General features: G+C 37.7%; 1 protein-coding gene and 1 pseudogene across 1 annotated transcript; one reads left to right on the plus strand and one right to left on the minus strand.

Annotated features, from left to right (window-relative positions):
* The first annotated feature begins 3,723 nt into the window (after positions 1–3,723).
* On the plus strand, positions 3,724–52,556 carry LOC119511234 (annotated as a pseudogene).
* Positions 52,557–69,239: 16,683 nt separating this feature from the next.
* On the minus strand, positions 69,240–70,002 carry LOC119511235 (RNA transcription, translation and transport factor protein-like). Its single transcript, XM_037805762.1, has one exon. It carries the CDS (start codon positions 69,924–69,926, stop codon positions 69,240–69,242), a length of 687 nt encoding a protein of 228 aa, XP_037661690.1. The 5' UTR covers positions 69,927–70,002.
* Positions 70,003–72,089: the final 2,087 nt, after the last annotated feature.

The raw sequence follows: 72,089 nt of genomic DNA on the forward strand, positions 1-72,089 counted from the left end.
GGGAAAAAATCATTACTTTTTATGGCTGAATAATATTTAATTGAATGGATATACCACATTTGTTTATTTGCTCATCTGTTGATGGACAGTTGGACTGTTTCTACCTTGGGCCATTGTGAATAATGTTGCTATGAATATCAGAGTGCAAGTATCTGTTTGAATCGTACTTTGAGTTCTTTTAGTGCATACCTAGGAGTGGAATTGCCAGGTAATGTGGTAATTGTATATTTAACTTTTGGAAGAGCTGCCATAATGTTTTCCATAGCAGCTGGACTGTAGTACATTCCCACCAGCAATGCACAAGTGCCCATTTTCTCCACATGCTGGTGTATGTGGAACATCACATTGTGGTTTTGATTTTCCTTTCCCTAATGGCTAAGATAGTGCACATGTTTTCATGTGCTTATTTGCCATTTGTATATTTTCTTTGGAGAAATGTAATCAAGTCCTATGCCCATTTTTTAACCATTTTTTTTTTCTTTTTTGTTTTTGCATTGTAAATTTCTTGATATATTCAGAATATTAAGCCCTTATCTGATATATGGTTTGCAACTATTTTCTCTCACTCCATAGATTGTCTAATCACTTTCTTTTTTTATGTTGTTTTTTTAAATAATTTTCATTAGAAAAGTTGTCATTTTACAGAAAAATCCTGCAGATTATGCAGAGTTCCCATATAACTTCTCCCTTACACACGGTTTTCCCCATCATTATCAGTATGCATTTGTGTGGTACTTTTGTTACAATAGATGAAACAATATTATTATAATTGTGCTATAAACTATAGCCCATAGTTTACACTGAGGGTCACTGTGTTGTGCAGTACTATGGTTTTTTAAATTTGTATTTAATTTTTATTCTAGAAACATATATAAATTTAAAATTTCCCCTTTTAATCACATTCCTTCTGTTCCTACTTTCTTAAGTGTTTTTTATCAAGAAGAGGTGCTTGATTTTGTCAAATGTCTTTTCCACATCAATTTGAATGTGTTTCTTTTTTTTTTCTTCATTCAATTAAAGTGGTTTATTACATTAGTAGATTTTCTCATGTTGAACCACTTTTGCATATGCGAGTCCCCTTGATTATCATGTATAATTCTTTTAATGTGCTGTTGGGTTCGGTATGCTAGTATTTTGGTGAAGAATTTGCATCTATATTAATAAGGGATATTGGTCTTTAATATTCTTTTCTTGTAGTATTTTATCTGACTTTGGTATTAGGGTGATGTTGGCTTCTTAGAATGAGTTAGGATCTGTTCCCTCCTCTTCAATGTTTTCAAAGAATTTGAGCAGGATTGGAGTTTATTCTTCTGTGAGTATTTGGTAAAATACACTGTTAAAGCCATCTGGTCCTGGGCTTTTGTTTGTTGGGAAGTTTTTGATGACTCATTCAATCTCTTTACTTGTTATTGGTCTGTTGAGATCTATTTCTTCTTGAATCAATGTAGGTAGTTTGTGTGTTTCCACAAATTTGTCCATTTCATCTAGGTTGTCTAATTTGTTGGCATACAGTTGTTCGTAGTATCCTCATATATAATTTTCTTTGGGTCAGTGGTAATGTCTCCCCATTCATTACTGCTTTCAGTTGTTTGTGCCCTCTCTCTTTTTTTTTCTGTCAGTCCAGCTAAAGGTTTGTTGATTTTGGTGATCTATTCAAAGAACCATCTTGGTTTCATTAATTCTCTCTACTAGTTTTTGTTCTCTGCTTCATTCATCTCTGCTCTTAGCTTGTTATGTCTTTCCTTTCATTTGTTTTGGGTGTAGTTTGCTCTTCCTTTTTAAATATTCTCCAGTTGTGAAGATAGGTATCTGACTTAAAATATTTCTTCTTTTTTAATGAAGCATCTGGAGCTATAAATTTCCCTCTCAGCACTGCCTTTGCTGAATCCCATAGGTTTTGGTATGCTGTGTTTTCATTTTTATTTGCCTCAAGAAATTTCCTAATTTCCTTGTGATTTCTGCTTTAACCCATTAGTTGTTTAAGAGTGTGTTGTTTAATTTCCACATATTTGTGAATATTCATTTCTCCCTTCATTAATTTCTAGTCTCATCCCACTGGGACTGGAAAGATACATTGTATGATTACATTATTTTTCAGTTTATTGAGACTTCTTGTGACTTAACATATGGTCTGTCTTGGAGAATGATTCTTGTGCACTAGAAATGAATGTTTATTGTTTTTTATAGTATCACTGAAGTCCATCTATTTCCTCATTCATAATCTGTCTAGATGTTCTCTCCGTTGTTGAAAATGGTATCTTGAAGTCTACTATTTATGTACAGCTGTCTATTTCTCCCTTTATATCTGTAAATATTGCTTCATATATTTTGGAGCTATGCCATTAGGTGCGTATATATTTATAATTGTTATGTCTTGTTGAATTGACACCTTTATCATTAGATAGTGACCTGTCTCTTGTTACAAATTTGATATTTAAAGTTTATTTTATCAATATTAATATAACTACCCCAACTCTCTTATGGTTACTATGTTCATGATACTGTATTGCATCACACTATTGCATGATATGATCTCTCCTTGTCCTTGGCATTCAACAGTTTGACTATGTATCTGGGCATTGTTCTTTTCATGTTTGTCCTGTTTGGGGTTCATTGGTCTTCTTAAATGTGTATATTCATATCTTTTCTCAAGTTTAGAAAGTTTTTTGCCTTTATTTCTTTTACCCAATTTCTCTCTTTCTTCTCCTTCTGTGACTCCGATAATACATATATTGGTATACTTGATGGATCTCAGAGATCCCTTAGGCTCTATTTATGTTTTTTAAAATTCTTTTGCTTACTGTTTCTCAGCCTGAATCATTTCAATTGTCTTGTCTTTGAGTTCACTGAATCTCTCTTCTGCTATTTCCAATTTGCTGTTGAAATGCTCTAAGGAATTTTTCACTTCAGTTACTATTGTCTTTAACTCCAGTAATTCTGTTTGGTTCCTTTTTAAAATTTCCCTCTCTTTATTGAGATTTTCATAGTTTCCCTTTTTGTTTTTCTGATACACTTCATTCATTCTCTGTGTTTTACTTTATCTTTCTCTTTTAGCATATTGAGGAACATTTTTTTTAAGTCTTTGTTCTTTATGTCCTAAATCCAGTCTTCTTCATTGATTGTTTCTGGATTTTTATCTTGTCCCTTTGGATAGGCCATCATTTCCTCTTTCTTTGTTTGCCTTGTAATTTTCTGTTGCATACTGTATATTTTAAAACCTTAAAATGTTAACTCCTTAAGTTTGTATCCAGATAGCAATATGAGAGAGATTTCCTTGAATGTCAGGAGCTAACAAAAACAAACAAATGCCAAAAACACTTCTTACAGTGTTTTCAAATTGGCTCTGCTTTGGCTGGTGTTCTTCAGAGTTAAGCTTCCCATCAAGAAAATCAGCTCAAGAGGAATGTGAAATGCAGTGTTCTCTCAGTCTTTTCTCACCCTGGGTCTTGTCCTGGGCTTGGGCTTATTCCTGTCCTTAGGAATTTCCCTGATTACAGGAATTCAAATGTCCCCTCTACTTCCTAAGAAGTAGACTTTCTTGTCCTCCTGGTACTTTATTCTATGTCTTAAAGCAGGTGATCCTTTTTCTGGAGCTGCTTTGACTTAATTGTTTCATCCAGTGGTTTAACTCTCTGCAAGCTGCTTCTGCCTGCAGGACAAGTTCTGGGAAGGTGAGCCAGAGATGGTGTTCTGACTCCTTCCTACAGGCTGCCACCAGCTAGAATGGCACCTGTGTCCAGGGACTGCAGTGTGGATGTGGGGGTTACTCTGCTCCTTCCAGATCAGGGCCAGGGGCCCACAGTGGCAGTGCAGGTGGGTGCCACACTGAGCCAGAGAGGGGTTAGAAGAAGGGCCAGCAAGATACCATGAGCTTCTCCTACTCTTTTTAAAGCTGTATTTCTTGTGCAGCACTTGCACAAGAAAATACATTTATTGAAATCCTTTAATTATTTTCTAGAGTTTTGAGGAAGATGGCTCTTCTAGGTTTTGGTAGTTGTTCAAAGATTTTGTGGGGGAACAGCACCCTATAGCAGCTTATGCCACCATCTTAGTCAACTGGAAGCCTCTCATCATTTTGGCTTTGACTGTCCCTTCATCTGGAAACATAGTAGTAGGTATCTATCTTCAGATAACCCACAAATCCTTTCAGAACTCATCTAAAAATATATATAAGTAATAGCATAATCCAGGACTATATGTGCCCCCCAGAATCTTTTTGCATTTGCAAAAATTTTGCATTTTTGCAAAATTTTCTATTTGAAAAATCTCTTAGTTCATCTACAAGAACCTTTTCATCTCTGTTAACTTTATATTGTATTTTATAACTTGTTATAATTAGGAAGAAGGGCATTTCACACTTCACATTTGTTTCCAGAGTTCTGCTGACTAAAGTAAAATAAATCTTTCTCTTAGGAACTCTTATTCCTTCCACCTGCTCATCCAGCCCACCCTTGTGTGATTAAGTAGTTATTTATACTATAGTAAGATTAAAATATTATCAAATGACTACCTATGGGTATCATTAATTTATTGCCTGTGGATAGAAATGCAAATAGCTTTCTAATTAATATTCTAGATCTAATTACTAGACCACCTGTGTGTCCCCCAAAAGTTTTTCTTTTTTTAAAAAATATTTTTGAATTTTTATTGATAAACATAAAGTCTGCAAACTATCTCAATTAATATAGAATGCTAGTTTATTTTTGAACATTGAATTGATCATGACAAATTAGCTGATTAACATTTTATAAACAAGTATATATATTATTCCCTCCATCAGAGTTTAATGTCCTCCATAATTTTCTGTTCTAAGCTACTTTATACTCCATTTCTTGGTGTTAACTTGTTTTCTTCTTTTTATTTGCCCCTATTTAATGTGTTCTGTAGTCCTTGCTCTTGCTCCCTTTTGTCTCTCTCTTTCTGTTTACTATTATTGCTCTCACCACCTTTTTTCTTTCTTTCTTACATCTTGGTTTTCCCTCACAATTTTGTCCTCTTTATCATTCTTTATTATTTTCTTCTCCTTGATCCTAAACCTCCCTTGTTTTCCTCCTGACTTCTCCCAACAACCGTTCATGGACATTTTTCATTTTTTTCTCTATTCACTATGAGTGTAATCTTGTTTCTCATTGATTTTTGCCTTAGACTTTCTCTTCCAGATGTCACTTGATACACTATTAATTAAACTAAACTATTTAAAAAATTTTTCCACCCACAAAAGATGCATTCTATTTTATATATTTTTGACCTTTATAAAGAAAACACATTTTCAGAAAACACATATGCTAATATTGATGTAAGAACATTAATCCCCGTCTATTTATTTTCCATTTTTTGTACATAGATTCCAAATAAATATCAACCCCTTAGCTTGGCATTCATAATCTCACACTATCTGGCTCCACACCCATTGAGCTCCATACAAATACTCCAGCTAAAGTTCACAAGCAGCTTATTCTAAAACATTTACCATTTTTTGTTTCTTTATTAATGTGTTCCATTGTACCTGGAATGCAATTTTCCTACATCTATTCATCCAAATCTTACCCGTGCATCAACACTGTTTGAATGCCAATTCTTCCAGGAAGATTTCATTCATTCTTGTAGGACAAGGAGACCTCCCTCTTCTACACTCTATCTGCATTTTGTGCTACCTTCTTTCAGGTGCTTACCACTTTCTGCCCTATGCTGTTGTTAATTGAGTATATTTTTTATCTTTTCTTTAATACCATGAGCACTTTGAGAGCAAGATGGAGACATTACTCATTGCAAAGGACACACTGCCCAGCATAAGGCCATGTTCAGAAGAGGAACTTAATAATTAATAAACATGGCATCAACAGTATTAATTGGCCACAGTCAAGAAGCTATGTGTGTGTGTGTGTATATGTGTATATATTTTGTCTCATAAAAACTGCCTAAAAGCTCAAACTATTGCTTACCTAATTGCTTTGCTTTCTGTAAGTGCCCTTGTATAGGATTATATTAAACACTCACTATGGAAGATAGTGAGAGATTAATAATAAAATGAAGGGGTGATTGGACAAACAAAATGCAGGCTGAATTAAGGCATTCATTTAAGTGTGTTGTGATATAATAGTTTATTTTTCCTCCTCTTTGTGAACTCATTATATATTAAACTCTAAGAAGGAGATTGGGTTATTGGGTTATTTTGCAGGATAGAATGAAATATTTCCCAGATTTAATTATGCATTACCAGCTGCAGGGTTTTCTGTTTTTTCTTTTTCTTTTTTTTTTTTTTTTTTTTTTTTTTGTATCAGAAGAAGAAACACATTTGTGAAAAATGAATTATGTTGGTTCAAATTTCCTGAAATTATTTGAGAATCCTCTCCCCTCAAATTTAACTCTTAAAGTGCATTATATAAAACATATATACTGTCCTAAACTTTACAAGTACATTTTATGCAAAACAGAACAGAGTGGAGAGAAGGTAGGAAAGTGATGATTTTTACATAAATATTTTTTTATATTTAAATATTATTGACTTTAATATGAATCTTTATTAAGTTATGGATACTGTTGTGACCTTCAGAAGGACTAAAATGTTTGTCAAAGGAATGGTGCTCTTGGGCTCATTGTTTTCTTTCTTTTATTTTCAAATACAGAAATGTTTGTTTATATTTATACATTCTGTAGACTGAAACTTGTTTGTTAGTTACAATACATTTTAACAAAATCAGAAGAAAAGTAGAATTAAAAAGTAACTTGCATGAATTTTATTAAACATGGAGAAGTTGTATTTTGTCTTTCACTTTGCTATTCAATAAATAAATGAATTGCTTTTAGGAATAAAAAGTTTGTACCTTTATTCATTTGATGAAATCTGCCTGTCTTTGACATGTAGAAGAAATGAAAAATTCACATTCTCTTAGATAAATCTTATACTGACTCTTCATTTGGCCTGGCATTTAGATGAGCTATATCCATAACCATCCTGGGACATTTCAGGATATCCATTGTCAAACTAAAGGAATTATTTCAACTCCAGTCTTAATTTTCTTTCCTGGTTGATTAGATGTTCTTCCTTGCATTTACATCTTTTGACAGTAGTTTCTCTTTTTTCCCCTTCTATGTTATAAGAGAAATTGTGTATGTATATATGTATGTATATATATAAAGTTCATATTATATATACATAAATTTCATATATATAAATTTCTTGTTATATATATACATATACATATAGAAAACTCTATACATGTATGGACTAAATATGTATTCATTCATTCATTTACCTTTGAAGAAACCCCACTCAGGAAATTATTAAAAAGACAAATTCCCATGAATAAATAGTTTTTTTAAGGATTTGTAGGGTTTTGTCAACTGTCATGTAGTGCAGAGTGAACATGGATAGAGAAAATTATCTTTATATATGTACATACATACAAATACCTATTCACATAGGCACATGTACATACATATATATGTATAAGATGGTTGCATTTTAACATTTATTGAGGTAAACATATGTGGCCTCTGAATCCCTGTTTTCTTCTCTAGTTAATTCTCATTAGTATCCAAGGAAAAAACAACACCACAGTACCCACTGTCTCTAAGACAATTAGACAGTAGGTCAATGGATCCACATTTAACTAAGGACTGCAATGTATTATACTTTTGATTTTAGAATACTTACAGTAAGCAGACCTTTAGCTTAAGCTATTAGGAGGGGATTCAAGTGGCAATGAGGTGAACACCAAGGGAATCAAGAAATATCTAAAAACTGAGCATTTATGAAAGACTTCATGACTAGAAACTTATTACTAAAGGAGAAGAAAACAAAGAAATCTTGCTATGAGTTCATGAAAAAATCTGCATAAAGAGACAAAATAAAACAAATGCAGAGAAAGAGGATAATTGTAATAGTAGTACATGAACAGAGTAAATGTTAAAAAGCATGTATAATGCATTCAATAAAAATGTTGAAATGTACTCTAGGAAGTAAAAGATGAAAATGAGAGGATAAATGTTTAGCTTGTACTCTGAGATGAAATTGAGCTCACTGAGTTTAAATAAAGTAAAATTGCATGGAAAATAAAGATATAATTGTAGAACCAAAATCTGTGTTTAAAGCAGTAAAATGTAAAATTGACATTAAGGAAAAAATTAAGCTAGTCATGTGGAGCACAAACTCGAGAAGCTCTTCCCAGCGTTCATAAAGCTGAGAAATGAAAGGATCAGTGGAAAAAATAGAAAGGATTTATAATGAAGAACCAGTAATAGGATAATAGTTATATTCATGAATATGAGACCAGAAAAGAGAAATAGAATAATATAATTGCAGATTATAGCAATAAAACCAATTTTTTGTTTGGGAAACCTGGAGAAGAAATCATAACATGAATTTCTCCATTTTTCTGTTTATGTTTTTAGAGTTATTACTTTTTCAAAAAAATAGGATCAACTAACTTAAACAGGAAGTAAAAAGAGTATACCTATGTCAGGTCCCTTTACAAAAAAAACAAAGAAAATATAATCCATATATAAGAGATAGAAAAAAAGATCAGTGACCATTAAGAGACTGACTAAAGTAAGAATACACTCCTCCATTAGAAGGGAATTGTAAAAGAGTCCTTCATTTACATATGTGTATGTTTGTATGTGTGTGTTTAATAATAGAGAAAAAAACATATCTTTATGTGCAATAAAGGGGACAAAATCCATGATGCAGAAATTTGTTCAAACTCAACAGATAAACCAATGGGCATGATGCTCAAACTATGGAAAGTTTTATTCCATCCGTTTATTCAATACGTATTTATAAAATGTCATAGCATAAAGAGATGGAAGACATGGATCATGACCTTAAAACACTTTCAATCTAATATGAAAGGTAAACAAGGAAATGAAGAATTCTCACTTGAGCTGATCATGGCTATGTAGAGTTCACAAAGCAATCAGAGACAAAGGAAAGGGGCCTCATTCATATTGAAAAATGGTTAGTAGGCAAATAGTCCAAGTGTCCTATTGGAAGAGCCAAGATTATTATTGGGGCTACCTCCACCCTGTAAGGCACATTTTTCTCCATGCAGTAGCTGACATCTCCAAATCATTTCATTTGTTGAGGGAGAAATGAAAGGGTCTGAAAATTAGCAAAGGATTAATCCGGAGGCGTTCCATGATTGTTTATGCTGCTGATACATACTCAGTTCTAGAAATACAAGAACAAACAGAATTCCGTCCTGGGAAATATATCCCCATTGCTATTATTTTGATAGCTTATTTCAGAGGACTGTAGAGTTTGTGATCAACTTCCTCTAGCATAACAAAGCAAATGAAATTCTGTTTAGGAACATTCACTAATTTCCACCTTCTTCAGGTTGTGGGTTCCTAAACCACAAGATAGCTTGCAATGCAACAAAAGATACATCTTCAATATAACATGAATATTTTTAAAAGTGCCTATTTTCCTTTAATTAATCAAAATAAAGATTATGTGGAAAATTGATATAAGGAATCTCACAGTTTAAAATACAACTAGTTGGAATGTAACTTTTAGGGACTAGATTTTGATAGTTATCCTAGGGTTGTCTTATATTTAGAAGATTCTTAGATGAGATTAAATCAATCATTACCATTATTGTGACAGAAAATACCTTTGAAATGCAGGTTTAAACTTCAGTTAGCATAAAACACTGGATACAAACCCAGATTCAAGTCATTATTCCTCAGCTAAGCTTCAATGCATATTAAAAATATCCTCCTTTGGAAATTCTGAAGGAGAAAATGTCCTTAAAACATTATTTTAAAGATGTTCAAAATTCAAAATATCCAACTTTAAAAATCACTTTAAAAAAAATAGTTCTCTTCCTTCTGGGAACTATAAGCCCAGGATTTGTTATTTGATTTGTTTTTTATTTTATTTTGTTTTTAACCTCAAAGAGAAAGGACATTTTATGACTAAGTTGTAAACCATTATCAGCAAAGAGTTGCAACAGAAATGCTGACAGAGTCTTAACTATAATGGTAAAATCCGCATCACTCGAATCTCTTAGCCGCCTGAGGGAGACACAGTCGAGTATTAAAGACACGCTGATATTTTGGCAGGTGGGCAGGGTGTAATCTTGTTGAAAACAATACAATTTTATTTTCTCTGAGGAACCTCTAGCTATACATGAACATTCTGTTTTCCCACATATGCATAGTCTACCCATTTAAAAGACTTCAAAATTGGCCTCAGAAATAACTTTAATGGGCTCCTCCCCCCATATATTCAGGAGCGACCAACTTAATATTGAAAAAGAACCATGAAAACCAAGATATAAAACAAACGACCAAACATTGCAACATAATCCTTACATTTTAGTTTCAAACCATGTTCTGACCATTCAATACTTCTGCCACATCCAGGTGGCATTTTGCCTCCATATCAGATTTTAGATTTTACTCTACTTGTATTTATTTCAGTAACTTTATTCGCTCTGGGTGACCACCAGGCTGTGAGTTATTTTCGGGGCAGAAGTCTTGCATTAATTATCTATGCATTTTCTACAGGGAAGGGTAGGTGCCTTCAAACTTCTATAAGTAATGTTCCTAAAATATTAATAAAAATAGACATTCTAAAATATCATTTATTGAGATATATAATAATTGAGATAAATGACCTGTGCAAGTCATGTTACTATAGAATCTTTATCTGTTCTTTCTGTAGTAAGAAACTTTTGGTTTTCAGAGGTATTTGTGACGTTAGGTTTAGACTCACAAGTTCTGTTATTTTATCAGCCGTTATTTGCAGGCTTATGAGAGGAAGAGAGAAAATCTACTTTTTTCACAGCAGAGTGTTTTAAGCACATGGAACTTACTAATATTGGCCACAGACTTGGATTTTTAATCCATTTGCAGCCAAAAAAGTGATAAATCTATCTCCATTTATTTACATTTTATCTTCTTTAAATAGGAGATCATATTATTGGTTTTAACATACATGTACATTTTGGCTAAGTACTAAAGTGCCATGTAAACTAAAGTGTCTTTCACACAGAATTCATTTCAAGTCAACTTTAGTGACATCAGTATTTTTACAGGCTGGTGGCTACTGGAACTCTACTTCAATCATTAATGATTTTCTAATTCCTGCTAATAATTATTGTGTTACAGCTTTAGTTAGGCAGAGTAGGTTTCAATAAATGAGTGCTGAATTTCATGAAAAACAATTGCATATTTGTGTAATAATTTTGAATGATGACCAGACATGTTAATTTTACTGCACCAATATATATTTGTTCACTCATTCTTTCATGTTTCTTCTTTTGATTAAAACACATTTTGGAGAGAAAGTTACTTATGGAAGGCAAGCAATGAACATTAAAGTAGCTTCCTCCTAAGGAAAGATTTTGAGATAGTGGAGGTTTTGTGTCCTGGGCGGAGGTATGCCTGAAATATCCAGAAACTTGTGTCAGGAGTGAGGCATAGCCTTCTCTTGGCCGTAGACTGGAAAGGGGGAAGATTCAAAAAAGCATCTTAACGTGAAGATTAATCAAATACTAGGCAGATTATCAAAAAGAGTTATCACTCAGAAGGTACTAGATAGCAAGGGAGAACTTATGCAGCCAAGTAAGACAGAAACAATTGTTTATGATATCTACTTTAACTATCATTTTACTAACAAGTTGCTTTTTTTTTTTTTTTTAATAGTAGGAGGACTAGAAGGGTGGATGACTTCTTTTTTGTTTTTGATTTTGTTTTGTTTTGGGTGAACTAAACCCAACTACGTCAAGTTTACCCCAGGCAAGTCCTTCACCCTCTACCTGCCTGCGGCCAGGATGCTCCAGGCCTCCTGTGGTATCAAGACCAGAGTTGTTTTTGTAGATTGCTTCTGCAAATTGTCTAAATGAATCTTAGAATCTCAGAATTATTTGTGCCCTTAAAGAAAACCGAATCTTACCTTCCGTTGTATCCAGAGGTCCTTAAGAAACAGTTAAGTCCTGTATCAGGAGATTTCTTTCTCCGCTGAGGTGGCCCGTGTACTTTCAAATATTTTTAATGGTCAGAAAATCCTCTTTATATTAAATTTAAATTCATGACCCCACTTTTCTACCCATTATGCATCTTCTTGTCTCCAGACCACACAGAGTATTGTTCTTACCCTTCCACTGAGGAGCACTTCTGATTACCCTCATGTCACCCCCGATTTCCAGGCACCTTCAGCCAGTCAGCTTGGCTAGAGAGTGTTTTTCCTCTTTTGCTCTCTGACATATACAGTTTGCTCTTTGATTTTCCAGGTCATTTTATACTTCTATTACAGGAAGAGCTGTTACATTAGTTAAGATTATAGGAACTGTGCTTTGTACCCAGAATAAATATACAAGCATTTTAAATATTTTAAAATAGTTGCTTCTAATATCTTCTCTCTTCTAGACTATTAAAATCATTATAGCATATTATGGTAACTTTAGATTCTTAAACTAGTATCAGTCCATTTATCTATTTAGTCATTAATCCATCTATTTACTCAATAAGAAACCATTGAACCCCCTCATAACCCTAAAAAAATCTCTTAATAGTGGGGTATAGTGACAAATAAGCCCAGATATAGCACAAGTAACGTTAGAGATAGATCCATGTATGTACATGAGCAGTGCATCTAATATATTTATTACTCGTCATAACTTTTTATCATATATATAGTTTTTAATATTTCATTTTGCAATAATTTCAGACTTGCAAAAATAACACTGAGAGTTCCCACATGGGCTTCATCCACTTTTCCTAATGTTAACATTTTGCATAACTGTGGAACTATTATGAAAACTTAAAAATTCTGATTGGCATGCTACCATTTATAAAATTATAGATTTTATTCAAATTTCATAAGTTTTTTGACAAGTCCTTTTTCTTTTCGAGATCCAACAATCTTACATCCCACATTACATCTAATTGTCCTGTCTCCTTAGTCCCTTCCAATCTGCAACTGTTCTTCAGCCTTTCCTTGTCTTTTATGACCATGACACTTTGTGTAGTATCCCTCAATTTCAGTATATCAGGAATGTTCTCATGATTAGACTAAGGAATATATTTTTATCAAGATGTACCCTACCCATATCAAGGGGCAAATGATGTCACTCTCTCTTATTCCAATTACTGTCGGCCTTAGCTTGATAACTTGGCTCAGGTGGTGTTTGCCAAGTTTCTCCACTATAAAGTTACCATTTATCCATTTGCAATAAATAAATATCCCAAAGGAGATTGAGTAAATGAAAATCACATTTCTGCTCAGCCTTTCATCCATTGATTTAAAATCCACTGGTGGAACTTGTCTGCAAGAACTGTGAATATAGTGTTTTAATGTTGAATTTATATTTCCCTCATGTCTTATATATTTAATAACTGGTTTTCTTCTTGAGGGACAGCTGCCCCTTCTCCCCAAATTGATTATTTATTCATTCTTTTATATCTGTATGGATTCATGGGCAGTTATTTATTTTATAGGTGTTCTGGTTTGCTAATGTTACTGTTTTGCAGAACACCAGAAATGGATTGGCTTTTACAAAGGGGGTTTATTTAGTTACAAAGTTAGAGTCTGAAGGCTATGAAGTGTGCAAGGTAAGGCGTACCTTCACTGAAGGATGGCCATTGGCCTTCGGAAAACCTTTGTTAGCTCAGAAGACACGTAGTTCGTGTCTGCTTGCTCCCAGATGGCGTTTCAAAATGTCGTTCTCCAAAATGTTGCTCTTGGGGTGTTTTGTCCTCTTGTAGCTGCAGCTCTTCTTCAAAATGTCACTCTCAGTTGCTCTGAGGTCCCTCTGTCTGTGAACTCCTTTATAGGACTCCAGTGATCCAACAAACACCCACCATGAATGGGTGGGATAACTCCTCCATGGAAATTATCCAATCAAATGTTTCACTCACAGCTGAATGAGTCACATCTCCATGGAAACTCTCAATCAAAGAATTACAATCTAATCAACACTAATATATTTGCTCCCACAAGATTGCATCAAAGAACATGGCATTTGGGGGGATATAGTACATCCAAACTGGCACAATAGGTTATAATCCAAATATAAACTACCAATATTTATTTAGTTGCTCAAGTGGTTCCAGCTTTGTCCATTGGGAGTTCTTTCAGGTTGCCTCCTGTGTTTTTCTGATTTTTTTTGACATGGTCCAATCCTTTTGAGAGAACTTCCTTCTTTTCTGGCACCACAGAATTCTTCTGGCACTTCTTATATTGTCTTTACCCCAGTCTTGGGATTAGTCACTTCCCCATGGTGCCCTGGTTCCTTTCATTGGAGAATGGTATTTATAAACCAAGATCTGGATGCCAGGTGAGCTCCTTGCTACTGGGTGTTGCTGCTTGTAGGACTCTCTGGACAGAGTTTCAAAATATATGTGTTTTTTAACCTATGTATAGACACATATGTGTCTATTTCTCTATCCATCTGTATATATATTAAGAAAACACAAGTCCATGTTGATATCTTCAATTCCAATCCAGCATCAACTGTTTTATTCTAGCCTTCTCCCTTTCCTTACTTGTAACTTCTTTCCCTGACAGGGAGAAACCTGGCTGTCATTATCTACAATACATTTATTCTTATTTGTTCTGTCCTGGTACACACATGAAGTGGTCTCCAAATTGCTAACCTATACACCTGGAAGAAACACCTTTAGAGAAGGTAATACAATATTTGCTTACAGTTATTTTAAATATTAATTAATTAATTTTTTAGCCGAGATTATTTATGTGAGTTCTTTTCTCTACCCCTTTCAGTGTTGTTAAATAATCCATTTTGTATTCAATTAGGTTTGTTTGTTAGTTTAAATTCTATTTGGGTTGAAATTCAGTTTGCCATTTGCAATTTTGGCAAATGCATAGAATCATGTATCTGCCACTGCAGTTGTGATACCAAATACTTCCATCACCACTAAAGGCCCCCTTGTGCCACCTCTGTGTATGGTCAAAATCTCCTCTCCTCACTCTTTTATCTCTGACAGCCACTGATCTCTTTTCTTCCTCTGTGATTTTGCCTTTTCCAAATGTCATATAGATGGAATTATGCAACATATAGCTGTTTGGATCCGGCTTCTCTCACTAAGCTAGAGGCTTTTAAATCACTGTTTTTCTGCCCAGCAGGTGGCACCTCTCAGCCTATAGCTCCAGACTGGTGTAAGGAGGTGTGGCACATGGCTGTTTTCCCCCAGGCTTTGGGGTCTGCTTCTGAATAGAAGGCAGGTAGTAGAGCTGGGCCCCACCTCTTTCCTCTTAGGGAAGATACACCCCCTGGGGAGATATCATTTGCATTTGAATAGTCTCTCTGACTCTGCTATCTCCACCTTTGTCTGGGTCAGAATGCTGGGAACTGAAAATGGCTGAGGCTTTCTCCACTGAGCCGAAAAAGGGACAGAAAGCCCCCCTTCAGGCCAGTCTGTGGCCACCTTCAGTTTCACCCATCAGCCAGAGACAGCACCTGGTCCTCTGGGCTCCCCCTCCCTCCCAGAGAGGTTCTCCAGCTCTCCAAGTTCAGTCATCACCAAAAGCCTCTGTCTGCTTGTTGGGGACTCATAGCTGGTACTGAGCAGTCCACGTTTGTTAATTAAAACCTCAGTTGGAGCTGGGCTGAGGTATATTCACTTGTTCAGAGAGTGCTGCTCTCTAGCACAGCGAGGCTTTGGAGTTTGGGCTGCCGTTGGGGAAGGGCTCTCAGTTTGGGTCTGCAGATTTTACTTACAGATTTTATGCTGTTATCTCAGGAATTCCTCCCAATTCACTTTGGTGTATGATGTGTGGTCAGTCACGTTTGTCCCCCAGAGATTATTCCAGATTATTTACTAGTTATTCCTGGTTGTTTATTAGTTATTCCAGGGGGACTAACTAGCTTCCACTCCTCTCTATGCTGCCATGTTCTTCTGATCAGTTCCACAGATTTTAAAAATATTTTATTCTGTTGCCATTTATACAATGTAACATTTCCCCTTTTAATCACATTCAAATATATATTTCAGTGCTATTAATCATGTTCACAATGCTGTTCCACCATCACCACCATCCATTACCTGAACATTTCCATCATTTCAAGCAGAAACCCTGTACATTTTAAGCCTTAACTTCCCATTCCGCATCCCCACCCATTCCCCTGGTAACCTAAAGTCTAGATTCTGACTCTGTGAGTTTGCTTATTCTAATTGTTTCAAAACAGCGAGGTCATATATTATTTGTCCTTTTGTATCTGCCTTATTTCATTCTGCCTGGTGTCTTTAAAGTTTATCCATGTTGTCACATGTATCAGGACTTCGTCATTATTCATAATGTGGGAATTTCTTCTGCCATTTTGCTATCTTGCCTTTGTAAATCTTATACCATTTTTGTCTCTCACTTGCTTTAAAGCCTACTTTTATATTTATTTGCTTCCTTTGGTTGTACCATATTGAGTGGCTTCTAATTTCCATTGGGATATATTTTTCATCTATTTTCCTTGTGGTTACCATGGGGTAAAAATTTAGCATCCTAAATATATATCAATTACATTTGGTTTCATACCAATTTAACTTCAACAGCATGCACATATACTTCTCTTGTACCCCTCCATCCCCCAATATTTTTTCCTGTGATCAGTTTTATATGGCTTTTTGCACATATTTTGTTAGATTTCTATTTAATTATTTCATTTGTTTGGTGACTTTTACATTTGCTATTCCAAGAATATAGTATATACAGATATAATAGATTTTTTGTGTAATGACCTTTTACTCTCTCACATTGTTAAATTCACTAGCTCTAGGAATTTTTTTTTGCATATTCTTTGGTATTTTCTACATAGTTCATCATCTCATCAATGAATAGAAACATTTTGTATCTTTCTTTCCAATCTGTATACATTTTATTTCTTTTCTTGCCTCATTGCACTGGCTAGAATTTCCTGTATGAAGTTGTGGAAGAGTGAGAAGATAGTTCATTCAAGCCTTGTTTCCCAAATTAAGGGGAACTTTCAGTTTTCCAGCATTTGGTCTACTATTTCACAGTTGTTACTATTGTTTTTTGGGGGGATGCCAATAAATAAGCAAAGGGATTTTCCTTCTATGCTTAGTTTGCTGAGAATTTTTCATTATGAACATATTTTGAATTTTCTCATTTGTGTTTTCTGTAAGTATTGAAGGGTTTTTCTTTTTTAGACTAAAATTAGGTGAATTAAATTCATTGATTTTCAAAAGGAAACTTGCATTCTGGGTAATGTGATGTGGTCAATGCATTATCCTTTTTATATATCACTGGCTTCAATGTTGCACTGATGTTCATGATGGTATCGGACTGCAGATTTTAGAATCAGGATAATGTTAGGATAATAGAATGAGTTTTCTTTCATTATTTGATAAATATACTACAAATGTGCTCATCTGAATTATTAATAAGAACATTGCATAAGACGATATTTTGTGGTGTATCTATGGTCATCTTCCCCAGGAGGCATATTTAATGGGGATCTGAATTGTCTTCAAATAGGCAAACAGCCACCAAACTGAATTTATTCATTTTTAAATAATATGTTATGGATGCCTAGTATGTCACAGGGTTTCTGCAGCAATAATATCATCAGGATCATATTTCCTTTTTCATTTTGTTCACAGGAACATCATGAAAGATTTGTCCAAGTACTTCTAGAGCTTTTGCTTCTCTGCAATATTTCTTTTGAATCCAAGTTAATTTCTTTCTTCATCTTTTGTCCAATCCAGATTATAAATCAAGAAAATAATGCCCATCATTCATTAATGGTCACATTCCCTTATATTTTTAGTCTTTCATAAAGTTTTCAATTTCATTGGGAATAATATCATTATAAGAACCTCCTTAACAAATCTTCTTAAATCATCTTGGCTTAGAGTTTCTGAACATGAAAAAAAAACTATCTTCTCTCTACTTCATCAAAACTTGCCTTTGAAATGTGGGCAATATAACTGTCCAGGGTGTTTTAAATGAGAAAGATGAGGCAGTATTCTGGCCACGCAGGAGTGAGTGTGCTGATCGAGGTCAGAGAAGCAACAACTTTTTCAGTTATAACGAATAATGAAAGGGGAGAGACTTATATAAGAGACAGTGAAAGTAGAAATAAAAGTGGAAGATAAATGACTGAGGCAATTTAGTTCTATTCAGGAGTATACTTACAAGCAAAATGTCAACATTGCAGTGAGCTAGCTCAATTATTTAATTTTTGTATACAAAATTTTACAGAACAATCATACATAAAATACAAGTTTTCTATAACCCACCCCACCACCAACATCTTGCACTGACATGGAACACTTGCTACAATTGACAATAATGCCTTTTTAAAAATAATTGTACTTTTTAAAAAATAGCAGTTACATTTGATACAATTGATGAAAGATTATTAAAATAGTACTATTAATTATCATTCATAGTTTACATTAGGTGTATTTTTCCCATATACCACCCTATTATGTACACCATGTATTACTGTTGTACAGTTGTTAAAATTCATTGAAAGAATATCCTCATACTTGTATGATTAACTATAGTCCATTGTCTACAATAGGGTTCACTGTGTTATACAGTCCTGTGTTGTACCCTTTAATTTTTATTCTGGTAACATATATGATCTAATGTTTCTCGTTTTAACCACATTGACCTATATAATTCAGTGTGTTAATTATACTCATGATAATGTGCTATTACCACCATCCATTTCCAAACCTTTGCATTTAACCTAACTATAAATTCTTTACAAATTGAGCATCAACTTCCCATTCTCTAACCCTAGTCTATATTCTAGATCTCTGTGAATGAGTTTGTTTAATATAATTAGTTCATATCAGTGAGATCATGCAATATTTGTTCTTTTGACTGTGGGTAAGCATAATGTCCTCAAGGTTCATCCATATTGTCACATGCATCAGGACTTCATTCCTTTCTTTTATAGTTGAAAAATATTTCATTGTCTGTTATACCATGTTTTGTTAATCCATTCTTCTGTTGATTGACACTTGGGTTTGCTTTTGTCTTTCAGTAATGGTGAAGAATATTGCACATCATTGTGCAAATAGCTGCTCAAGTAAGTCCCTGCTTTCGGTTCTTCTGGGTATACACCTAGTAGAGGGATTGCCAGGTGTTCCAGTTTGCTAAAGCTGATGCAAGCATTTAGGGCTACAAATTTCCTGCTCATCGCTGCCATCGCTGCATCTTCTTTTGATATGTTGTGCTTTCATTGCCATTCATCTCAAGATATTTACTAATTTCCCTTGCATTTTTTCTTTGACCTACTAATTAAGAGTGTGTTGTTTAACTTCCATAAATTTGTGGGTTTTCCAGTTCTCTGCCTGTTATTTATTTCCAGCTTCATTCCATTATGGTCCAAGAAGATGCTTTGAATAATTTGAATATTTTAAAATTTAATGTGACTCAACATGTGGTTTATCCTGGATAATGATCCATGTGCACTTGAGAAGAAAGTGTATCCTGCTGTTCTGAGGCACAATGTTCTGTATATGTCTGTTAGGTGTATTTCATTTATGATATTATTCAAGTTCTCTGTTTCATTATTGATTTCCCTTCTGTTTTGCTGGCGTTTGCCTCATGTATTTTGGAGCACCATTTTTAGGTACATAAATATTTATGATTGTTTTTTCTTCTTGGTGAATTGTCCCTTTTACTAATACATAGTTTCCTTCTTTGTCTCTTATGACAGGTCTTGACTAGAATTTTGTCCTGTATTAGAATAACTACCCCAGCTTTTTTGTTTACCATTTGCATGAAATATCTGTTTCCAACCTTTCACTTTCAATCTATTTGTGCCTTCAGGTCTATGGTAAATCTCTTGTAAACAAAATATGGTTGGATTGTGCTTTTGTAGCCATTCTTCCACTTTGTGTTGTTTGATTGGGGATTTAACCCATTAACATTTAGTGTTGTTACTGTAAAGGCAGGTCTTCATTCATTTGTCCTTTGGTTTTTATATGTCATATCTTTTCTTTCTCATTTCTCTTTTCCTTCCTTGCAAACTCCTTTTCTATGTTTTTGATCTTTTGTGATGTGTCTGAGAGATCCCTTTCTCATTTCTGTTTCTTCATATTTTTAAAAAATTTTCCTTTTGATTACACTGGGGTTTATATGTACAACAAACACCTATAACCTACTAATTTGAAAAGATACCAACTTAGCTTACATGTTCTCTGCTCCCATATTCTTCTGATTCCCCTCTTCATGTTATATTGTTTTTGTCCCATTTCACCACTCTATATTTTGGATGTCCATTATCAGGAAATATGCCTTTTCCTTCTTCAATTTTATTCTGACTCTTATAGGAATAAAAGAATGGAATGGTATCTTGAAGATACATTACTATTGGGTTTTGCATTTACCCTTTTAGATACTCTTACTGATAATCTGCATGTTTTCACACTACTCTAAGTCATAATCTCCTGTATTTTCCTTTCAACCTACAGAACTTTTATTATTTCTTGTAGGGCTGGTCTCTTGTTGATGAACTTGCTCAGTTTCCTTTTATATGTAAATATTTTTAACTCCCCCCCCCCATTTTTGAAGGACATTTTTGCTGGATTAAGAATTTTTGGCTGGCAGTTTTTCTCTTTCAGTACCTTAAATGTATCATACCACTGCCTTCTTGCCTCCATGGTTTCTGGTGAGAAATTGGCACAAGTCTCATTGAGGATCATTTACGTGTGAAGGAAAGCTTTTCCCCTACTAACTTCAGAATTCTCTCTACTTTTGGCATTTGTCATTCTGAATAGTATGTGTCAGAGTAGGTCTATTAGGATTTATTCTGTTTGGAATATGTTGTGCTTCTTGACCATGTGTATTTATGCCCTTCATAAGAGTTGGGAAATTTTGGGCCATTATTTCCTCAAATACTATTTCAACCCCCTTTTTATTCTCTTCTCCTTCTGGGGGCACCCATGATGAGTAGTTTTTGTACTTTGTTATGTCCCTGAATCCCTGAGACACTGCTCAATTTTCTTTTCTTCTATCTGTTCTTTGTATGATTTTTTTTATTGTCCTGTTTTCTAGTTCACTGATTCTTCATTGTTGTTCAAATCTACTGTTATATTCTACTAGTGTATTTTTAATCTCTACTATTGTGACTTTCTTGCCCATAATTTCTATTATGTTTTTTCTTATACTTCCAAATTCTTCCTTATGTCCACAGACTGTCTTCTGAATATTCTTTATCTCTTTATGCACATTTTCCTTCATCTCCTTGAATCGATTTAGGGGTTTTGTTTGAAATTCTTTGATTAGTTGTTACAAATTTGGTATCTCCTCTGAAGTTTTAATTTATTCCCTTGACTAAGTCATATGTTCCTGTTTCTTAGTATGGCTTGTAATTTTTTGCTGATGTCTAGACATATGATTATCTTAATAAGTAAATCTGAAGGTCAGTTTCTCCCTCTTATCTAGGGTTTTATTGCTGACTGGATTTTTGTTAATGCTCTTTTTGATGGTTGGTCCAATTAATTCTAGAAATTTAGAATAGCCCATGTTTAACTTTTCAGATTCTCTCAGTTTTTGTTTATCTGATTCTTGCCCTAGATATATGGCACAATCTTTAAGATTACACTTTTTGCATAATTGTTTCAACTCCAGGAGAAAACTTCCTTTCCTCTCTTCCTTCTCTGGAAAACTTGGTCTGCTCTGTTTGCTTTTGTATGAACCTTTCTCCTCAGTTCCCATGATTTGTTTAAATTCTCTCCCTCAATGCCACTTTTCCTTACTCTTTTCAGTTCTTAGATCCCCCTGTCTTAAAGCAGTTTAGTTTAACTATCCTCTCCTCTCTTTTTTTTTTTTTTTTTTTTTTTTTTTTTCACTCTGTGAGGCTTTTCTGCCTCCAGTTGCTTTCCAATTATTGTATCTTGTTTCACTCTGGAAAAGTCCATTTTGCATTTAGGTTGTCCAGCCAACAGAAACTGGGTCGAATGAGCAGAGCACTTGTTAGCCACAGTTTTACCGTGGTCTGTCTCTCTCTCTCTTTTTTGCCCCTAGAGGACTTTTTGGATACAGCACTGCTCAGCGGCTTGTGTTCCATCCTGGGTCTGTGTGGACTTGGGTCCCTGTGGCTGGATAAGCATGGAGTTCTATCACTGCTGTGTCTTTGGGGGAGGAATCTGGGCCCCTGCCTCTTAGCGACTCCCAAGCTGTGCGGGAGCAAGTGTGGGAGAGGGAAGAAGACCGGCAGGTCCTGGAAGGAAGTTTCCCACCTGATACTTTTCTTTTTCTTTTTCTTTGATTCAGCATTTGTGGAGTCCTTCTCCAGTCTCTACTGTCCTCCAGGGTTCTAAGCAAGTGGGATTTATCCTTTTACTCCCTGAATTTTTAGGGAGGTTTTATCAAGGGCCATCTTATATCACCAGGTTGATTATAGCACTCAATTATTTTCATAAAGTACAAATTGCAAGTTAATATGCTAACTTCTTATACTATAGTTAAAAGTCACATCAAAGGAGGACAACATATATGATGTTTAGATCATTTGTGATTTGTGTTATTTTTGTTTTGTGGCATTTAATTTATTATATAACCATAATAGCAAAATAGATAGGCTTTAAGGCCTTAAATTATTTTTGTTATTTAGTCAACGTGAAATATTTAACAAAATGTACTTGTGTTTTTTGTTTTATTTTATTTTATTTTTTGTTGTTGTTGCTTTCGTGGGAAGTCTGAGGATTAAAAGTAATATAATGAAACTAACACCTCAAACCTTACAACCCTCATATTAAAATATATATCTATATTTGACAATAAACAAAATAAACTGTTTTAGTTCTTTAAAAATACTGAGGGATCTTTTATTAATTTGGTTTATTTCTCCTCTAGAGTTATATATTAGTTCTTTTGCTTTGTATATGGTATAACTGATACTTTTTTTAAAGAAACTTTTTAAAATATTAACCTAGAAAATTACAATGGCCAAGTGCTAAATGAAGGAATAATTTTCTAATATGTGAAGGAAACTATACTGTGACTCTTAAATTGCATTTTCTTCCAATTTTGTATTCACTGAAACTCTTGGGCTAAATAAACACCTTGTTCTGGGGGTATTTATATTTTAAATTCTCATTTATGAGGATACCATTTATTGTTATATTTTAAATTCTCATCCTTTCTGTTGATTATATAAATGCCAAATGGTGTCAGCAGAAAATTCCCCAATACTATGCTCTTTCTATAAGACTTGCCTTTTAAGTTCCTAACTATCAACAGAGAAGAACACATAATGTGGACAGAATTATTTTTAGAACCTGTCTTCCCATCTACAGAGAATATAAATTTCAAAAATGTGACTTCCCAAACATCTGCTCAGTAACCAGCAAGTGCTGGCCAGGGTTCTTATGAGTCCTGTAGCAGCTGTGAGTGCCCTGTGTGGGGGCATGATGGCTCCCAGACAGGGATGGACAGAAAGGAGCAGGAGGTTTAGGGAGGCAAAGATGTGGGAGAGGAACAGTGCCAAGTGCTCTCAGAAATCACCTGTGTGTGTCCATGCTCTTTGTAACTGCAGTATGGTTTATGCCATTTCGGAATGGGAATTACAACACAAGTGATAGTTAGAAATGATACCTCATCTCAGTGGAAAACAAAATTAGCCACAGATGGTGAGGATCTGCTCATCTTCTATAACCTGGATTTATAAGGGTGGTAGTTTGTCACTGAATCACCATACTTAGCTAAAGTCATACCAGTGATAGTGGGGGATTTTATGTCTTCGGCAATTACTCCTCTTATCCCCTAATCCCTCAAATGATTTCTGGAGTATAAATACCATTATTATAGCAAGAAAAGATAATTGTGGTAATTCAGGCTTACAAAATAAAAATAAACAGAAGCTCTATACATTCAACATATCATCCAAGATTAAAAAAATACAAAGAGAGGGAAAACAACACTTTTATTGAATTGACAAAAATTTAGTAAATGTTTTCATTATATAAATAGATAGATGATTGGTTGAGCACTGCATGTGGTGGATTGAAGAAAAGGAAAAAAAAGCATCATGTTATGTCATAGGCACTTGACTACAGAAGAAGCACTGTGGAAAGGCTGAAATGTGTTATTTCCTGTGACTTTGTTTCTCATTCCACTTTTCCTTAAATAGGAAATAAAATGTTTATTTATGGAATAATTCAAGTGTACAGCAAATAATTATCAGCCCTACACATAATCACCATTTATTAAATTTTAATAATTGCCATAGTGGATGTATATGTCTGTTGTGTTTGTGCCTATATATGCATACATATATATGAATATAAATGTATGAAATGCATGGAAATGTTGTGTATATGCCCTATTAAATGATCCCTATATCTATTAATAATAAAAATGCTGTTTGTATGATTTATATAAAAGATACTGTATTTTATTTAAAAAAATAATTTCTATATGACTAGACATTCCATCTTTTTCCCATTGATTTTTACCATTTTCACTGTATTCCAAGAGCCAATATGCAGAGCGCTACTTTTTTTTTTTTTTTTGGCTTGTTTATATATTTTCTTTTATCTATCCTTATAAAATTACCACACAGTTTTAATTATTGGCTTTGTAATAAACTTTGTTATCTAATATGGCAATTCTTGGCTTTTATTTTTCATCATGACTTAACCATCAGGCTTTATTTGTTTCTTTATCATGCTCTTGACCATTTAATCTTCTATATACACTTTTGGACAATCTTATCCCATTGTATTGGGATTATATAAAATATTTTGGAGAGAAAAGACATCTTTGTGATTGGGTTTGGGGTTTACAGATCTCTCTCTTTTTATTTAGATGTTCTTGATGTACTTTAATAAAATTTTATAATTTTCTACAAAACTTGAAAAATTTGTCAGTTTTATTTAGAAACATTGGTTTATGTTGCTGTTGTAATTTATGCTTCTTAAAATTACCTTTTATAATTTTTATGTGTGTGTATATATATATATGGGTTCTAATTGTTTTTATATATTGAGTTTTGTTTCAACAAACTTGCTGATCACTAATATGTTTTTAGATTTTCTTTCATGGTATATGTTGCAAAATATAACATCATCTGAGGTAAATGACAATTTCATTTCGTTTTTTCCTTTATTATACTTTTTTATTTCTTTTTAATATCTTATTCAGCTGACTTCAATTGATCAGTACAATTCAGAGAGGTAGAGTAATAATAGGGAATGGTGTTGAAAAGAGTGTTTTGTTATTTCACCATTTTTCCTGCGTAGTATGAGATTTCGGCAAGTTTTCTCTGGTTCCATCTTTATAACAAGTTCAGGGAAAAAATGGGAGCATGCGTATTGAGTACACTTTCCGCACATCTCATTCTGTGTATCTCCCTTTCTTCTTTTAAAGAGATGAATTAAAATCCACGTGTAACATTCAGATCCTGTGGTGGCCTGGCTGTTCCCCACCTCTGGTGTTCAAGTCCTTGTATGATTTCTTCCCCTTGAGTGTGAATGGGATCCATGGCTTGTTTCTCATTAATAGAATATGGCAAAGTTATTTAGATGTCTCTTCAGTGATTATGTTACATTCTATAAGACTCCACTTTTTAGACAGGATCACATTTTTCATGCTGAATCTAAACAGTCAATGCTAAACCCTAGGTTGCCTGGATTTTCTCATATGTTTTTCTCTAGAAATTGTATAATTTTGAATTTTAAACTTAAGTCTATAATCCATTTTGCGTTAGTTCTTATGAAAGGTGTAAAGTCTGTGTCTAGAATGTTTTCTATTTATGTTTTGCGTATGGATGTCAATTTTTCCAGCACTGTTTTTTTGAAAATACTATAGTTAATTGCCTTTGATCCTTTGTTAAGGACCATTTGACTTTAGTTTTGTGTTTCTAATTCTGGGCTCTCTATTCTTTTCCATTGATCTATTTGCCTATTCTTTTGCCAATACCAAACAGTTTTGCTTACTGAAACTTTACAATAAGTCTTGAAACAGGGTCCAACTTTGTTCTCTCCCAGTATTGTTTTACCTATCATAAACATAATTGTGCTGCCTATCATAACATAAAATTGCATTGCCCATCATAAACCTAAATATAAACATGAAGTTTATATCTTTCACATAAATTTTAGTATTACTTTATCCATTATTGCAAACCACTTTGCTGGGTTTTGATTTAAGTTACATTTAATCTGTATCAATTAGGAAGAATTGACACCTTAACATTATCTTTCCATTTGTTTAGATTTGATTTCCAGCATCAGATTTTTGTAGTTTTCCTCTAATTGATATATATGACAATATATTTTGTTTGATTTATACATAAGTATTCCATTTTTTGGTGTGGTTGCATCACTGAATTTCTTTGAACTATTAATAAAAAGTTTCTGTCTTTAAAAATTAATTTTGTTAAAACTGAAATAGTTCTTTCCTATTTACATAGACTATGTCTAGCATACAGAAGGATATATTTTGCCACATTTCCTGAGTAGATGACGTATTCCAGTGCAATTCGTGGCAATCCATGGTGTCCTACCAGTTTGCAAAATGGGACTTTTCTGACATTTAATGTCTGCATAGACTATATAAAGCAGCATAAGTTTTTTTCTTCTTAGTGATTTCATTGAGTTCCATATTGATCAAATAGTAAGAGGAACTATTGTTTCTAGTATTAAAAGGGAAAGGCAAAATAGTATTCAGGATACTCTTCTATGAACAAGATACTTGAACAGCTACATTTAGAATATTTAGAAGTTCTCTTTTTTAAAATTTATGTGTGAGTTTGACACATTTATTTATTTAGCAAATATTTGGTCTTTACTATTGTTTCTGTTTGCTAATGCTGCTGTTATGCAAAATACCAGAGATGGACTGGCTTTTATAAAGGGGGTATAAAAGCTACAAATTTACAGTTGTACAGCCATAAAAGTGTCCAACTAAGGCATCAACAAGAAGATACCTTCACTGAAGTGCGGTCGCAGTTGACTCGTCTGGGGGAGGGTGGCGGCCGGTTGCTAAATCCTAGGCTCCCAGGATTGCTCCGAGGGTACCGGCGGCGGGGGCTCTTTTCCAGAGGCGAGGGCGAGGCGGGGGACTTGGCCAGGTCCCCGGCGGGAGGCATGCAAAGTATGGAGGGCGGCGAGAAAGGAACAGGCGGGACACGTTTCTTTTAGGATGAAGAAAACCAAGAGAGAGAGAGTTTATTAGGGGAGAGTACAAGCTTATATCGGGTGGTTTAGAGGGCGGGGTAGCTGTAGGGGTTAAAGGCTTGTATTGGTTCTGAGAGAGCGCGGAGGTTGATTGAAAAGGGGCGAAAGTTGCTCCCGTAACGGTGTCCGGCAACAATGTATGCGCACCGGTGGTGATGGGAGTTGCGCTGGCAACGGGGAGTGTCCGGGCAAGATAAGGGGGTGGGGAAAAGGCGGTTCCCTCCGGCAAGCCTCCCCTAACATTGGTAATTTGGGTGAGGAAATGGGGCCTGCCTCCGGCCTCACTTTCCCAGGCCCGGGGGGCTGTGGAGGGTGCTGTCACCCGTACCCACTACCCTCCCCAGGGGTGGATCCGGTCCCCCAGCCCAGGCCCGCCAAGTTGAAGCACGTAATCAGTGTCCCGCATTTCCCCCTTCTTTTCTAATTAAAGGAAGAAGCTTACCAGAGAGGTCCGCTAAGGGATGAGGGAAGGGGGAGGTCGGGGAGGGGAAAAGGGGTTGACGGTGGCTCAGCGAGACTGGAGCTCGGCGTTGGTGTGGCGCCCGGGCGCTCGACAGGGGCCTTGCTGCTTGCGGGATGGACGAGGGTGGGGGGTTTAAAGTTGGAGGTTCAGAGAAGCTGGAGCTCGAGGTTGGTGCGATGTTCAGGCGATCGAGAAGGGCCTCGTGGTCGGTGGGTTGACCGGTGGCGGTGAGGTCGCGGAGGGTTGGTTGTCATCTCGGAGTAGGGAGCGTCAGAGGTGGCGAGTCGCTGGTACTGGACTTGCACGAACGAGGAAAAAATAGCATCCGTTTGTTTCCTTACAAGCTGGACAATTCTGCGGATAATGCAGGGTCCTAAGGTGAGAGCTAGAATAATCATTAGTAGGGGGCCGAGGAGAGGGAGGAGGTATGGGAGGAGGGGGGTAAAGATGTGGGACCAATAGCTGGTGGCTTCACGGTCTTTTTTGCGTTGTTCCAGTCCCTCTCGGACCTTTTTTAGGCTGTCCTCGGCGAGACCTGTGGAATTGGCATATACACAGCACTCTTCTCCTAGGGCGGCGCAGAGGCCTCCTTCTTTGAGGAGGAGAAGGTCGAGACCTCGGCGGTTTTGGAGCACGACCTCAGAGAGGGAATTGACAGAATTTTTAAGATGGGAAATAGCGTCTTGTAGGTGACGAATGTCCTCGTCAACAGCCGCCCGGAGGTGAGTTAGGGCGGAGTCTTGACTGGCTAATGCAGCGATTCCGGTGCCAGCGCCTGCAAGACCTAGGAGGGAGGCAATCGTGAGGACGGTGATGGGTTCTCGCTTTTGCAGTGGGGCAGAAGCTGCAGTTGTTTCCAGGCGGAGGAAGAAGTCTTCCTCGCTGTGGTATAGGACCCTAGGGATGAGGACAATTAGGAGGCAAGTTTCATTAGTTGTATTGAGGGTTTGCACGTTAAGGCAGGGGGTAAGCCCTGTAGAGGAGCAGAGCCATTGGGAGGAGTTATGAGGAATGAGAAATTTTGCAGAGCTGCTGGGAGATGAGTAGTCGGCGCAAGCTGTGAGGTTGGGAGAGTTACTTGAGCGAGGGCGGATGCACTTTCCTGTAAAGGAGACTGAATGAAAGGTTAGGGGGACGGCAGAGGTATTCCAATTGCATTCCGAGGGGCTGTCCTCTGTGTTTTCTGAAAAGGAGAGGTTGGAGGCAACTGGCTCATACAGGGGGGAGGAAGTGGAGAGGCAAAGCCAACAAGAGGAGGTAAGATTGGGGTTGGAGGAATTTACTGAGGTGAAGGCCACTTGGATAAGACTGAGGAGGGGAGAGGAGTAACGGGCGGGGGGCGGACGAGGTTGGGGTGGTGGTGTTGGCAACGCGCCGTTTGCAGCTGAGGTGCGGCTGGTTGGAGCTGAGGTGCGGCTGGAGAGCTGTGGAAAAAGGGGGTTAATGACTTTATTGGGACCAATGGCAGAGGGGTTTTTTTGTACAGCCTCCTTTTTTACAAGAATAAGGGAACCTGGGTCGACTCCTTTCAAATAAATTCTGAAGCCCCAGGTTCGACCGAGTAACCAGGAGGGATCATTGGGGAGCTGCACACTGAGATTTAAATGTGAGCAGGTACCTGTAGGTGCAATCTGGTGATGGCCTCCATAGATACCCCAGTTAATGGGTTCTTGAGGTGGTTTGCAGTTAAAGGGGGCCCATTTTAGAGTTAGGTAATGATCAGTGGCGTAAGTCTCCCACTGAGTGGCTAATGTTTCACATCCCCAATATGCACAGTAGTATTGGTTGGGGGAATTGCAGTACTGTTTTCCAGGATTTGAGGATGGGCACATATAATATTGGGCTTGATTCCAACCAGTGGGGCGTATGGAAGGAGTGGGAAATAGATCAGTTGCGTTGACAAGAAAGGAAGGTCGCCCTGCTGTAACCTGGGTTTGTATAACTGTGGAATCTTCCCACCGTGCCAAGGTCCATTTCCAAGGCTGGTGAGGGGAGTGGGGCTGGTAGACAGCCTGGGTAGAAGAGGCGAGAGCCAGCATGATCGTTAGAAGGGAAGCAATGCTCGGGTGGGGGTTATGGAGGTGTAGGGGGCTGGCTTTTGCCCGTCTATAGAGGCGTATAATTTCTCTGATTTCTTGTTTCTCCGGGGTTTCACCCGGACTGGGGTCCAGGCTCAGGTGTACTGTTGTCATCTGGTGCGTTATGCTGCGGAGACGGCGGCGTTCTCGTCTCGTTAGACGCGTGGTTGCTGGTGGTGGGCCGGATTGCCCTTCCTGGGATCCAGATTGGTTGTGCTGCATCATCTGGGAAAACACAAGCAAACCCACGCCCCTGGGCGAGGAGTGGGGAGGGACCCTTCCAGGTATTATTCTCTGGGTCCTTCCAGTAGACCATCGGGGCCTGGGTGGGCCTATACGAGGGCCCCCAATGTTTATGTAGGGGCGAAAGCCCTTCCTTATTGAATGTGAGTAGATTAAGGTGAATAAGGGCTGCTATGATAAGGTCCCCTGGAGTTGCCTGGGGGAGCATTGCCCTCTCTTTTTCAACTTGTGTTTTTAAGCGGCGATGGACTGCTTCCACAATGGCTTGCCCCTGTGGATTATAGGGGATGCTGAAATGATGGGTGATGTTATATAACTGAAGAAAGGCCGCAAAGGAGGCACTGCGATAGGCAGGCCCATTGTCTGTTTTTATGTCCCAGGGGACTCCCATGAAGAGAATTCCCTGTCTTAGGGCCTTGATACAGTGTTTGGCCGTTTCCCCGGCGAGGGGGACTGCATAACACATGGCTGAGAAGGTGTCAATCATTACATGTACATACTTGAGGCGCCCAAAGGACGGAACATGAGTTACATCCATTTGCCATCTAGAATTGGGTTTTAGGCCTCGTGGGTTGACTCCCTGAGGTTGCAGGGGGCCAAGCGGTGCAAAGGGCGCACAAGTTGCACAATTGCGGACAAGATGTTTACAGGTATCTAGGGGGAGGCCACATAAATGATGCAATGACGTAGCCGAAAAGTGAAACCTGGAATGCAATAACTTGGCCTGGTTAACAGCGTCCCCCGGAGGGGCCGCTGTGTGAGTTAGCATAGCTTGGGTAGTCTGAGCTGAGACCGCTTGGTCTACTATACTGTTGCCATTAGCCAAGGGCCCCGGAAGGCCTGAGTGACTACGAATGTGGCTAACGAACCAAGGATCCTGTCTATGCTCTAAGATGCTTCTGAGGTCAGAAAGTGCTTTATCGATGGCCGAGTTCCCGGGGAAAAAGGTGGAAAATGCAAGGACTCGGCAGACCTGATACGTGTAGAGGCTGTCAGTGAAAATGTTTACTGGGTGGTTGCAGTGGGCGTTTAGCGCGTATGACACTGCCAGAATTTCCCCCACTTGGACTGAATGAAGGTTGACATAACTGAATAGGCGGGGTTCCGGATGGTCCTGCGAATAAGAGAGGAAGGCGAAACGGGTTTTGGAGGCGTCAGTAAAGACGGTAGTGGCACCCGGGATGGATGCAGAGGAGGGGAAAGGATGGAAGGGGCTGCGGAAGGGAAGCTTGGCGAGTCCCTGTAACAGCCGATGGCTAGGATAGTGGCAGCTGAATTCCCCATGAAATCCTTCTAAAAGGATTTGCATGTCCGGGTTGTCACGTATAAGCAGGCGGGTTTGGCCTGCGTCTAGGGGCCAAACAATTTTTTCTGGCGGCTCTCCGAATACATGAACAGCCAGGGTGACTAGATCTGAAGCTAGGCTGATCCAGAGCCGCACTGCGGGGCAAATTTTTCTAAGCCGGCTTTTAGCAGGGTGCACCCAAAGTAGAGGGCCTTCCTGCCACAGGCAGCCCATGGGTGTGCCGGGCGTAGGAAGGATGAGTGCTATAAGATTGCCCTCTTTAGTGCTGAACCTGTTGAGACAGCAGGCGGCGAGTGCCTTGTTAATAGCGGCAATGGCTTTCTTTGCCTCCTGGGTGAGCTTAATGCGCCGGGAGATTGCTAGCGGCGGGGCTTCAGGGACACTCAGCAGCATAAAGAGTGGTTGGAGCTGTGCGGTGGTGATCGGCAACGCAGAGCGGAGCCAATTGATCTGACCGCAGAGCTGTTGAAGCTCAGTGATAGTGACTCGATCCGGTATGTCCAGCTGGGGAGCGGACGGGGCAATGGTTTTATCAATACTAAACCCTAAGAAGGCTAATGGTGGCACAATTTGAACTTTATCGGGCTGAACCGTAAGGCCGAGGTCAGCTAAATTAGTGGTGAGGTCTTCGAGGATTAGAGGAAGCGCCTCGGCGTCCTCAGAGGCCACCAAGATGTCATCCATGTAATGGATGAGCATGGCCTGCTTTCGCAGGGGGGCCACTGCGTGATTAACATACATTTGGCAGATGGCCGGACTGTTACGCATCCCTTGAGGGAGGACTTTCCATTGGTACCTGCTAGCCGTGCCCGCGTGATTGGGGACGGGAACTGTAAAGGCAAAGCGCGGGCGGTCTCGCTCATGTAGCGGGATGGAAAAGAAACAGTCTTTGATGTCAATGGTGGCTACATGATAGTGGGCCGGGATGGCTACCGGATGGGGGAGGCCAGGCTGCGGGGAACCCATGGGAAGAATATGCTTATTGATTTCCTGCAGATCATTGAGGAGCCTAAATTTCCCTGTGGCTTTTTTATGAATAACAAACACTGGCGAATTATAGGGACTAGTAGAAGGCTCTATGTGGCCAGCGTCCAATTGTTCTTGGACAAGGGCTTGGAGTGTTACTAATTTATGCGTGGGAAGGGGCCACTGCTCCACCCATATAGGTTCCTCAGTATCCCACTGCAGAGGAATGGGCGCTGGAGGTGTTAAACAAGCAGTGGCGCACATTATTGGGGGGGCTGCGTGGTAAGCACTGCCCCAGAGGCGGCGAGGATGTCACGGCCCCATAAAATTTGGTCTATGGTGTGTAGAAATAACGGGCGGAAGGTGCCTGAGTGGCCCTCTTCATCCTCCCACTTAATGGGCCCTATGGCCTGAAGAGAGGTGGAGGTACCAGTGGCTCCCACTACCGAGGGACCATCGAGAACCATGCACATGGTGGCATACTGAGCGGGCATGCAAGAGACCTCTGCCCCTGAATCGAGCGTGCCCGTGTACCATTGCCCCTCTATTCTTAACTTACGAGTAGGCTTTTCTGGGGTGATAGGGACTGTCCAGATAAGCGTTTTACTGCCGGTGAAGTGATTAGTTTTATTAGAACCGGCCGGCACGCTGCCTCTTAGGGGCGGGGCTGAGGCTTGCCCCGCTTGGAGTTTAAAGCTTGCTCAGTGCCCTGGCGCTGACTGCCGTCAGGGCACCAGGGATAGCAGAGGTTTTTTAAGCTATCCTTGCTAAGATCTCTGGGGCTGCTCTTGCAATCGCGTGCCCAGTGATAGCCACGCTGGCAGCGTGGGCAAGGAGTGGGAGGGGGGCGCCCATTACGCTGCATGAAAGGCGGGCGGTTGACTTCTGCATTGGGGCACTCCCGGGCAAAATGACCGCTCTGCCCGCACTTAAAACAACCGGTGGTGGCGGCTAAGGCGGCAGTGACAGCGCCAGAGACAGCCTGGGCTAGGGACGCAGCAGCTGGGTCAAAGGCGCTGCAGGCGAGTATCCAATCGCATAGGCTCTTCTCCCGCAAGGGAAGAATAGCCTGCTTGCAAGGGGGATTGGCTCCCTCGAGAATGAGTTCTCGAGCGAGAGCCAGTTGGGCCTGGGGATCATTAACCTTTCGAGCGCAGGTTTCCTCAACCCTAGAGACAAAGGTGGCAAAAGGCTCATTTGGCTCCTGGAGGAGCTTGGTGAATTTAGTAGGCCGACAGGCGGAACAGTTGGCAAAAGCTCGCAAGGCGATTCCCCGAAGGATAGGCCAAAAGGCGGCAGGCGCATTAATATAGACGGATGCATTTATAAATGCTCCCGTGCCCAAGTAGGCTTCGGGGTGATGATAGACTCCAGTGGCTGCGTCTTGCTCGCTTTGCTTAGCTGCTTCCGCCTGGAAGTGAGCACGCCAATCTACAAACTGGCCGGGGTTAAGAATGGAACGGGCAAGCGAGGCCCAGTCTTGGGGGAGGCAAAAGTTCATGGCGATATCCTGTAGTAATTGGGAAGCGTATGGGCTACCTAACCCGTCTTCCTTGACGGCCCTGCGAAGCTGCTTGATAGTATCGGAGTCAATGGGATACCAGTCATACGGTTTCTGTGGTGTGGGGGTGAGGTTAAGAGGAAAGCAGCGAAAAGCACGAGAGAAAGGAGGACGCGCCTGCAGAGGGCTTGGCGCGGGAGTGGGGGTAGGGGGAGCGTTGCCCCAAGGGTTGCCTTGAGGTGTAGAAGGCAGCCAGGGGTTGTTAGTCGGCAGGGTGGGAGGAGCGGCGGCAGCTGCCGGTAGCGGCTCCGAGGGGGAGCTCGCCGGAGGGGAAGGCGGAAGTGGGAGGCCCCAAGCGTCGCAAGACGGCGGCGCGGTGGGAGTGGCTAAGGCATAAGATGGTGGACTAGCTCCGTCCTGTGAAAGGGCGGGGCCCAAGGCATAAGATGGCGGACTAACTCCGCCCTGTGAAAGGGCGGGGTAAAGCGCATGTGGTTTCCGGCCCAGCTTAGGGCTGACGTCATCGCCGGAGCACTTCCTCCCCTCGATGGAAGAAGAAGGAGGAAGTTCGCCATCTTGGCGAGGCTTAGTATTGCTTTGTTTTTGGGGGGGCGACTTCGAGCGCGTTGTTAATTTGCTCGACTAAGGATTCTGTGTCCGAATCGTGGTCTACATTAGTATCGCTGTCTGAATCTGTTGGCTGGGTTGATAGGGCCTCCTTGGATTTAATGGGGCCTCGATTAGGGGGGAGGGAGCCTTGAAGGCAGGAGCGGACGGTTATTAAGGTGGGGAGCAAGCCGGGAGGGAAGCGCTTGCTCTCATGTTCCATGGCATTGGTGACCCGATCAATAAGGCGATCATAAGTAACAGGGTCCCAAAGATGGCAAGTGGTGAGCCATGGGTTAAAGGGCAGCAGGAGGTCCCAGTATACCTGCAGCTGCCGGACAGACACTTTACAGCGATGTGTGTCTAGGAGACCCGCCAGAGCGCGAACTTGGGGTGCTTGGCGTGCAGATAGATGATTACCCATAGCGGAGTGAGAAAAGAAAAAAGGGGGGTTGATTATAGAGTAAAGAAAATGAGGTAAATCGTGGCCGCGAGGCTGAAGGAGACAGTGAGAATAGAAGGCAGGACCCTGTAGTAGCGAGAGCAGTTTGGGGGGGGGGCGGTTGCAAAGAGGCACACCGCGCTAAACAAAGAAACAAAGACACAGAGTACCACAGCAAAGTAATGGAGGGGAAGAGGGAAAGCTACTGGAGGAATAGTGTTAGGAGGAATGGGGGGGATATAGGAAGAGAAGACGAAAGGTAGTCGGGGGCAAGAGTTAGGTTAATGCGGGAAAGGAAGAGCGGCCCGGGCGCGGAGCGGCGTGGGAGAGGCGGCCCTAGACGTGGAGCGGCGAGGGAGAGGCGGCTCCGCGGGGCGGCAAGGGAGAGGCGGCCCTTACTTTGCAGGCGAGGAGAAGGGGAGCTGGAGAGGCGTCCGGGCGAGTGGGTGGTTTTACTGGACCGCTGCGTAGAGAGGACTTTTAATTCCAGGGGCCCCACGTTGGGCGCCAGTTGCGGTCGCAGTTGACTCGTCTGGGGGAGGGTGGCGGCCGGTTGCTAAATCCTAGGCTCCCAGGATTGCTCCGAGGGTACCGGCGGCGGGGGCTCTTTCCCGGAGGCGAGGGCGAGGCGGGGGACTTGGCCAGGTCCCCGGCGGGAGGCGTGCAAAGTATGGAGGGCGGCGAGAAAGGAACAGGCGGGACACGTTTCTTTTAGGATGAAGAAAACCAAGAGAGAGAGAGTTTATTAGGGGAGAGTACAAGCTTATATCGGGCGGTTTAGAGGGCGGGGTAGCTGTAGGGGTTAAAGGCTTGTATTGGTTCTGAGAGAGCGCGGAGGTTGATTGAAAAGGGGCGAAAGTTGCTCCCGTAACGGTGTCCGGCAACAATGTATGCGCACTGGTGGTGATGGGAGTTGCGCTGGCAACGGGGAGTGTCCGGGCAAGATAAGGGGGTGGGGAAAAGGCGGTTCCCTCCGGCAAGCCTCCCCTAACATTGGTAATTTGGGTGAGGAAATGGGGCCTGCCTCCGGCCTCACTTTCCCAGGCCCGGGGGGCTGTGGAGGGCGCTGTCACCCGTACCCACTACCCTCCCCAGGGGTGGATCCGGTCCCCCAGCCCAGGCCCGCCAAGTTGAAGCACGTAATCAGTGTCCCGCACTGAAGAACGGCCGATTCCTACCTGGGGAATTCCTGATATTCTCGCAAGCAGTGGGGACTACCATTGTAGTAGGCCAATCCCGTGATCTTGGAGCTTGCCATTATGAAGCTTGTTACTGCAAAGGAGAGGCTAAGCCTACTTATAATTGTACCTAAGAGTCACCCCCAGAGAACCTCTTTCATTGCTCAGATGTGGCCTCTCTCTAAGCCAACATTGCAGGTAAACTCACTGCCTTTCTTCCTATCTAGGACATGACTTCCAGGGGAATAAACATCCCTGGCAATGTGGGACGTGACTCCTGGGGATGAATCTGGACCCAGCATCATGGGATTGAGAAAGCCATCCTGACCAAAAGGGAGAAGAGAAATTAAACAAAATAAAGTTTCAGTGGCTGAGAGATCTCAAATGGAGTAGAGAGATCATTCTGGAGGTTATTCTTATGCATTATAGAGATATCCCTTTTTAGTTTTTAGTGTACTAGAATAGCTAGAAGGAAATACCTGAAACTGTTGAACTGCAATCCACTATCCTTGATTCTTGAAGACAATCATCTAACTATATAGCGTATACGATTTGACTGTGTGATTGTGAAAACCTGGTGGCTCACAGTCCTTTTATCCAGTGTATGGACAAATAAGTAGAAAAAAGGGGGGCAAAAAGTAAATGAATAATGAGGTGGGGAGGAAGGAGTATGACATGTTTTTGGTGTTCCTTTTTACTTTTATTTTTATTTTTATTCTTATTTTTTGGAGTAATGAAAATGTTCAAAAATTGTGGTGATGAATGCATAACTATGTGATGCTACTGTGAACAATTGATTGTAGACTTGGATGATTGTGTGGTATGTGACTATATCTCCATAAAATTGCATTAAAAAAAAAAAGAATGGCCATTGGCATCTGGAAAACCTCTGTTAGCTGGAAAGGCATGTGGCTGGTGTCTGCTCTAGGGTTCTGGTTTCAAAATGGCTTTTTCCAAAATGTCTCTGGGCTTTTCTCTCTTAGTTTCTCTGGAGCAAACTCTGGGCTAGCATATCCAAAGCAGTCAGCTCCCAAGTGTCTCTCCAAAAGTCTCTCTCAGTTGCAGCACTGAGCTCCTTCTGTCTATGAGCTCTCTTATAGGATCCCAGTGATTTTATTAAGACCCACACTGAACAGGTGGAGTAACATCTCCATGGAAATAATCTAATCAAAGTTATTACCTACAGTTGGGTGGGTCATATCTCTATGGAAACAATTAAAAGTTTCCATCTGACATGATTGGATTAAAAGTTCGTGGCTCTTTTTGGGGGGACATAATATATCCAAACCAGCACAGCTATGTACCAGGCATTGTGTTACTCTAATGCAATGGATAAAATTTATATTAAAAAATTAAGATTTTCCAGCTGCAATAAAGGAGGTTATATCTGAGATATTCCTATGTCACATAATCTGAAACCTAATTTAAAAAAGCAGCAGCCTAAAATTTATTATGGGTAAAAAGAGGAGTTTATATTGAAGTACAAATATTTAAACCATGTAAGGAAAAAGCAGAAATGTAAGTCTCAGGAGAAAGGGTGAAAAATCTAAAATACATGTAATTGAAGTCCCAGAAGGAGAGGAGAGAGAGACTAGAGGAAAAGTAATGTCTGAAGTGATACTAGTCCAGCATTTCCCAAAAGCAGATAAAAATAATATAGCTACAAATTGATAAAGACTTATGTCCCCCTAACTGGATAAATATGTTATAGTAAAATTGCTAAAACCTAGAGACAAAAATAAAAGGTTTGTAGGAATGGAGGGAAAAAGACACATTAGTTTAAAATAACAACGATACAACTAATAAGCAAATTTCAAAAATTAGTGATGAAAGACAAAAAGGGAGTAGTATAACATGTTAAAGCATTTACAAGGAAAGAACTACCAGTGTAGAGATCTATACCAAGTCCTTAACAAATGGAGATGGAAAAAAATATTTGCTAACAATATTTATTTTTAATGTAATATAAATACATGCAGGTATCAAAATGCATGATACTGGTAATACAAGAACTTAAGTATTAAATGAAATTAAATCATGCTGACATTTTAGCATTACTAGAGAGTGGAAATAGCAACAATTTACATTAGTTGGTACAGAGACAAAGATGCATATTTTAATCTATAATGCAACCACTAAATTTTTTAAAGTATGACCAAGAAATTAATAAATAGAAACATGAAATAAAAATGGCAGACTGATTTTTTAAATACCAAAAGGAGTGAATGGAAGAGGGCCAAATAGAAAACTAAAAGAAGCAATGTGCATGTTAATAAAAAATGGGAGACTCCCAATTTCCATGGTCATAGTTGATTTTAGGATCCCTCTTCCAGTAATTGACAGAACAGCTGGACAAAGAAATCAGTAAAGAAGTAGATGATCTCAGTAACATTATCATCTTTTTTCCCCAGTTGATATTTATAGAGCTTTTCACCAATGAGAAAAGATTACTCATTGTTTTTAAGTGCACATAGTATTTTCACCAAAATGGGTCATATACTGTGCCATAAAGCAGATGTCATTCAAAAGAAAAGCATTACCATCACGGAATAGAATCTTTATTCATAAAATCTGACCCTAATGGAATTAAATTAGAAAAAAATAACAATGTCGTAAATACTTGATAACTTGGCATAACTCTAAATAATCCATGACTCAAAGGAGATATTGCAAGAGGAATTAGAACATACTATAGAGTTAATGATAATAAAACATACATCCCAAAATAAAATAAAGGTAAAATAAAATCTTTTCCTATAAAGCAAAATTTGAGAGTATATGTCCTCAGCAATTCTCTACTATGGGAAGAAGAAGGAGATTCAAGATTAATTCAAGGGAATGCAGGAAAGAGTTGAAGAAACATAAATATGTGGCTCAGTGTAAATGTTATTGCCTTTTAGAAACAACAACAATAATACTATGCATGGTGAAAATATATGTAGACCTGCAATATATGAGAAAATCAGGCAAAACAACAGGAGGGGATAAAAGGAGTTGTAAGAGTCTGTACTTGTGTTATTTTAATGTAGCCACTAAATACATCAAAGATTCATAATTTTATTCCTAAAATGACCACTAAAAATAATTAAATACTATTTAAGTATGAATTAACTTAAGAAAAATAAAAAATAGTTCATTAGAAGACATCAACAGAAGACTAAAAAAGGAAAAAAATAGGAGAAAAATATGGGTCAAATAGAAAATGAATAGTAAGGTAGCAGACTTACCCAAATATTTCAGTAAATACATCAAATATAAATATGTCAAATTATTCGGGAAGAAAAATTTTTCAGACTTGATTAAAACCAACCAAACCAAAACAGGAACAAAGGCCACCTCTACCTGCCTTAGAAAGCATAGACACAAAAAATATAAAAACAATATAATAAAAGTAAAAATATTGAAAAAGGATATTTCAAAATAACAGAAAAGTGGTGTAGCCATAGCGATATTAGTCAGGAATTATTAATAGAGGTAATAGGGAAGTTTTGTTATGAGAACGATATCAGGAAGATAAAACAATTCTAATTCTGTATAGGTTGATTGATAGTCTCACATTATACAAAGCAATGATTAAGTGAAATTGGCAATTCTAAATACCTAGCTGCAGCTTTTAGCCCACCTCTCTCAGTTACTGATAGAAAAATAAGGCAATTTCAAGATTTAAACAATGCAATTAATAAATTTGCCCTAATAGTCACATTTACATTTTTTCATAATATACCCACATTGTTTTCTAATTAATAAAAATAACTAGAAAATCCCAAATGTTTGCACATTAAGCTACAAATTAATAATAGAAGGATGGCTAAAATCCACAAATATTTGTAAACTGGGAATATGCTTCCAATAAACCTATGACTCAAAGAAGAAATTATAAGAAAAAATTTTAACAGAATTGTAATTTTCAAAACAACGCATCAGTACTTCTGTGATGAAACTAAAGCAATTCTTAAATCATTGCTTAGAGCATAAAATGCACATATAAGAACAGAAGAAAAGCTAAATATCAATAATCTGATTATCCATTTCTAGAAGCCAGGAAAAAAAAAAAAAAAAAACTTTGATTAAAAGGAAGCTGTTTTAAAGAATGGAAATTACTAAAACAAAAGGAAAAAAATCAATGAGGTAAAATGCTATCTTTGAAAGAACTAATAAAATTGATTCATCTCTCCCTCAAGCATAATAATTAATTGAAAAAGCAAGACGAAAGTTAAAAGCTACCAATATTATTAATAAAAAGGAGACATAATTCTAGATCTGACAGACATTTAGAAATAAGAAAACAATATTACAAAAAACCTTGTTGCTAATATATTTGACAATTTATTCATGGACAGGAAATTGAACCACAGTGCAATTGCAGTGAAAGACTCAGACAGCTGTACCTGGAGACCTGGAGTTTGGATGGCTTTTCAGAATTATTCAGTAGGGAGGGAGGGGCATGCCTTTACGTCACTTTGTTGATCAGTCATTGGATGTGGATGGCACTTAAGAAGGCACGGCATTGGGCAAAGTAGTTTTCTCCAGTCAGGCAATCTGCAAGGTGGCTGACAGCCAAGGGCATCTTCAGAGAACACTTCCAGCAGCTGCTGGGATGAATTTATAATTGCTGAGAGGAGAATCCATTTTATCAATGCTGAAAAGAGACCACCATAATAGCCATATGGAAAATGATAAAACAGAAAACCTACCTGACACAGGAGAGAAAAGTAAATTCACGAATGGGTCATGGGTACAAATATTAACATTAATACAATAAATCTTCTAGAACAGGTACCTATGGGCCAGGTCCAACCCACCCTCTGTTTTTGTATGACCAACAAGCTAGGAATGATTTTTACAAAGTTAAATGGTTGAAAATCATTCAAAAGAAGGAAAAATATTTCATGACATGAAAATTGCATAGAATTCAAGTTGTGAGAGCCATAAAGAAAGTATTATTGGCACACAGCCTCGGTCCTTTGTTATGCATTGTTCATGGCTGATTTTGTTCTAAAACAGGGAAGTTGAGCATTTGTGACCAAGACTGTATCATATGGCCCTTTACCTATGTGTGTGTATATATATTGATGCCTTTTCTTCCTAATCTTGGAATAGACAAAAGATTTTTTTAAACAGGACTCAAAAACACATTAGAAATATTAACAAATCAGATTTCATATATGTAACAACTCATGTTAATAAAAAGACAACAATAAGTGTATGCACTCGTAAGGCCCAGAGGAGATATTTGCAGAAAAACTGACAGTGAAATTAGATGACCAAGTGGGTGAACTTGGATGATTTATGAGACAAAGTAGTTGGAAAAGTATCAGAGTAAATGACCAGGTGAGAAAAATCAAAATAAGAAGTTAATGAAATTAATAAATAAGAGAAAGTAAAAATAAATTCAAGAAAGAGTGGGAAGAAATATTCTTTCTCTCTATCTAGAGCTGAAGAATATGATGACTGATCTGCTATAAAAACATTTTGAAGGGAGTAGAACATTAGGGATATGATTAAGAAAATAACATTTGGAGAAGATAGTATTTTATTGCTATGTGCATTTGAATAGTCCTTGAAAATTATTAAAATATCAATGGAAGTTGCACTAAATAATTAATTTTAGGGAATAAATAAAAATATGTCTTTGAAGCTGTATTAATCAACTAAAATCAACCCAATCATATCTGATATACTTTTATACCCATAAAGTTTCATTTCCCTGTATCTGGTGACTATGGGCCTGTGCAATAAATCTATGGATGTAAATTTTTTTTTCTCAGATCACTGTAGTAAAATTGAGTGTTTACACATTTCATGGTCACATAAAATGTGATTGTGTTCTTAAGTGGGAGATTAAATAATGTTTTTTTCAGAAGACTTCATGTAAATTGGGCTCGGAAATAGAAATTAGCAAACACATAGCCTGGCTCCCCTGGCCCTTCAATGACATAAATTGTCTGTGAGAAAGTGCTACATCTGCAAGAGGATGCAATTGTGCTGGGGACAGCAGTTTTCACTCTCTAGCATCTTCTTGAGCAGGGCACTGAACTTAAGCTGCCAGTGATATTGTCAAGTATTTTAGGAATATTCTGGAATAAACTAGAGTGCTGTCAAGATCTCTAGTTATCTATAGCTCTCTGCATGAAAGAGAACAGACACTGCGCTTTTAATTTAAACAGTGCAAGCCTTGCGACATAGCAGCAGTAGTAACTGAAGAATCTGGGAAGAATCCTTCAATTTGGAGAGTTAGGTCTTTTCCAAAGCTTCCTGGAGTTTAGATTGTGTTACAGTAGTGCATTGATAAGAAGCTGGAATATATGTTGTTTCAAAATCTCATACAAATTCTTTCCTTTTAAGAAACAGTGTTTAATTTTCTAATGATATGTAAATCTCATAATTAGAGAGAGAGAGGGAAGGGGAGAGGGGGAGAGAGAGAGAGAGGAGAGAGAGAGAGAGAGAGAGAAACATATTAATGCAAAGACAGAAAGAAAAAACCATTTGGTGTTTTGTCATTGTTCATATATTGACCACTGACTTATCAACTACTGATAAGGCTGTAGTTGAAGATTCTGCAATCTGTGTACTGCACCAAGATTCTGATGATGGAACTAAACTAGCCCAAGACTTTCACTATGGGGAAATTCTAACCCAAATAGCTTAAGAATGTGCTCAAAACCACGGGTAGTGACAAAGCTGGCTTGGAGCCCATGTCTCCAAATTCACCCTCGACCCTCATATCCCAAGAGATAACTTTTCTTAAAAAAATGATAATAGGAGTCAAAATGATCATCATCGGTGCAGAAATTTCAAAGTCAGGAGAGAATACAGACTCTCAAATGTCAAATGATTTAGGAACTGAAAACTTTCCCTGAAGTTCAGTCAAGAGTGCTTTAAAACATGGTTTTCTTAGAAAAAGCATGATAGTTTCCTATTACAGTGACTTACTATGACATTGTGAAATGAAATCCATTTCTAATGTGCCCTAAATTTACATATGCAATGTTTCTCCTCTACCACCATAGACCATTTTATTGAACGTCCACATGTAGAGCTAATATTCTGAATTCTTATTTTCTTGGGGCTAAAAATTAATGACTTTGGTTCAATTGCTGGGTTGGCTAGGGAGGCCAGGAATTGAAATCTTTATTTAAAGTACTGATTTTTTTTTTCTCCCCTTCCAAGTTTCAAAAAGCAATAAAGTGCCTTCATCTATTTTCTCTCTGCAGGTTAGCAATGACAATTCAATAGCAATAGAAATACTACAGAGCTAAATTGTGAGGTTGCAGCACCTTTTCTAAAATTTACCTCCTGACTTTAATCAACACCAAACCTTTCCCTTAACTTCTTTTACTGTTGTTTCCTGACATAATAGTAGATACTTAAAGTGCCTTACTTTCTCCCCGGCATTGCAATATATTCAGTAATCTCTGCTACAGGTGTAAATGAAGGAAAAACATTGGTAGAATATTTGAAATGTAAATTTTAAATATATACTCCTTACAAAAATCCAATATCAAATAAAAGTATGAAAATGAAAGCAAAACATACACAGTGACTTTTATATGATATACATTTTTGCTACATCATTAACTGAAAAGAAAATGTATATTCTATACATATATTTAATTTCTCAAACTATTTTTATGTCCACTAAGAACACTTATAAATGTGGTTCCTGTATTGAAGGTCAACAAGATTGCTGTGTGAAGTCTGTCAAGATAACTATCTAATTCTGCATTCTGAATATAACAGGATCTAAATGAATCTGTTCTCTGCCTGGGTAAGAATCTCCAAATCCCTATATCTTTCCTGTTACCCACTGAGGCTTCTACTGCCTCAGAGACTGAAAGGAAATTTAAATAGGGGACGTGCCATTTAAGAATCACTGTTACTAGTTTGGGTTTAAACTTCAGGCCCTATCTGGTGTCATCCGGGTACTCTCAGCTGGATTCTTTTTGAGATGCCACGAGCCCTTTTGTTTAGGCTTCAGGAAGGTCCTCTGCCGCCGACTGAGGCTTGCTGGCAAGTCTACTCTGGTTTCAACGTTTGACCTTCTAAGAGGATAGCTCCTCCTAAATGAGAATTCCAAATAGGGGAAGGTACAAAAAGTTATTTGAATATAAAAAGTTGTAATGTCTGCTTCTTCTTCCAAAACCTAAGAATAGCACCTTGGCAGAGTGTTTTTCTTTTTTTTAAGCAGTAACCTTGTAAGAACCCCCACCCCCATCCCCTGACCCCAGTGGGAAGCAGGGGAAATGGGTAGGTGGAAGAGAAAGAGCTGTTGCCTACACCTACAGGCCTCAGAGCTGGCGGTTAAGCACAGATAAAGTGAGTTATTGATGTCATATAAGGCTTTATAAAACAACTGGCAGCATACCAAAACCTGATGTTAATAATAATCAATAGTTGTTAATAATACATTACACTATTTTGTGTGTATATATATGTGTGTTAACACATTAACCATTTATAGATATACACACAAACATATGTGCGCATAAATTTCCCATATTAGAGTCCAATAACAATCTTTGGAGAGAAATAAACTTTAACTAAATAAAGTTTACCAACTTAGAAGCAGATTCTGTTAGGCCTGATTTGTTGATCCCATTTTAAAGAGTTAAATATATATGAAACTGTCTTTTGGATATAAACTTCATAGGAAATGACTGTGTGTCTATCATTTTTCCTGAATTTTTGCCAATGTAACACATGGGATTGTTTTAAGAGAAAAGTATTTAGAGTTTTTTATTTTGAAAAACTTAAAACAGCATTAGATTTTGTAACATTAAGGGAGAGGAAAAAAAAGTTGAGAGCCTAGGTTTATGATGATATACATAGTTATAAACTGTAAACCATTTTTTTTGGTTATACTCTTGAACATTCATTACAGTTTATAGATTATTCTTTGTCATTAGCCTTACAATGTTTTGCATTCTCCTACATTTAATGAATTTCATTTCCTTTTTATGTATTCCCATTTCATCTTCATCTTTACAGTTTTATTTTAGCATGAGAGTTAATTTGATCTGTTTTCTAATATGTCATTGTAATTAGAGCTTTTGCCTGTGACTCAGGTCAAACTTTGTATAAAACTTTTAATTTAAATATATAAACTCTAATATATATATATCTTATAATTTATAACTGGATTAAATTAAAATCAAGTAAGTTTAAGATTATACAATGTAGAAATTCTAAGCTTACTTTCAGAAAGTCTATGAAAATAAAACTGAGAATAGCCTTTGTTGGTATTTATCAACATCAACTTTTAAATCAGCAGGTGTCATTTTCGTTTGAATACTTAACACTTGAATGTTCCTTGACTGAAATGATTGAATGAAAATCTGGTTTAATGCTGTGGAAATACAGCTAAGCACTAAATGTGTGTGTGTGTGTGTCTGTGTCTTTGTGTGTGTGCGCATGAACATGTGAACGAGTTGTTACATGTGCACTCAGTAGGTTGATTCCCCTTTCCAAGTATTTGGAACATAAATATTTGATGCACATTTTGGTAGTCAAAGCTTTCTGTCCAAAAATTGCTTCTTTGCTTCAAGTAAACTTATTGAAAATATAAAAGTAATTGAGGTTGACCTACAGACTGTGAAAACATTTTTAGTTCTAATACCATAATAGTTCCTGGTACAGTAAACATTATTTATACCTGGAGGAAAACTTTTGATGGAATCTATTTCTTATGACAGAATAGGTTGGGATGACTTTTAGAAGTCTGTCCCAAAGAAGAAACCATATATGTAAACAATAATTTGTGCATAAGGATACCCATTATGTAATGGTTCATAAGAGTAAACAATAGAAAATCATCACAAATCCTGAAATAGAATAGCTAAATCTTATATACAGTAATCACTATTTGGCAGACAGTATTTTAGATGCTTTTCATTTACTAACTTTAACCAGCAATTCTCTGAGTTGGGCACCATCATTAGCCCCTTTTTACTGCTGAGAAAACTAGAGAACAATGATGTTAAGTGATTTGACTAAATTAATAAGCAGTAGTACCAGGAATCAAATACAGGTTATCCCCCTCGAGAGTCAGCACTTTAACTGCTATGTGCTGCTTTTATAGGGTGGCCATGTGATATGAGTAAATTTTTAATGTAATCATTAAAAAGCATGAAGAATTTTTAATAATAGTAGAATATATTTAAAATATATCAGGATTAAAAACTGCATATATGGTATAATCACACACACATAAACACATATTTATATATTCATGCATAAAGATAAAGATATGGAAATAGATATAGATAACCAAAAGGGACAAAGATGGAAATTGGACTGCATGTTGGAAAGTTTACTTTTTTCTGAATATTTAGAATATTAATATTAGAATATTATATTAATTATATTTATTTATAGAATAATATTAATATTCTTGCAGCAAATGCTTTGGGATCTTGTGTACTACTTCTTTGCATCTCTCCCATCATTTGTATTATTGCTTCTAAGGGTCTCTATCTGTAACTGTCTATTGAGAATTGGCCTTAGGCTATTAAAGCCAATTAGCCTGTATGTGCAGAGAATCTGAAGTGCCTGGGAACTTACATCTACTCTCCACCACTCCTCCTTGCCCACCAACTGTGAGGCCTCTAGCCAATAACTGCTGTGGGGTATGAAATCTTAGCTCTCTTGCCTTGAATTCTGACCAACTTTGAGGTCTAGTTTACACTTCAGAGTTCCCTTTTGAGATCAGGCAGAGGCTAGGATTTTACCTGAAAATTCACCCGCGCTTGGCTTGTTGATCTTCCCATCCCTGCTACCCCACGGATTCCTCCAGGAGTAGTTCTTAATAAATCTCTTTCACATAAATCTTCATCTCAGAATCTGCTTTTGGAAATCCTGATACAGAACATTTCTATTGGTTTAAGCTACTGTTAATCAGGTTTAAGTTACTGTTTGTTCTGGTCTGCTAATGCTGCCAGGATGCAAAATACCAAAAATGGATAGGCTTTTATAAAAGAGGGTTTATTTGGTTACAAAATTACAGTCTTAAGGCCATAAAGTGTCCAAGAACAGGGTGTTTTCACTGAAGGATGGCTGTTGGCATCCAGAAAACCTCTGTTAGCTTGGAAGGCTTGTGGCTGGTGTCTGCTTGCTCACAGGTTGTGTTTCAAAATGGCGCTCACCAAAGTGTTGCTTTTGGGGTGTTTTGACCTCTCTTAGTTGCAGCTCCTGGTCAAAATGTCACTCTTAGCTGCTCTGAGCTCCCTCTCTCTGTGAATTCCTTTATACTACTACAGTGATCCAACTAACACCCACTCTGAATGGGCGGGGTAACACCTCCATGGAAATTGTCCAATCAGATGTTTCACTCACAATTGATTTGAGTCACATCTCCATGGAAACACTCAATCAAAGAATTCCAATCTAATCAACACTAATACATCTGCTTACACAAGACTGCATCAAAGATAATGGTGTTTTGGGGGACACAATACATTCATTCTGACACATTCCACCCTCTGTACCCCAAAATGACATGCTCTTTCCATATTCAAAATACATTCATCCCATCACAAAATCACAAAAACTTAAATTATTTTAGTACAACAGTTAAGTACAAGATCCCATCACAGTCAGTTACAGGCGTGGTCTGTCCCAAGGTATAATTCCCCTCTAGCTGTGGACCTGTGAAACTTAGAACATGTTATGTACTGCCAATATACAATGGAGGGGCAATCATAGGATAAACATTCCCATTGCCATAAGGAGAAACTGAAAAGAAAACAGGATTAACAGGACCAAAACAGTTCCTAAAACCTGCATTGCAGACTCCATTAGATTTCCAAGTCGGAGCATCATTTAGAGAATGATGGTTTATCCTTGGGGCTTGAGCGAGCAGGAGTCTAACCCTTCTTACAGTCCTTTGCGGCATCCCTTTTCTCTCCCAATGCTGGGGTGAGTGCTCCAACATATCCACACATTGGGGAGACCACCTTCTCAGCCCCACTCTCCTCAAATATCAGGGCAGCACCCAGATTCTCTTCCATCTTCGGGGCACATGCTCAACCCCTTCAGAAAGTGGGGTGGCAGCCAGGCTCTCCCCAATCCCCGGGGAATGTGCTCCACCGTCTCTGAGGCCTGGGGTGATAGCACTCTTCCTGAACACTGAGGCAGAAGGCCCACTCTCAACCTCTGGGGCAAACTCATCCTTTCCATGCATGTGGGCCACTCTGCTCTCCCAGCCGGAGACCTCTTGACTCCAGACCTCAACCTCCATGGTTCTGTCTTTGAAGACATTTTTCCTTCAATTTGTTCCTTTTCCATCTCCTCTAGTCCAGACCAGCAGTGGCTCCCTTTATACAGATTTAGCAAAAAACTCTTTGGCTTGGCATGAAGTTTACAGGGGTCAAAGCCATCAGACAATAGGACTTTCCACAAATCCCTTCTGGATAACTCCATCTCCAACCTTGGCTTGTACTGAAATGGTGGTCGGGTTCCATGTTTGGTTAAATCCTCATGTTGGGCTGTAGCTTCTGGGGTTCCAACCCTGGAAGCCCAGAATTTTCCAAACCATCAGTTTCTGGTTTTTTTGAACCCAAGAGTTCAGTTCTAAGTTTATCTCACTTTGCTCGCATTTTACTGTAAGCTGTAAGGAGAAGCCATGCTATGTCTGCAACTTTTAGTTTCAAAATCCCACCAACCAAGGATCCCAGCTTGTTGCTCTCAAATTCTTCCTTCCATCTGACACCAGGACTCAATTTTGCCAAATTCTCTGCCACTTTAAAGCAAGGATCACCTTCTTCCAGTTGGCAATGACACATTCATCATTTCTGCTCAAGGCCTCATCAGAAGTATCTTTAGAGTCCATATTTCCACAAACAGTTGCTTCAAAGCAAGTTAGGCCTTTTCTATCAAGTGCCTCACAATTCTTCCAGGACCTTCCCCTTATCCATTTAAAGCCATCCCAACATCTTTGGTATTTGCAAACTCAGCAGCACCCCACTTCTCTGGTACTAAAATCTGTTTCGGTTTGCTAATGCTGCCAGGATGCAAAATACCAGAAAAGGATTGGCTTTTATAAAAGGGGGTTTATTTGGTTACAAAGTTACAGTCTTAAGGCCATAAAGTGCCCAAGAACAAGGTATCTTCACTGAAGGATGGCCATTGGCATCCGGAAAACCTCTGTTAGCTGGGAAGGCATGTGGCTGGTGTCTGCTTGCTCCCAGGTTGTGTTTCAAGATGGCACTCTCCAAAGTGTTGCTCTTGGGGCATTTTGTCCTCCCTTAGCTGCAGCTCCTCTTCAAAATGTCATTCTCAGTTGCTCTCCAAAATGTCACTCTTAGCTGCTCTGAGCTCCCTCTCTCTGTGAATTCTTTATTCTACTCCAGTGATCCAGTTAACACCCACCCTAAATGGGTGGGGTAACACCTCCATGGAAATTGTCCAAGTAAATGTTTCACTCACAGTTGATTGAGTCACATCTCCATGGAAACACTCAGTCAAAGAATTCCAATCTAATCAACACTAATACGTCTGCCCAAACAAGACTGCATCAAAGATAATGGCATTTTGGGGGACACAGTCCATTCAAACTGGCACACCATTAATCAGGTTTCTGATTCTTAGCAGACAATTGCATACCTCCTGAAAAGTACCAAATGAAAATACCTGCTAATCTGGGACCCTGGGATTCCTCATTGAATTCGTCTCCTTCCTTCACGTTTCCATATTTCACCCATCCCAACTTATGTAGTTCTGCTAAATGCATTTAATGACAAATCAAAAGTGAAGAAAATGGAGGAGGAAGAAAAAAGAGAGGAAGACGAATTGAAGAGGATTAAGAGAGAAGGGAAGGAGGATGGAGAGGAGGTGCAACACATCCTTAGAGAGCAAGTTTCCGGGGACAGACCACGTCATTGTTGTCTATGTTTCACCATAGTACCTTGGACGATGTTATCATATTTAGCCTGCTTACCACTCAGAGAACAGGAGTTCAAAATTCTACCTTATATAACTTTTATACTAATGGCTTACTTTTTTCCTCCTCCATTCTATAAGTACAGTATCATATTCAAGATTTTGCTACATAAGATACATTTGTGAATCCCTTAAAAATGCTGTGAATTTGCTATAGTCAGAAATTCTAAGTTTTATTTTAGTGAATATACAGTAAGAATACAATATTCTTACTCTATATTGTAAGAACACTCACATTCAGTGAATATTCTTACAATATACAGAATGTTCTGCCTATATCTTAGTGTCATGCTATTTTTGAATAGCATAAACTTAGTCTTTCACGCCAAGCATCTAAACTTTTTGTCACATCTACCTATCATATGAGCAACTTCTTGCCTTGATTAACATCTATATTTTCAACAGTTGATTTAGAATCAAATAAAAATGTTTCTGCATAATGAATCCTCATGGTTGTTTTCAGACATTTTAAGCAGTAAATGAGAATTTCTTGTCTTAGGAATTTTAATTTCTTCTGCTCCATACAGTGAAGAAAGGTCTTTTGGTTTTGTACTTTTCACTAAAACTGTCACAGACTTCATTTGGAAAACTTCTGTTCTTGACAAAATACCATTAGGTTTTTCTTTTATTAAAATACTGTTTGGTCAAAAGGAACACAAAAGCAAAGCTTCTTTTCTTTTCTTTCTTCTTCTTCTTCATTTTTTTTCCCCTTTTTTAAAGAATGAGGGGCCTTGGCAGAGGCAGTTTGGGGTGGGCTCTGCTGACAGAGGGGTCTCACTTCCCTTGGGTGGGTAGGTGAGTGTGCCTGGGCCCTGGCAAGGTGGCGAAACCTGGGCTCCAGTTTCTTCGCTCAGCAGTTAGGGGTGCTGCGGCTGATGTTAGGGCCCACGGTGCCCCTCAGTCCCCACCGTGGACCAACGTCTTGAGTCGCCGTGGCCGGGGGCCTGCTGGGCCCAGCCTGGGGGGAGCAGAGGGAGCCTGCTGAGAAGGCGTCCAGGTCTTCTAAGGGAAGCTCCCCGACCCTTTCAGGAAAGCCCAGGACTGCCAGGCCTCCTGCTGGCCCCTGTCACTGGCTTCCCTCCATTTCTGCTAAGTGGGGCCACCAAGGCTCCAAAGGACTTGGGACAGCTCTAGATGATTCAGGAGATCTGGGGACACCTGTCTGGAAATGGTCAAATCATAGAATGTAAGTGCAGGATTGGAAACACATTTATTATGTACCAGATACCAATTGCTAATGCTAAGTGCATTTTGTTCTAATAGAAAACAAGCCAGTATGCCAGTTTTGCAGATGAGAAAACTAAGGCTAAGAGATGGAGTGTCTTGTTTGTGGTCCTCTGTGAGTTAGTGAATATCAGTCCACAACAGAAAGAAAAGGGAGAGATCTTGTGGGAAAATGGCCTGAGCTTGGAATGCATCCTTGACATACTCAAGGGTGTGGACATTGGAACACCGAGTCCTGCCCGGACGGAACACTGTCCAGGGCAGCACCCACATTGTTTATGCAAGAAGCATGCAAGCCTCGAATGGCCTGTCCCTGACTCCATATCTTGCTAACTTCCCTGTCTTGCCTTCTCTGGCCTGTTGGCAAGTCCTCTATTTCTTGTGATAAAATGAAGCTAATAAATGTGATGTGGAGCAAGTGGAGGCACTCTTTGCCAACTAGCCTCTGAGTCCCCTGCTCCCATCTTTGCTGCAACTGTTATTCTGTTTCTTAAGTTCTGCATCGCCTCCCGACAACAAGATCTATTTGTTCATAGCAGTGGTTCTTAAACTTCTGTGGAAAACAGGATCTTTTGTGGCCCTTTTAAAATACAGATTCTCAGGCCCGATCCCCAGATGTCTGAGTGTAGGTCTGGAGTGCGATCCAGGAAGCCAAGTGCAGGCTTGGTGGCAGAACTCCCACTAACCACTTGTGTACTAGCCTGAGACTGACTGTTCGATTACGGATGGAGGGGAAGATGGTAAGCTTGTTATCAAAAACAGGTTTGTGTCTGAGGCAGAGCTAGATGCATGTCGCAAAAGGAGGCAAGAAGAATGGGAGAAAGTTCCAAAACCTGAGGATCCAGAACAATGTACAGAAGAGGTTTATGACCCTTGATCTCTATGTGAAAGACTCCAGGAGCTGAATGTCAGGAAGCAGCAGGAGTATGAGGAGCAGTTCAAATTCTAAAACATGGTGAGAGGCTTCGATGAAGATGATACCAACTTCCTTCATGAGGTTTCTCTGCAGCTGGAACTAAAAGAAAAGCAACAAAGAGAAGAAGAAGAACTTAAAGAACTGAAAGAATGCAGAAGTAACTTCAATGAGGTTGGAATTTCTCCAGAAAACAAGAAGGAAGTGGAGAAGAAACTGCCTGTGAAAACCATGAAACCAAAAACAAGCTCTCCCAGGCGAAGCTGTTGGCAGGAGCTGTGAAGCGTAAGAGCTTAGAGAGTGGCAACAGGGTGGAAAGACTGAAACCAGACCCTGACCCGATGACAAGAATCAAGAGACTGTCCTGCATGTCTCTTGGAAGCACTTCCCTGAGCAGTCCCTGCATCCACTGCCCCTCTGTGGCCATCTGTGTTGGAATCTTCTCGGGCTTGGATGCCTACTCTGGGAGCAGCCACTTGGAGTCCAGCTCAGACAGAGAAGGCACCTTCAATGCCACTGGGAAGACGGTCGCCTCCATCGTCTGAACCAACACCTTCCTCGACGCTCCTTAGCTCATCTGTCCATTCCCCAAGGGGCTCCTCCTCAAGGGTAGATTGGACAGTTCAGTCTGCCTACAGGCATTATATCCCTCAGAAAACTCCTTTGCCTGAATCCTGTGCACACAGTGACATCTCTAACCTAATCTAAAAAGGTACCAGCAAAAAAAAAAAAAATACTTTTTGGCATAGGAAAATTGGAATATAAGGCTGATACTTCCCTTGCTTTAACATAAAAGCAGCTTTTTTTTGGTCAATTGGAATTCAGGAGTCCTACATTTCACCCATTCCTTAGCCAAATATTAAATATCATTTTCTCAAATGACTTAGTTCTCAGTCTCACTTTGACTCAAATTGTTTCTTCTACAAAGTACATGCTGTGAGGCAGGCCTTCACGGGTCTCTCCCATTTAAACCTGCTCTGCATAAACTGTCATTGTTCCAGACTGTGTTTTCAAACATGTTTTTATAGTGAACAGCTTTGGAAGATAGAAATAATGCCTCCCTCCAAAGCAAAGGGCAGGCATACTTACTGTCCTGTCCAGTATCAAAGATTCAAGTTCTCCTAGGCCTGGGGTCCTCTTTTCTTGTGCAGATCACTTCACGTGCATGTGTCAGATGGCCTTTGTCACGTCTCTCTTTGGGAATCAGAGCTTGAGGAACTGGCACAAAAAATTGCTGATACCCTGGCAACTGCTATTACTGAGAGGGATCAAGTCCTTTGTCTCTTACTCGGGTGATTCATGTCTTTCATCAGAATACATGAAACTGTCACAGGCTAACTTGTTAGCTTACAAGTAAGGTAAAATCTCAGTCTTTTTACAGTTTTGACAGTAAAGATGGGATACTAATAAAGACATGGTTTTCATCCATGCAAATCAGTAGTGAACATTGTGACCAAATTGTATGGTAAAGTAAGCCACAAACCATCTCCAACTTTATTGTCTATTAATAGAAAGGAATTTAGGAGATAGTTCCCACAGGCCAAGGACTGGAAAGTAAGTTGAATGCCACCTACATTTTGCTCTGATTTTTGCCAATGTGGCTGTAAGTTGGGGGACTTCCTTGTCCAGCTGGCGGTCAGCTTCAAGCGCAGCCCACTCTAACAACTAGATCTAAGATTTTTCTGGGTGGGCAGAAGTTTCCATCCCATTTAAGACAATAGATGCATACATACACAGAGCATGCAACAAGAAATTTGTGACTGCTATGGGCATAAACAAAGCAAAGCGTTATGATTTTGGAGGGTTCACTTGGGACATGAGGGAACAGAGCACATAATGTTAACAAAGAATGGCAGCAGCTGGGCCATCTTACAGCTCATCCCCTCCAGGAGTCTCTCATGCCAGCCTTAAATTTATTTGGAGAGGATTGGAAAACATTTCAGAGATTTTTGCAGCAAATTCTGGCTGCAATGAAAGTTCCTTTGTCCTCTTGAGGAGATGTCCTTGAGACAAGCAGTTCATGTGGGAAATAATACAAGAAACATTAACTAGTTCTCTCCATCTTACTATCCCACATGGGGTTTCCAATGCTGGTGAATGTGACACACTGGAGAAAGGGAAGGTGACCCAAGGAATTCCAGATAAATTTTTGAAATCAGCCCTGCTTCGTTGAAAAACTCCCCTGACTCTTAATGTTGCAACTGGGTAATAACTTAAGAGATGTTATCTTGACAATGAACCAGCAAGTGCAGCCAAGGGTGCAAATCCAATGGACACCTCTGGAAAGCAGTGCTGCTGTGGCTGCTTAGTCAAGGGGTTATCAAATGGACATAGATGGTATTAATAATGATGAATTTGATGCATGATACAGGGACTTGGGTGAACAAACATTTAGAATCTAGTTTGGTTGAGCCACAAACAACTGCTGCATTGCTCCAAACCAAAGAATAAGTCTTGGATCTGAGGCCAAATATGATTTCTTTCTTTATTCCATATTATGTAATGTGTTAGTATGTAACACAGACTAGAAATGTCAACCTGGATCTATTCTTCAAACCCAAGTTAGATGAGAAATAGAGAAAGAGAGGGATAGAGATGGAGAGGAAGACGGGGAGGGAGAGGGGAAGAGGACGAGGGAGAGAGTTTGTAATATTTACCTCTGTGGGGTTGGAATCCTACCCTGATTTCTTTATTCTTTGGAAGGAGGTATGGACATCCTGGGGACAGGGTAACCTGAAAAAGAGAACTCAGACAGCCTAAACTATACTGCTGCTGAGTCCTTTTCTCACACTCACCAGACACATTATTACTCCTCCTTTAAAAAGGACCGGATCAGAGACTTAGAAACCAACTCCCATTAATTCAGAAGTTCTTACTGTAGGAATAAAAATAGGAAAGCAAGAAGAGAACAAAAATAGTTCTTTCTATATAGGGTATATGCTGCTGGTATAGCTTCTATAAACTTTATGATAATACTTGAGACTGATTTATATCCAAACCTCTATGCTTCAAAGTATACTGTAACTGTCTTACTAACAACATCAAGAAGCTGTTAGAGGACTGAACCTTACACTTTTTTTGTTCTGTCCTTCCCATAGCAAACAGCACAGTGATGCTATATAAACTGCATATGTTGGACTCTATAAATCCTCAAATATATCATTTTCACCTTAAACACAGAGTGTGTTGACTTTAAAGATAAGACAAGGAAACTTCCCACAAGGTTATTCATCCTTTTTTTTCCCCATTGAATTTGAGTTTACTGTCAACAGATGCAGTGATTCCTATTTGACAGAAAGCAAATACTATGTGTTCAAATTCAGAGGCATGGCTCAGTTGTCATGAAGCCATCTTAACAATAAATTATAAAATTGCCTTCATATGGAAAATTGTGTCAGTGAAAATAGATAACATTCTAAAAAATAAAATTCATCATATTTAAAAAAACCTGTACATGCAGTCAGCATATATCAGTAAGTAGGATAGAACTGAAGAGTATACGTGATTATTTTCTTCCCAAATGCAGTCAGCTAATCTGTGCAAAGAAATTGTTCTCTATTTTATAAAAGTGGTTTCTTTGTCAGTTCTCTTTCTCCTTGTTCTTGATTCATTTCAGTAATGTCCATTATGAGGAAAGGAAATTAAAAGACTTATATGATTACAAAGGGTTGGCATTGAATAAATCATATTTTTTTAAATATGCCATGTTTTATTCATTAATGTTGGCTTTAACATGACAAACTTAGAAGTCTACTCAGTAGGATATTTTACCTTAAAAGCTTGTAAAGAAAAGCCACATAGATATTTATTTAAACACTTGTATATAATTAATAGATTTTCTAATTGGGTGTCTAGCTTTTTAAACAACTGTGAAAATTCATGTGCATAAGGATAAAGATGAAATTTATTTTACAAGTGATGAGGCAATATAAAACGTAATGTCTAATCACTGGATGATTATTGGGAAGGAGGTTTGTGACAATATTTTGAGATAAAAATAAATGATCAAACTTCACTTACTTTGAAAGTTTACAAATGATTAAGAAAATATTGAAATTATGCTGGATAAGAAATATTCACCTATTCTTATACATGCTATTTTTCTTTGGCAAGATCCATGACACAGGTGACACATTTCAATAACAGAGTGTAGAGAATAGTAAGATTCAAATAGCTTGAAAATGGAAAATTAGGTTTCACCAAGGGCAGGTCTTTCTCTTTGAAGTAAGAAAACCAAAGTCAAAAATGATTTAGTGACTGTGATGGTTTGGAGTTATATGTATCCCTCAAAAAACATGTCCCGAAATTTAATCCATTCCTGTGGGTATGAACCCATTGTAAGTAGGACTTTTGGATGAGGCTATTCAGTTAAGGTGTAACCCACCTCAGTCAGGATGGGTCTTAATCCTTTTACTGGAGTCTTCTATAAGAGAATAAAATTCAGCAGAAAAAGAGAAAGCCAAAGGTTCAAAAAACTGAAATCAACAAAACCTGGAAGAGAAGAGAAACCAACAGGTGACTCCATTTGCCTTGCCATGTGACAGAGGAGCCAAGGATCACCAGCAGTCAGTCTTCAGGAAGAAAGCATCACCTAGATGATGCCTTGACTTGGACATTTTCCCAGCTTCAAAACTGTGAGCAAATAAATTCCCATCATTTAACCTGACCCATTTCATGGTATTTGCTTCGAGCAACCTGAGATACTAAAACAGTGACTTACCCGAAGTGTAGAAGCTCTTTAGTAGCAGAGTAAAGACTAAAATCAGGTCTCCTGTCTGCAAGAATAGTCAGTGGAATTCCACCCCAGGTAGCTGTCTTAACTCAGGCTGATGCCTAACAATCATCATTCGGAATGGAATGACATACTTTAAGCACATTTCTTAATTATGTTTAAAGTATGTACTTTCCTCTGATGCAAGTTTTCTATCTTTAGAATCACTTACTGAATTTTTCAGTTTTTATTTACAATTGTTATTGTGCACCAGAATTTCTATATAGAAGGAGGGATTTAGGAGCCTAAATTTGTTTGTAAGGGAGGCCTGGAATTCTTTATGCATGGCAATTTCCACAACAGTGAGAAAGCTGGAAAATTTCCAAATTAAACAACATGTATAGGAGATGTGTTAATGAATATTTTCAAGGGATTAAATAGTTCCAATCTGCTTCTTGGTACCGAATCTCCAGCTTCTTGGAACTGAATCCTAGTTAGTTACTTGCTATCAATGGGTGGTATAGAGATTCTACCAGAATATGAAGCTGCCCTACATTTACTATCTTTTTCTTTCCCTAACTAACCTGTTATCTCTCTTTGGCTTCCACATATCCTAAAATTCATAAAAAGTACTCTTTGCAAAGCTTTATGCTCTTCTTTTTCTTGGGTCAAAATGCTATCCCTCTGTCTTTCTCTCTCTCTCACTGAACCAAATTGTCTACGTGAGAAGTGTGCAATTTTTACACTAGTTGCTTTTCAAGGATGTGTGAAATCTTCCACAGAGTCTGGCACAAGATCAGGAGCAAGGCTACTTCATTGTCAGCTTGCTCACGATGATTGATCTTAAGGAGAATTTCCTTTCATCAGCCGGAGAGGAGGATCATTTGGCTGATTTATTATTATGGCTCATCACCTTGGAAGTTTCTTTAAAAGACCTTTGTGTGTGACATATAATCTCCATCAGCAAATAGATTTTACATGACATCTGCAGTTTGACACATACCTGGAATACAAACTCTTAAGATTTTAATGTTCTACACTACACAGATCGCTGCTTTAGCATTTATAGCTTGATCATATTTGTCTGTTTTCTTTGCTGCTTTTGGCCTATCTGGGTGATGTGGCATGATCAGCCTAATTTTCTAACGTTTTTCATGTGATATAATTTGCCTATTGTTTTTAGGGCCTTTCACATGGACAGAATGCATCTAAAATGATGTAGAAAAATATCATCTCTATTGAAATTAGAGAACTGGAGTAAATGACATCATCTTAATAATAAATATTGCATCTCCCTGATGTACCAACCATTCTACCAGTTTCTTGCATTGTATTCTATAGATTAAAAAATGCCTTAATATTTTATGTAATTTGTTATATAGTTTCATGCAAAGTGATAGTTTATAAACACTTTTATTTCCCTGTTTTCATTTTTTACTAACAAAAAGTAGCACTTTTCTTTAAGTAGTAAAATATTTTAAGTGTTTTCCAAAAGCCCAGCATATAAAAAACTTAATGCAGATAATTAAAACTTTTTAGCAGAAAGCTTAGAAGTCTAATTTTCTTGTAACATGGAAGAAGAAACTAAAGACCTAAGTAAGTTCACAGAATTAGTTATACAACCATAATTGCAATGCAGATTTGTTCACTTGTAATGTTTTTATAATTTAATAAATTATACTATGCTTCTTAACCCAGAGTAACATATATCACACTTTATAATTCTTTATATACATTTCTCTTCTCAGCATATTTATATTGTACTAATACTCTATAGAAAATTAACTGTATTTGGAAAGGGAAGCAAGACTCAGTAGACAAACTATATGATTGTGGAAAACTGTTGGAACCAGCTCACATCACTCTTTATTCTATATTTCCATTAAGAATATAATTCTTTTTAAAATTGCCCAAAATATTTGCTGATGGCTCATTGACAAAAGAAATGATACGTTATAGGAAGTCAGACATAAATTACTAACTTGATTACTTCAAATTTTAATCATGTATTTGAAACAACTTTAACCTAATTCTGGCATTTATCTGTACTCAGGTTGCAAAGCCAGTCTCAGTTTCATCGTAGCTCTGCTGGCTCTGCTCCTACAGTCTAAGGCTTGGAGTGTCTCTGTCTGGGGCATTAGCTGTTTAAACTTGATTTTGAAATTTTGATCTAAAATACTCATGTGACTCAAGATCTAATTCATGAAAGTTAGTGTAGAACAATTATGCCATGTTGAATTTTTATGGTTTATAATTTTGAAAAGGGGGGGGGTAGAAAATGCAGCCACCCTTCCAAAAACTATTAAAATATCCCTCTTGCTATCTACACTTTTAAGTCCATTCTCTTTTCTCTCTCTCTCTCTCTTTTTTTTAGTCAATTCTTATAGAATGCAGTCTATAATGGACCTTTGTGAAAAGCTAATTAAAATCTATTTTACTTAGTGAGGAATAAACCCACATTATTAAAAAGGGGAGAATTTGATATCATTGAGAGAAATTCTGGAAAGAAGTGCCAGGGCACTTGGGCACTATTTTGTAAATTTATGTTTTCACCTTAAAACTATGAAAATGCTATTAGTTGACTTCCAGCATCCTTTTCAATATTGATATGTTATGATTCCATGAATAATTAATCTGATAAAACAGAAAAACTAACAATTATTTTATATTTAGTTTCTTCCACATTGGATTTTAAATTACAGTCTCAAAGACAAATGTAAAAATACCTAAGAAAATATTTTGCAACTACAAGATTCCTTATATACTCATGCACAAGAAGGATTTCATTAAATTTCATTAAGATGTAGTTGCTTCTATTCTCTCGAAGTTTATACCAAGTATAACATTCTTTAAAAGAATACAACAAAATTCTTTATTCAGCAATGTAAAATCAAAAAAATCCATCATCTAGTCAAAATTATTAAACGTTCCAAGAAACAGGAAGGTGTGGTACGTGACTAAAAGACAACAAAAACAAAAACAATAAATAGAAACTGAGCCAGAAAGTGACAGAAATGATAGAATTAGGAACCAAGGACACTTAAGCAATTTTTATAATTTAAGTAGATTCTCATTTATGTCATTCCTCCCTGATTTTGGAGTTGTGAAAACAGCAAATCTTAGTTTTATACACTTTCCTGAGTTTTCTTTATTTTCATGTGTAATGGAGGGGAAGCATGTGTTGAAGTTGAGAAAAGCTTTGGATGGATTTGCTAGCCAGATATCATTTTAAGGTAGGTATTACATCTTTTTTGGTTGTTGTTAAAATCAAAAAATTTATTTTAAATATTGTAGATATTTGAGTTTGGTATTCTGTTATCTTTGATAAACCTTCATTCTGAATACTCTTTAGCACTAATATGTCATGGAAAAATTATAAGATAAGAATGTCTACTTTATTGGACTAGTTTCTCTAATTGTTTTTTGGGTGATTTCACCCAGATTTTTATAATTAAAACAGCTGATTAACAAAAATAAAATGTAAAAAAATTAACACTTATAAAAACCTGATTCTTTAAGGAAGCCAACAATATTAAAGAATGCAATTGTTTCACATGACTGATTCTATTTTGGATCATTCCTAAAAAAGGTGAATTTTACTCAAACTAGAGACAAAGTAAAAATTGTGGTCATGGTCCTTTCAGAATTATGAAATTGAGAAAAAATGTCTATAAAACATTGCAGTCTTTTATTTCAACAGAATTGTTCACATTAAAAACCCATTCTTAGTTTTGCTGGACATTTCTCAGGTCCCCACATGATGGAGTATGATAAAGGTATGACTAGCCAGGAGATTCACTTGCATAGGCTCTCTTTGGAGAGAAAGAAGGGCCTTAGTTGAGGTGGCCCAATGCTTCTTGGAATGGTGTATATCTCCCCTTTTAAAAGAGTAAACTGTTTGCATCCAAAGACAATTCCAGAGCTTTGATTTGTATTGCGCTAGGATTCTGACTGTTGCTTTCCATTCTCAGTTCTAGGGACAGAAATTTGGTAGTTTGAAGTAGTGTTGTATCGTTATTTTTATCACGGAGGAATTGAAGTGAGTAATAATCTATTGTGCAAGAACTGTCAGTGTCCTTAAACTCCACGACATCTAGCAAGTCATCTGAATATAATGATGACGCACGAGAATGGCTAGTAAATGTTGTCAAGGGGATGATTCTGATAGCTTTCCATTTCTCAACCATGCAGAGCTGACTGCAAGGAACACTTCAGTTTACAAACCTTCATCCTTGAATTTGATGCTTCATTTATACCATTCTACTCTGCCAAATGGTACAGTGGCTCTGATTCAAGTAACCAACCATGGTAAAACTACAGAGAGCAGTGGATGTCTGGCACATGCAAAAAACTGCATCCAAATATTCAGAATCCAAATAACAACAATAATGCAATGCCAGCCTCTACTGCAAATTATCAAGTGTTCTCTTATTGATTATTTCATATAATCAGACAACAATTCTTTCAGGAGATACCGCGTGAATCTGCTAAGCCTATTTTATGTGACTAGATTATTACACAGACACCCTATCATTCAGAAATGTTTGAATGTTCTCCAGTTAAAAGATCAGGTTAATAACTCCTTTTCCAGAAAACGGTGTTTTTAAGCAAGCAAGAAGAGACATATTTCATTCCTCTGTTGTCAAAGATCCACCCTAATTATGAACCTAAAATAGTTCTCCAGAGCTATATGTGAGGTTACATCATTTATAAAAACAGCTGTGCTTTCCTGTCAGCCAGGCAGTGCATATTTTTTGAAAGCCACCTCTTACTCACAACTGCAAACATTAGTCAAAATGCCCTGCTATCCTAAAGCCATCCAGAGGCGTTCAAAATTAGTACTGAAGCAAAATTTATTTTTAATTAATTTTCCTGCTGTGTTGGTCTGACCTTCAGTTACCACTTCTGGTGGCAGAATTTCAAAGATAATTTACATTACACATTTCAAAAGCATTTTAAGAACTGTACTTATTCAGAAAACTTCACATATAAAATTTTTGTAAAAGGTAAGATGGTGAAATATACTCAACTTATTTATCTTGTGATTTCTTGGAAGGAAATGACTATGTCTTTCAACTATTAGTGGGCATTGGGCAATGGCCTGGCTCTACATCTAGTACAAAAACAGGACAACATAATTATCTGAATTTATTTAGAATCAAAAATTGATAATTTAATTTGTTCAATTAAATAAAATATTAGTAATTTAACTGTGAATGTTTAACAATAGTTATATTTCCACATTTAACAGTTTAAAATAATACATTTGTAATTTCTCTTTTGTAACTTCTATTAATCTTTAATGACTCATTGAATAAAGACACTTAAAATTTGCCTCAGAAAATTAAAATAATACTGATAAGTAAGTAGCATATTAGATAGGAAATGCAAATCATTTCCCAAGCATAGAATTGAGGATTTAAGCACTTATAATTAACATCTGCCTTTTTAGAAGAAGATTAAATAAAAATATAAATATGTTTATCATCGGACTGATTTTTCTGAATCCATGAGTTTATCACACATATAATTCAGAGACATTTGTCTCTGCAAAATCTTTGTCCATTTACATCTCCCCCTTAGCTAAAGGAATGATTGGTGGTAATGTCAGCTAAATGCTTATTATTCCTGTAATTAGAATAAATTTTCAGCAATGAAACAAATTATACACACACTAATGTAATTTTATATTGATTTTCACTATCAGCCATATATCTTCAATTATAATTATTTTAACTGTGTTTGGATGACTATACCTATTCAGAGTCATTTGAGACTCCTAAAATAAACATCAGCAGATTCTAAGATAAGGGTAGCCCTTTTAAACTTAGTTTATTTAATTGCACAAAATTTTCTTTGTATATATTTTATCCACATGCATTAATTCAAAATTCCTACCACAAATCCTAAAATTACTAATTAGGTTAAAGATTAAAAGGCAGAGATAAAAAGGAATATCTTGTCTAATAGAAATCACTGGAGAAGAAAAAGGTATTTACCCTTTGTGCCTTAAGCCAAACATTCAATCAGTAGTAAAAAAAAAAAAAACCTAAAGACTATTTTTAGTTTGCAAGATACCCACTGCTATCTCAAGTTTCTCCATCACATATTGTTCTTCTAATTTAATCATCCTATATTGTGTCTACATTGTCTTTCCATATACTAAACACCTACGTCAGTGTTTATACAAACATTTGGCATTTGTTTAAGTGGTTGAAAATTGTCTTAGTTTCCAGACTGCTGAGATATACACCATCCAATGAGTTGGCTTAACCAGGAATTTCTTGGCTCACATTGTCAGAGACCAGAAGGCTGCTTCCTCCTGGGGTCAGTACCATTCTGGCTGGCTGGGGTAACCATCTTTACGTTCCTTGGCTTTCCTGCCACATGGAGAAGTCATCCCCTTTCTCTTCCAGTTCTAGCTCTGTCCAGATTTTCTCTTTTGTAAGGCTTTCAGTAGTAGGATTAAGACTTATCCAGATTCAGTTGGCCACATCTTTACTAAAAATAACATCTTTAGAAGGTCCTATTTACAATGGGTTCACACCCACAGGAATGGGATTAAGGTGAAAAACATTTAATGTTTTTTTCCTGAGGTGCATAATTCAACCTACCACAAAAACCCTCTATAATTTTATTATGTATGTGTTTCTTTTCTTCCTCAATGATATTTTGTGTTCTGTGTAGGCCAGGACCGTACCAGGCATGCTGGCTTTGTGGTTAAACTTCAGGTGAATTGAATTCTCTGATTTACTTTAGTTTTACCTTAATTCATTCTAAGTGTTGACCCTGAAGGTCTGTGTTGTTTTTGATAGATTTGTTAACCTTTGCTTTAATTCAAGCATTGCTTTGTGTAAGAATGACTAAGTTTATAAGCGTTAGTTTTTTGGCTTAAGAGAATTACATTCTCAAAAATGAACATGATCTTTGACCAAGGTTATGCAAGTGGCTATTTTATATTAAGAAACAACAATGATTCCATTGTCTAATTCTGCTAGCATTTCTCCCTTTTCAGACTCTTAATTATACTCAATGGACTATCACATAATCATATAAAGAATAAAATAACAACATATTGAATATAATGTATTTTCACTTCGGAGTCAGAAGTATGTTAACATAATAAACTGATCATCTAATTCTATAAACACACGTTGACAGGCTGTCTTAAACCTCCAATCAAGTTAGCTTCTGTTGCTAAGTGCAAATAAATTTCTGCTGTCTTAGATTGGATGAAGTTAAGTTTGTCTGAGTAAAGATTCCAGTTTGCTGTTCCAGAAGAGAATATCAGCAGCATATCTTTAGCTGATATAATAAATTTCAATGCATTATTTGGATGAGAAGTAAAATTTTATATTTCCTGCAGTTTTTTTTTAAATAAATAGTACTATTTATGAAGAAGATACAGTTGAGTGTGCCTTAATTCTTTTGATGAGCTACACTTTTCATAAAATAACTTCCTACTGAGCTTCAATGAAAGAAACAATTCCATCTCTAATTAAAGCATGTTCAACTTAAAATATATTGGGTAGTATGTATACTTATTCTTCCACATGTAGTCTCTTTGAATGTAGGGACTATGCTTTATTAATTTTTGATCTTCAACTTTTATCTCTTATATGAGTTAAGAGTGCCTACTTGTGGCTAGGTGAATATTAATTGAACTAAAGAAAATTAAAACAGAATATCTCTAACAGTTTCAAACTTGCCTATTATCTAAATTCATTTTTAAAATATTTTAAGTGTCTTTAAAATTTCAGTAAATTCCACGTTAATTTTTTAGGCCCTAAAACTATGCAAAAATTTACTGATAATTTTTAAATATGTTTGAGATATGTTGTATTAGTTAGAGTTCTCCAGGGAAACAGAATCAACAAGAGATATCTATAAATATAAGATTTATAAAAGTGTCTCATGTAACTGTGGGTATGCATGAGTCCAAATTCTATAGGGCAGGCAGCAAACTGGCAACTCCAATGAAGATTTTTGATGAACTCCTCAGGCAGCAAACTGGCAACTCCGATGAATGTGTTTGATGAACTCAGGAAACACTTCACTGGTCAGCCGAAGAAGAAGTGAAGGTCCTCTATCTGTCTTGCTTAAAAGTCTTCAATTGATTGGATTAAATCCAGCTGATTGCATTCTCTCATTGTGGAAGACCCACCCTTTGTTGATGTAATCAGTCACAGCTGCAACCAATTGACTGATTTAATAAACCAGCCTTCTGGTTTATTAACCAGCCACAAATGTCTTTGCAGTAGCAATTAGGCCAGTGCTTACTTGACCGGAAACCTGGGTACCATCACCTGGCCAAGTTGACACATGAACCTAGCCATCACAGTCCACCCCTTGTCAACTTGGCAGTTATACATATCACCTTAAACCATACTTTATCTCTAAGTAGAGAACAATAACAGACATACATTTCACCTAACAATATTCCACTGTCCTGCATACATCCAGAAACACACTAAATCTCTCCAGAATAGGGTACCAGTCCTTGGGTGACATTAACTCTTAAAATTTATTTCCTTTAACTTAAATACTGCAAAATGAGCAATACAGCTTATGTCATATAATAAGGGAGTAAGACAGAGAAGAAAGCAAAGATATTTGCTTTACAGAAAAATGCAAACATACTCATAACAAAACAAGGAGGAAATATTCATGCTATCATAGTCCTTGTTTCTGTAACTGGTCACATGGCCGTAGTTCATATTTATCATTATCTTCTTCCACTACCCATTCCATGTTCCCTTTACCCTCAGCAAGCACTTCAGCTGGTCATGGTTCTTTGCCTGGTGGGGTGACCCAGAACTTCATTCCTGAAGTTTCTTGGCCATTGGTAGTCCTGCCTGGATTGGGTTGTTGCAGTTTTCCATTGACTTTAATCACAGGGCATGGTAATACTAAGAGATGCCCTAGGGGATCTCCTGTATTCCAGGGAAACTCTTCTTTACCTCCATTGTGTAGTTGCAATGCTATTTCCCCTTGATAGTCAGGATCAATCACCCCAGCCAGTACAGTAATCCCTTTCTTTGCCTGTTGATTGAGAGGCATAAGAAGCCCAGAGTGGACAGGTGGCAGTCTTAACTTCCAGTTCAATGGAATTATTGTTGTGTTTCCTGGCAGAGGCACTCCTCCTTTTGGAACAAAGACTTGTAGACCAGCAGAACTTAAGCTTGCAGGGACAGGAAGCAAAAATTTTCCTAGTGGATCACTAGGAGGGATAGTGAGTGGTGACACTCCTGTTTCCACCCCTTGATTCCTGGACCCTTGAATCCTGGCTATGGGAGAAACAGCCCCATAGAGTGGATGCTGATTCAGAGCATACAGAGCCTCCTGGAGAACACTGCCCCAGCCCTGCAAGGTATTGCCACCTAGATGGTGCCGTTCCACCATTCTATCAACCCAGCTGCCTCTGGATGATGGGAACATGGTAAGACCAGAGAATTCCATAAGCATGTGCCCATTCCCTCGCTTCATTTGCTGTGAAGTGGGTTCCTCAGTCTGAAGCAATGCTGTGTGGAATGCCATGATGGTGGACAAGGCATTCTGTAAGTCCACAGATGGTAGTTTTGGCAGAAGCATTTCGTGCAGGGAAGGCAAACCCATATCTGGAGTATGTGCCTATTCCAGTGAGAAAAAATCGCTGCCCCTTCCATGATGGAAGTGGTCCAACGTAATCAACCTGCCAGCAGGTAGCAGGCTTATCTCCTTGGAGAATGGTGCCATATCAGGGACTGAGTGTGGGTCTCTGCTGCTGGCAGACTGGGCAATCAAACAGTGGCTGTGGCCAGGTCAGCCTTGGTGAGTAGAAGTCCATGTTGCTGAGTGCTTGCTTGACCAGACACCTGGGTACCATCACCTGGCCAAGTGGACACATGAACCTAGCCATCACATATATAGAAAATGATATTCTGAATTCAATTAATATGAGTCACATTACAAACATTTTGTAAGCTGGAATAAAGATATAAACATTCTTGAACATAACAAAGGAGAAATTGCTCAACTGGGCTATCAAACCCTTAAGGATAAAAATCTAAAAATTAGAACATTTCAGAGCAAAGTCATGTAGACTATGTGAAAAGTTGGATAAATTTCTAATTTAGAGAACTATCTTGACATTTTCTGACAGATCCCAATTTACTGGATGATTAAATGAATGTATCTATCTATTTTTCTTGACTAATTTAAGTTGCAACCAATGATGAAGTTAGGACTATTTCTGTTTAAACAACTCACTTGCTTATTATTTTAAAATATAAAGGCAATATATAGTCAATTTAGACAATAATGGATAAGCAAGAAAAAAGAATGAAGGAAGACAGAAGAAAGAAAGAGGGAGAGGGAAAGAGAAATGAGAGAGGGAGAGGGAAAAGAAGAAAGGGAGAAAGGAGGGAGGGAGGGAGAGAGAGAGAGAGAGAAAGAAACAGAAAAAGGGTAGTCATAGGGGTTCAGGAGGAGAGAAGAAAAAAATCACTAAAACTTCTACCACTGAGAAAATGTGTGAACTTTTTAATATATATCTTCCCAGAAATTATTTGTGTATATGAGGGTGTGCCTAAGTACATCATATTTCCCTTAAAACTGCTTTACTCCTTCTCTAACCGGTACATAAGTCAAACTTTCTCTATTAAACTATTGACTTATCTATTAGAATTTTAAAATCTTTGACAATCTGTTGGTTGAAAATGTTATGTATTTTTTATCATTTTATTTCTCTGACAATTTGAGAGGGTTGCTTTCATGTTTATTAGCTATGTTAGTGAATTTTGTTTATATAGCCTTATCCTATGTTTTACTGTGGTGTCAACTTATCTATTTTAATAGTCCTTTATAAACTAAAGATGTAACACAATATTTCTTAAGTATTTTGCAAACAACTTGTTTGTTGCATCCCTTTAAATTTATTATTTTATTTACTATGTAAGAGTTTAAAAAATGTATAATTAAATCTGTCAAACCATTTTGTCTTGTGCAAATATGAGTTCCTGGGGTAAATCCCACTTGATCAGGGTGTATAACACTCTTTTATATATTGTTGGATTTGACTTGTTAGTATTTTGCTGAGGAATTTTTGTCTATATTCTTTTTTTTTTTTCACTTGAATTTATGATTTATTGCCATTTATTTTTTTTTTGCCAGGCAGCTTCTCATTTTTGTTTATTGAATAACTTTACAAATGCATGGTTTTCACATCTCAATTGTTCAGTTCAACAGAATAAATTCAATTCAAACAGATATACTGAACACATTCTTGGGCAAAGCATGGGGTAGGTTGGAGAGGATACAAAGATGAATAAGGCAAGGCTTCCATCATTATGTTGCATTCACTTGTGTTTATAAGGTTTTAAAAAATTTATTTGAACAATTAAGTATAGCATGCATATAATTTAAAAATTGGAAAACACAGAATAAAAGAAAATAAATGCTACTTATCATTCCACTAACCAGAGGTAACCACTGCTAATAATTTATTGTGTTTTCTTCCAGTTTTTTTTTCCTTAGCATGTATCTTTTGTATGGCATATTCATATGTGTATATATAAACAATTTATATTTAACATCATTGAGGTTTATTCATTCAGCAAACTTTTCTGCACACTTACTATAGGTAAAAATTGGATAGACAATGTGAGAGGACATACCCTTTATCCCCAAGGTCTTCATAATTTAGTAGGGACATTGATTATTGTTCAGCCTAATAAATGTAGTGGTCTCTTGATCTCAGGAGCATTTTTTGGTTAGGTGGCTTGATCTGGGAAAGTTTCAGTGAAGAAGTAGCTTTGAATATGAGTTGAACAGAGTGGAACATTCCAGACAAGAGGGATGGCATGTGACATGTCACCTTTGTGTTATAAAGGATAATGTGTTTGGGGCATTACATTTGGTATATTATTACTGAAAAGGAGGGTTGGAAATGAGGCTGGAAATGAGGCTGGAAAGACCATGAGTCAGGGCAAACCGCACCCTGCCAGGAGGTTAGACTTGGTTCTTTGGCAGTGAGCTGCCTTTGAAAAATTTTAAGCAGGTAAGGAGATAGTTCTGTTTTACTGTATTGAGAAGGCAAGGGTGTAAAGGAAATACTGACTACCTGAACAATCACTATATACATTGTTTATTCAAGTTATCCTCTTGTTAAATTCTTATAACTATTTTATTTTACTGTCTTCACATAACAATCATACATGATAGGTATGACAGGAATTTTTGTTTGCATTTTACAGATAAAGGCAATTAGAAGTTAAAGTAATTGTCCAGAGTTCTGCTCTTGGTGAGGCAAGGGGCCAGGTTAGAATACAGATTTTTTTTCTTCTTAGTCTCTTTGTTGCTTTTGCCCAGCCTTTTCTTGCAAGACCTATTTTCTTGGCCCAGGTGAAGGTAGTGTTTTCCAAAGACTTCCAATAAATAAGCCTTGATAATTGGTATTGTCTTGATGTGCTCTTAGTACTGGAAGAATCCTTGGAACTGTATTTCATTCAAAGGAAGAATGAACTTGGAATGAAATCTGCCTCCAAAGACAATTTTGATGCCAATATCACTTCAAAATTAGTATCCCATTGCTCTGAAGAGAATTCAGCTGCATCTGTCTATGCCCTCTTTCTTTATCCTGCCAATGGCCTTCAGTTCTTTGGAACTCACCCGAAAGAGTCTTACAATGTCCAACTTGAGCTTCCAGCCCGAGTGGGCTTTTGCCGAGGGGAGACTGATGACCTCCTGTGTCAAAACCAAGAATATGCTTGTCTAAAGCAACAGGTAAGCCCTTAAGCATCACCAGATAATCATCATGACGTTGAATCTGAAGAAGATTAGCCAAAGCCATTACACCAGCTTTAAAATCAGGATTATTTACATCCAAATTGATCAATGGCTCCGCATTTTTAGTTGCACTGTCAGCATTTTTTGTATTATCTGGTACCAAGTCTTTGTATTTTTCAGCATTATCTCCATATTCAAGTCTAACCGCTAACCCAAGAAGCCAGTCAATTGCTTCTTGTCGATCTTGAATCTTGAAAGGACAGTTAACATCTCTGAGATACTTTTCAAAGAACTTGGGCCAGTCACTGCTGTGGATGTTTCTTAAATTACCTCTATCTTCAATTTTGTAGTGTCTGATTTTCTGATCTTCAAGCCAAACAATAAAGTTTCTAAATTCTGTTTCATCTTTGCAGTTGAAGCCGGCAGGGTTGTGGTAGTCGAGGGCTGTCAACTTGCGTCGGAACATGGCCCCAGCTTCTCGCTCTGTCCCCCGGGCCTTGGCCGGGAGAGGAGAAGCGAGAGACGCTGCCTGCTCCAGCACCGGCGACCTGTCTATATTCTTAAAGGATATTGTTCTGCAGTTGTCTTTCCTTGTAATATTTTTGTTCTGGTTTTGCTGTTAAAGTAATACTGGCCTCATAGAAGGACTGGGAAAGTGTGTCATCCTCTTCCGTTTTTTTGGGTGGATTTTGGAAAGATTGGTGTTAACTCATATTCAAAAGTTAGGTAGAATTTACTAGTGAAGTCTCCTCAGTCAGGATGTTACTTTGTGGGTAGTTCATTGATTAGTAATTCAACTTCTTTATTTGTTATATGTCAATTCAGATTACTATCTCTTCTTTAGTTAGCCTTAGTAGTTCGTGTCTTTCTAGGAATTTCTGCTATTCATCTTAGTTATCTAATTTCTTGTCATATAGTTCTTCATAGTATTTGTTTATAATCCTATTTAATTTTGTATGATTGATAGTAATATCATTTCTTTCATTCCTGAAATTAATCATTTGAGTTTTCTCTGTTTTTTTTTTTTAATTGGTCAGTCTAACTAAATGTTTGTCAATTTTGTTGATCTTTTCAAAGTACCAGCTTTTTGTTTTTATTGATTTTCTCTATTGTTTTTTGCTTTTCTATTTCATTCATTTTCAATCTAATTTTTATTACTCTTCATTCCTTCAATATGCTTGTTTTGGTTTACTTTGTTCTTTTTTTTCTAGTTTCTTAAGGAGAAATGTTGGGTTACTGATTTAAGATCTTTTTTCATCTGTAATACAGGCCTTTAGTACCATAAATTTTTCTCTAATCACTGTTTTTGCTGGTTCCCATAAAGCATTTTCATTCATCTGAAAGTATTTCCTAAATTTCCTTGTGCTTTTTAAAAATCTCCATTCATTTGTGAATTTCTAAATTTTTTGTATTTGATTTCTAATTCCATTGCTTTGTGATCAGAGAACATGCTTTGTATGATTTCAATAATTTTCAGTTTTTGAGCCTTGTATTAGGGCCTAACATATGGTCTAGCATGTGGAATATTCCATATGCACTTGAGAAGTATTTGCATTCTTCTGTATTTGGGTAGAGTGTTCTTTAGATATCTGTTAAGTCTAGGTGTTTATAGTGTTGGTCAATCTTCTTTTTCTTTGTGGATCTTATGTCTAGTTTTTCTAGTCATTAATAAATATGTAATATTGAAATCTCTGACTAATATTATTAAATTGCCCTTTTTTCATCTCAATCCTGTCAGTTTTTGCTTCATTTATTTTTGGACTCATTGTTATGTACATATATGTTTATAATTATGCTTTCCTGACCATTTTGTGATTATTAACCATCCTTCTTTGTCTCTAGTAACATTGTTGTCTAAATAATGATTTAGACTGATTATTTTTCACTACTCCAGTTCTCTTGGGTACCCGCTTGAAAATGATACCTTTTTCCATCCTTATCTTTTCAAACTGTGTCTTTGAATCTAAAATGTGTCCCTTATAGACAGCTTGTAGTTGGATCATGTTATTTTATTCATTCAGCCAATCTATATCTTTTGATTGGCATGCTTTGTCCACTTGTATTTAATGTAGTTACTGATAAGATAGGGTTTATACCTGCAATTTTGCTATTTGTTTTCACGCGTCTCATGTCTTTTTGTTCAGTTCCTGCATTTCTGCCTTATTTTGTTTTAAATATATATTTTCTTACTTACAACTTTAATTCCCTTGTTGTTTTGTTTATGGTGTGTGTGTGTTTTGTTTTCTTAGTTTTGTCCTGGGTATTATAATAAACATCTTACCTTGAAAGAATCTACTTGGATTAGTAGCAACCTAATTTCAATAGTATTGAAAAATTTTGGTCCTGTATACCTCCACTCTGTCCCTTCTCCTTTGTGCTACTGTTGTCATATAAGTTAAATCTTTTAAAATTGTATGCCCATCAATACAATTATATATTTTCTCTTAATGTAGCTTTCTTTTAAATCATATAGAAGAAAAGCATCAAGAACAAATATACATTTATACTGTCTTTTATATTTATCTATTTACTTACATTTACCAGTGCTCTTTATTTCTAAATGTGGATTGAGGTTACAATGTCCTAGCTTTCTATTTCAGTCTGAACAACATTCAGTAGTTCTTGTAAG

Source organism: Choloepus didactylus, chromosome 16 (assembly GCF_015220235.1).
Source record: "Choloepus didactylus isolate mChoDid1 chromosome 16, mChoDid1.pri, whole genome shotgun sequence".
Taxonomy (NCBI): domain Eukaryota; kingdom Metazoa; phylum Chordata; class Mammalia; order Pilosa; family Megalonychidae; genus Choloepus; species Choloepus didactylus.

Bases quoted from the DNA above. Each gene is read 5' to 3' on its own strand.
- LOC119511235 (XM_037805762.1), bottom strand. From the start codon at position 69,926: ATGTTCCGACGCAAGTTGACAGCCCTCGACTACCACAACCCTGCCGGC.